The sequence below is a fragment of the Schistosoma haematobium genome, chromosome 3 (genome assembly GCF_000699445.3).
Source record: "Schistosoma haematobium chromosome 3, whole genome shotgun sequence".
Lineage (NCBI taxonomy): Eukaryota > Metazoa > Platyhelminthes > Trematoda > Strigeidida > Schistosomatidae > Schistosoma > Schistosoma haematobium.
The window spans coordinates 8,015,372-8,084,487 of NC_067198.1; the positions used below are offsets into that span (position 1 = coordinate 8,015,372).

The following is a 69,116-nucleotide window of genomic DNA, read 5'->3' on the forward strand; positions in this document are numbered from 1 at the left end:
ATTCGAACCCAGGACCTACTGGCTTCGCGCCTGAGCACTTAACCATTAGACCACTGAGCCGGCATCCAATGGTGTTAGTGTCTAGCTTCGTGAGGGAATTCTCGGAGTTCTAGTGAGAAGTCGTGACCAGTGGAGCTAATCCGTGTCGAGTAGAGACAGGTATCTACCTCAGTACAGTGGAAGTTGGTCGCGCAATTTCGTGGATTGGTTGATGCTAGACACTAACATCATTGGATGCCGGCTCAGTGGTCTAATGGTTAAGTGCTCAGGCGCGAAGCCAGTAGGTCCTGGGTTCGAATCCCGCGGGGTGCGGGATCGTGGATGCGCACTGCTGAGGAGTCCCATACTAGGACGAAACGGCCGTCCAGTGCTTCCAGGTTTCCAACTGTGGTCTAACATCAATTAATCCATGATCTCAACCAAAAAACATAGTTGATTGTTTCCAGATAGACCATGAGAGCATAATGTTACTGAAGAAAGGTTTGTTGTACTGTAGACTATTTTTTTATGAACAACTGACTGTTGTCTTCAGCCTGAAAGCAATATATATCCTTTATCTTCTGTTAGGTAAGTTCGACTGGCCTATATTTCGTGTTTTGGTTTTATCGGCTTAATTATGTCCATTTAACTACTTTGAGCAACATGTCTGTGCAAATGAAACAATAATTATGACACTTGTGTTATATCCGAGTGGAGATTAAATTACAGGTAACTTCCGAGGACTATTCATGGACTAATATCCTTATTGTATAACTACTCAACAATTACACTATGTATATTTGTATTCCTTTTATGATAAGCTTTATTTTGACCTATAATTTATTATTGTGCGATTTACGCTTCTTAAGTTATGTTCAGTTTATTAACTAATGCCTCCCACATTCACAGCCACTTTTTGGCTTATTTGTGTACAAATATTATTTCCTATTTTATGGTACGTTGCGGTCTGTGTGATTGATATATAAACTAAGTATGCCTGAAATAAACGATCTGCTCTGATTCGGAAGCTGGTATTGTGTTCTGTACTCAAGTGGAAGGGCTCGTAGGACATAGGACCAATAAGGACGCTAAACTGCCCACACCGGTTGAACGTCGTTGGTTGGCCTAGTGTGAAGATTCGTATAAGTCGTATTCGGATTGGTAGATAGATCGTGTGATCGAAAAGTCAGACATCCAAGGTCATAACAATTGGCGACGGGGATTTTGGCAAAAACAAAATAATTGGGAGACGCAAGGTCATAACAACTTGCTTAGTTTAGTATTCTTGGTTGTCGTATAGTTCAGTTTAGTCGAAAGAATTATGGTATACTTAAGTATAGTGCTTGAAGCCTGTAACGAAACAGATCAGTTTAGTAAGTAGAGCTGCCTGTTTCTAATGAGTATACTGATTGAAATCAGTCTGATTGAAAATAGGAAAGAAATGCCTTTGGCACTGTTGCTGTCATACATTATAAGATAGCTTTAAGTATGTTTGGTGTTTATTTCTAGATTGTACATCTATCACTGACCATATTTCAAGATTACTGTCATCAAACAATTTCCCCGGCAATAACATTGGTAGAAGGATTGCTAAGCGTCTGAGCTTTTACTTGCCCGCAAAATAGCAATATACAGTCTTAGAAGATGGGTGTTCTGTGTCTCAATTAAGTGCAGATATCTGCGGACAAATGTTAAGAATCTTTTTGACAACTGGGACTTTTAGTTCATCAGACACTAACTCTGTTTTTATGTCTTCCTTTTAAACTAGACGCAGATGCATGGGAATACTTAAATGGGAGCAAAATAATAAAAGTATTGTGATACGGCACTAAGCCCATGTGATGCTCTGCACAAGTAATAGTAGCTGACCTGATCTAATATTCACGAACTCAAGGTAAGTCACAACTGCATAAATTCTTTGCTAAAAAAACATGTAATTTGGTTATTTATCTATTTCACATTTGTGACTGAATTCATTACTATTTTCTCATTTAGAATGCAACAGGTGTAAGCCTTCACAGATCCTAAGAACTGTTTCGCCCCTAGAACTATGTCCCTATGAAACTTTACGGGAGACCCAACTAATAGCAGATTATAAAAACGGTGCTGAACTTCCATTTTAGTCTCACAACCACTTACAGTACTTTTTGAGTTACTTCTTTTACCCTTTCGTTTGGAAAAAGGCAACAAAGACTGCCGCTTAACATTACCAGTGCAACTTTTAAACGGGAACTTCGTTCAAACCTTCTTTTGATATTCGATTCTTAATGAAAGTTCCTGAATAAATTCTTAAATCTAATGCTACTTTGTTTTATCTACTTAATCGTTGCAAGAAACTTGTGATATACGAGCCTCGCAGCACCTCGTCCATATGTAGTAAATTCAAGTGGTTTAGTACATATCTTCGTCATTTTCTTGGGAAACCTACAGACTCGGGTCCTCTCATAACTTATTCTAACCACCATGAGTTGTCACGGCAGCTAATGGATGGGCACGCGTTACACATCCTAGCCGTACCTGCGTCTAACCTCATAGCAACTTATTCAAATGCCATATGGTAAACAATCAGTGCCCCTACCCGCACTAATGGAACACTAGTAACTCAAAGGTAACCTGTATGGTGCCTTACATTAGTCTATGCACTCGCTTAGCTCTTTAGAGAGAATATTACTACAGTTCTGCTAAAAACCCCATGAACCCCCCTATCTCCATCAAAACAAATAAGTCTGTATTTGCTGCATATAGCAGTTTTCTTTTTCAGAACTAAGATATAACAGTTGGGATTGGAGTAAAATGGCAGTATACAGCAGATGCACGTGGTACATGTCTTCGTCGACTAACTGAAATAGAGAATACGGATATTAGCTTAACAGGCCTATTTAGAAAGACTATCGTCTACTTTGACCTTACTGTGTGAGAAAGTTATACTGGAACTACGAATAATGTAGGAATCTAGACTCCCATGGCGTACGAAGCACTGAAACTGGAAGACAGTTGCCCAAAAATAACTCGAATATGAAGGTGAGAATTTGCAGGTACTTTTCATCGTAAGGGTGAACACATTAGGTACCGGTTGACATCATACCGTAAGAAAAAACACAAATTTGCGAGTGGTGAAATATGACCTATAAAAAAGTCAGCTTAGTAACAGTTAATTACCATTTACTCCCTGATCATGACCCGTCGGCTTCCTTTTATGGCCGAAACAGCAAACATACACTACACACTGATAGCAGATTTCCGGCGTTTCAATGTTAAGCTTGCTTTAACGCACAACGTAATGAGTACAACCCCTCTATTTCTGCTATATGGAATATTTTATATAACAAACCCTCTGCAATAGATTGGTAGCATCTGTGACTTTGTAGTGGCACTGGACCATTGTAAAATCCATTTTGAATCTTTTGTGTGTTGGTGAAAATCCCTCCATGTATATACTTGTACTTTGTTCCTATTGATCCCCTTAGTTGTACATTGTTGTCTTTTGATTACATTAGAATTGTTAATACTTGTATTTTTTATTATAGTTTTTGTTTTTCTTACGCATTCACTAAGTTTGTGTTTCTTCCCGAACTGCATCCGTGCTGTTTTACTTGACACTTGTTCTTGGCGGTAGCCATATTGATTTGCTCCTTTTGTGTGTGTGTTCTATCCAGTCAGGATAGAATAACGTTCATTTGTTGTGACTGGTAATTTTCCCTCATCTTTTATCAACTCCTTTATTTATTTTAAATTAGATTTTATTGATTGAACAATTATTGGTTGAATAGCCGGATGGTAATATTTGTTTAGGTAATGATTTACATTAAATTTATTATGAATTATAGAACCGCTATTTACCCGATTACTTGTATTGACTTCAACTCCGCCTGGAGTCCCTCCGGGGGCTACTGCCGGTCCCAAGCCCGGGTAAAGGAGGAGAGTTGGGCCAGGGGTTAGTGTCCCCATCCCGTAGAAAACTAACTCGCTAAAAAAGCGCTAACCAGAAAAAATTATTCAAACCTTTTAAACTCTGCCCTGGGAGTCAGAAGGTCTTCATTTAGAAGAATTATGACGCCTCATGGTGAAAGCCGAATCCCTTCGGAAGTTACGAGGTCGATGCCCCTTTCTGACAACCAGAGTAACCATTTATTTAGGTACATGGAATGTTCATACAATGTGGGACACCGGGAGAGCCTTCCAGATTGCTGCAGAAATGAGAAGATACAACCTAGAGGTACTTGGGAGCAGTGAACCACATTGGACACAAGTTGGACAACAACGACTAACTACAGGAGAGCTTCTGTTATACTCCGGCCATGAAGAAGAAAATACACCACATACACAAGGAGTTGCATTGATGCTGTCCAAACAAGCGCAAAATGAGCTTATAGGATGGAAATCTCATGAACCAAGGATCATCAAAGCCTCCTTCAAAACAAAGAAAGAGGGTATTCCAATGAACATCATCCAATCCTATGCGCCTACCAACGACTACAATGAAGACGCTAAAGATCAATTCTACAATAGGCTGCAGTCAATCGTCGAGAAGTGTCCAACAAAGGACCTGACCATTCTGATGGCAGATTTCAACGCCAAGGTTGGAACGGACAACACTGGATATGAAGACGTCATGGGACGACACGGACTTGGAGAGAGGGACGAAAATGGTGAGAGATTTGCAAATCTATGTGCCTTCAATAAGCTGGTCATAGGCGGCACCATATTCCCACATAAACGCAAAAACAAAACCACATGGACTTCACCGGATCACTCTACACAAAACCAAATCGACCATATTTGCATCAACAAAACGTTCAAGAGGACTATAGAGGACGTGAGAACCAAGAGAGGAGCTGATATGGCATCAGATCATCACTTGCTGGTCGCCAAGATGAAATTGAAACTCAAGAAGCACTGGACAATGGGGCGGACAATATCACAAAAGTTCAATACGACCTTTCTTCAGGATACTAACAAACTCAACAAATTCAAGATAGACCTCAGCAGCAAGTTCCAGGCCTTTCATAATCTACTCAACGGAGAAGGAACTACTGTGGAGAGCAACTGGAAGGGGATCAAAGAGGCAATCACTTCAACATGTCATGAGGTTCTGGGCCACAAGAAGCACCATCACAAGGAATGGATCACTGTTGATACACTGGATAAGATTCAAGAAAGAAGGAACAAGAAGGCAGCAATCAATACCAGTCGAACAAGAGCAGAGAAAGGCAAGGGACAAGCTGAATACACAGAAGTAAACAAACAGATGAAGAGGAGTATCAGAACAGACAAACGTAAATATGTGGAAGATTTAGCAACGACGGCGGAAAAGGCTGCAAGAGAAGGAAACATGAGACAATTGTATGACACGACAAAAAAACTCTCTGGAAATCGCCGCAAACCAGAACGACCAGTGAAAAGCAAGGAAGGCAAGGTAATCACCGACATTGAAGAGCAGCAAAACAGGTGGGTAGAACACTTTAAAGAACTCTTGAATCGACCAGCTCCACTGAACCCACCCAACATCGAAGCAGCACCCACGGACCTCCCAATCAATGTTAGCCCACCAACATTTGAAGAAATCAGCATGGCCATCAGACAAATCAAGAGTGGCAAAGCAGCAGGACCGGACAACATCCTAGCAGAGGCACTAAAATCAGACGTAGCTGTAACTGCAAGGATACTCCACATCCTCTTCAACAAGATTTGGGATGAAGAACAAGTACCAAAAAACTGGAAAGAAGGACTTCTGATCAAAATACCGAAGAAAGGCGATCTCAGCAACTGTGATAACTACAGGGGCATCACTGTTCTCTCAATACCAGGAAAAGTCTGCAACAGGGTATTGTTAAACAGGATGAAGGACTGCGTAGACGCCCAACTTCGTGACCAACAGGCAGGATTTCGTAAGGATAGATCGTGTACAGACCAAATCGCAACTCTACGGATCATTGTGGAACAATCACTTGAATGGAATTCATCACTCTACATCAACTTCATTGACTACGAAAAGGCATTTGATAGCGTGGACAGAGCAACACTATGGAAGCTTCTTCGACACTACGGCGTACCTCAGAAGATAGTCAATATCATACAGAATTCATATGATGGATTACACTGCAAAATCGTGCATGGAGGACAGTTGACAAAGTCGTTCGAAGTGAAGACCGGTGTTAGGCAAGGTTGCTTACTCTCACTCTTTCTCTTTCTCCTGGTGATCGACTGGATCATGAAGACGTCAACATCTGAAGGGAAGCGCGGGATACAAAGGACATCTAAGATGCAGTTGGACGATCTAGAATTCGCAGATGATCTGGCTATTCTATCGCACACGCAACAACAGATGCAGGAGAAGACGAACAGTGTGGCAGCAGCCTCAGCAGCAGTAGGTCTCAATATACACAAAGGGAAAAGCAGGATTCTCCGATACAACACAGAATGCACCAATCCAATCACAATTGACGGAGAAGATTTGGAAGATGTAAAAACCTTTACGTATTTGGGCAGCATCATTGATGAACATGTTGGATCTGATGCAGATGTGAAGGCGCGGATCGGCAAAGCAAGAGCAGCATATTTACAACTGAGGAACATCTGGAGCTCAAAGTAACTGTCAACCAACACCAAGGTCAGGATTTTCAATGCAAATGTCAAGACAGTTCTACTGTATGGGGCGGAAACCATGAGAACTATGAAAGCCATCATCCAGAAAATACAGGTGTTTATTAACAGTTGTCTACGCAAAATAGTTCGGATCCGTTGGCCAGACACTATTAGCAACAACGTACTGTGGGAGAGAACAAACCAGATCCCAGCGGAGGAAGAAATCAGGAAGAAGCGCTGGAAGTGGATAGGACACACATTGAAGAAAGCACCCAACTGCGTCACAAGACAAGCCCTCACATGAAATCCTCAAGGCCAAAAGAAAAGAGGAAGACCAAAGAACACATTACGCCGAGAAATGGAAATAGACATGAGAAAAATGAACAAGAATTGGATGGAACTTGAAAAGAAGGCCCAAGACAGAGTGGGTTGGAGAATGCTGGTCAGCGGCCTATGCAACATTGGGAGTAACAGGCGTAAGTTAGTAAGTAAGTTGTTTTGATTTCGATGGGCAAGGGTGCGTGTCTAACGTACCTGGACGGTTATTCATCTATCCAAAGCGTAGTTTGGATTCTACAACCATAACCACACAATCCTCAAAGCTGAATACGAGATTACTCGGAAAATAGATATTCAATATTTAATGCGGAGAAACACCTAACGATGGAGAAGGCGCGAACAATGAATTGAATGGACTGGAGTTGATCGAGTGGCATGGCTCGGCCATGCAGGCGTGGTCCATCTGAATGTTACCTTATATCTTCTATTCATATTAAATATATTGTTCCTTCTCTAGCCTAATCTTGTTCTACATCATGTATTGGTAATTGATACGATACAGTGAGTTGGTGTAGTCGATGGTGTGACTTCCACGTAAGATCTTATAGATTAGGCAGTTAGATCATGACAAATCTACAATTTTGGGATTAGGTCTATTATTAGAGCAGTACTAATATCATAGTAGACCATAATTCTTCATGTCCACTTTTGTTGCACACTTTCGTATTGATATTTTTCAATATATAATATCCAGGCAACGACTTGATATGGTGGATAACGATAAGGGTGGTATTAATATAATAGGCTCAGATGTACAGGCCATCAATTTCCGACCTGTCTCCTTTATTCCCCTTCACCCAGGGTTTGGTTCGCGGCACTGGAGTCTCATTTCGAGATCCGCTGCATAACGGATCAACGGCAGAAGTATGCTTACGCTCTGGAAACGCTACATGCGGATCCCATAGCTACTGTCCGTGAGGTTGTCCTCAATCCGAATGTACATAACGCTCACGATCGTCTCAAGGAGGTGATTCTCGAACATTTCCTCCTGTCGAGGGAAGAACGAGTGAGAACATTGTTAGCACGTCACCCCCTGGATGATGCTAAACCGAGCCACCACCTCACGCACCTGCAGTCTTTGGCCGGACCCACGGCAACCAATTCCGAAGTAGTTAAGGAAATATGGCTAAAATTGACTGCTATTAAACGCAACTCAATTTCGTAAATGTGGCCTTCAGCTTAGCAACCAATTAGAATGAGGCGGGGTCTATTATATCCGCCATCTTTGTAAGCAATGGCAGTCGGCTTTCTTCGTTCTGTACTTTTTTTCAGCTTTTTCTTTTGTGTAGCTATGTAATTTAATGTTTCAGTGCGCTATAATGCCGCAGTTAGTGTAATGTTCCATATGTTGGTGTGGAATTTATTTCGAATCAGCATCGTTTTTGAGTTTTTGCTGCTTCTACTCAAGTCAGTGTATTTCTTCGGGCAATCTGGCTAGTCTTATGTTTTTAAATGGTAATGAGTTTTGTTTTAACTTGTTTTCTAGACATCCAAAATCGAAGTCCGTTTTTTTAGCTAAAATAACTGGGACTAACTGTTCGCATGTTCGTTCCTTACTGTCCTCTACGATGTAATCGGCAAAATGAAAAGAAACAATCTCCGGTTTTTAATTTTCTTCAGTTTCATGGACAACCATATTCCACAAACGAGTCAGACTAATACTGAGTGCCCAGCAGTTGGAGATATCAGTATTGCTTTCGAAAGGACCTAGACATCCGATAACCATAGACGAAGTTGTAGAACTATGGTGTACTATGATATTAGTACTGCTCTAATAATAGACCTAATCCCAAAATTGTAGATTTGTCATGATCTAACTGCCTAATCTATAAGATCTTACGTGGAAGTCACACCATCGACTACACCAACTCACTGTATCGTATCAATTACCAATACATGATGTAGAACAAGATTAGGCTAGAGAAGGAACAATATATTTAATATGAATAGAAGATATAAGGTAACATTCAGATGGACCACGCCTGCATGGCTGAGTCATGCCATTCAACCAACTCCAATTAATTCAGTTCACTCTACCCGGCCTCTTCATTGCTGGGTTTTTCACCATGTTAAATGTTGCATGTCTATTTCCCACACTCTCTCGTATTATGGCCCAATGCCACTACAGATGGATAGATAATAGACTCACCGTGATGGTCTTCTTCGGGAGGTTTACCAGAGGTTGAAACGCGTTCGCAGTTCTGGCTTACCAGATGTGGTATGGCGTCGAGTCGCGGTTGACTATGACCACCACTGCAGGAAGGCTACGTTCCAGTTACCAGGTTGGATCCATCCGTAGACCAAATATCAGAAGGAAATTAAAGGTTGTAGGAAGATTTATTCATTGGATATCTCGTGGTATCGAGAGAATACTGAGATCGTGCCAAAGCTTGCAAGCGTGACTACTGAGCGCACACGAGTTCGTGCAAGGCCACGGACAACGGGAGAATGTGTTTTTGGTACACTTAAACAAGCAGGTGTAGTAAAATAACCACTGGTACAATTGGTTATAATAATAATTGTTTCCATTAAACCAACCGCATTCTCTTCATAAAAGTAGGTCACTGCACATGGAAAACGCGTACTCGCACGTGAATTGACATCTACCTCTTGGATTAGCTGAGTTTGATGCATGTCTTATAAATTACTAAGGCTATCATAAATACATAACCAGCAACTAATCCCTAACTCTCACAATATCATCTCCCCCCTCTCAATCTTTTAGTTATGTCTTCCTACGCATCATCGATTGAGTAAATTATTCTTTAAACAATTATTCACTCCTGGGACTTCAATTATCACTGCAACGACCGAAATTCCAGTATTTGGTCTTAATGTAGAACTAACAAACGAATGTTGGTTCGATCAGGTCAAACTACGCTTTTCAGTGTAGCTAACGAAGCGTTTTTGAGTGAATCATATTAAGTTATATGAAAACATAATTTCTCAATCTACACCTTCCTGACTTAATGAATAAAACCAATTACGTAAAAATACTAAATGCCTCAAACAGTGCAGCCAATGTTATACGGTCAAATGTTTCTCCATCACAAAATAGCGTGATAAATGGCGAAAAGAATGATGAGAACATAAATGTTTGGCGCCTAAAAGTCGGTGAGTATTCCCAACAAGATGGTATCTATTACCCGTCCACAAGGGTTCGAGTAACGTCACCGGCATTCAATCAAAGATAAGCAGTCAGCAACTGAACCAAGTCGTAACCACAACCTTATCGCCAATGGTCAGGCAACGTGCAACACCGAAGTTGAATAATAAATGTAAGTGTCTGACCAGAGTCTAAGAATAGAGGTATGGAGCAAGAGGACCTCAGAACACCTAACATGGTCACGGTAGACGTGAGTAAAATTTAAAATACCAAACAGGCGAAATGGACAATTAAATAATAATATGGTTCAATGAAATACTTTGAAGAGAACTTCGGAGTATTCTTTCCATTATTATTATTCTCCCTTTGCAACCAAAAGTGTCCAGAAACCCTACTACCCTGGGAAAAATGCACTCACTCAAATACAAGGCAAATGGCTCCACTAATATTAGTGCAGTTGATTTGCTGGACTGTCACTCAATGGACATAACCAAATACCTGGAACCGTAATAAAACCACAAGAAGCGAGTGCAAAAATATAAAAGATACTGTATGTTGAATTATTTTATAACTAGGGGCGTTTCGTGATTGGCTGGTGCGTCACTTTGGGGGCAACGCCCCAGGGGTATCACGGCACTTTTTGCGTTACTTTTTCATTTCTGCTTTTTGCACAGTCAAACTTCGAAATTAATTATAAATAAATATGAAGGTTCATTTTTCGTTTTCACAATTGGGTGAAAAAGGGTTTTTTCATTTTGCGGTACATGGTATCGAAAAGTCCTTGAAAATTTATTATTCAGGTTCTGCTATAATAGTTTTTCCGTATTTGCATAACAGACTAGCAATTATTTCTACCTAACTATACACAAAGGTTAACCAACTCATTCATTTTTATACGAAGTAACGTGATCCAAGGATATATCGTCATAAAAATTGTATAGTCGTCATGGCAACCAAAACTGCGCTACAAGTAACGATACCATGATAAGTTTTATCGATTTTCCCTTCTTTATCACAATTTTGGCTGATTTTCACTGTTTTGTTTGCTTTTATGACGGAAATAGGTTGATAGTGAAAATACTAGCTGTCCTGAGGGTTGTAAATATTATGTATACACTACAGATGATTGTAACACATGCCAAGATGTTATATCAGCTTTTGCAGTTAGATATATAAGCCACCAAATCATTATATTGCAGGAAATAAATCATAATCATGAGGAAGAGGTATATATATGTGAAGACTTTACCGGAGACTAAACTAACATAATTCCAATGTTTAAGCTGCCGGTATTTTTGCAAAGATAGCTAATAGCAGAAATAAGTACTATTATAAAGCGGTTACGAGAAAGCATTGAATAGCACGATTCAACAATCAAGATATCTTGATCTCAGGTGACCAGATTATCTGAGATCGTATGTGATGATTTCCGAAAATCAACCAAGGCCTGTCTCGCTTAAGTGCTGATGCCGTAAATGACAATTACTTATACCTTACGTGGGACTAAAATTAAATAGGCATCAATAATCGCAGATTACATAGGACGATTCAAAGTAAGTTCACATAGTAGTCTTTATATATGTTCATCGTCTAAGTGTCCGAATTGAAACCTGTCCAAAGAATTAAATAATACAAGCCATGTATGTTGCGACCCAAGCTTTCCTAAGCAACGCAAGAGATGAAGCAAATAGGCGTGATTGACTATCCAATGAAAGAGTGTGCTAAGTGCACTTCCGATCTGTGATTGAACACCGGTTTCTGTTTTTATACTAGTTTCTGGTAAACATTTATACTGCAATAACTATTTCCTGTCTATCTTATTTCCAGCTGGCTTCGGAAGTGTTCATAGACTTAACGGGAACGATTCTTAAGAATTGAAAGTTATTTATTAATGGATCATTTGTGCTGGATCCATTTATAACGCATCAGTTTTTTAATTACGGCAATGCTTATCTGTCGTGACAGGTCGAAGTTCGAACTAGTAGTATAGTTCACCATGTCCAAGGTTGCAGTATTTGAAAAACGGTCTGTATGACTAATCGCGTATGCGCCGAACTGGTAATTATTACATAATAACGCGAAACAGCATCCCTGTCTCACAGCCATATAAGACTGTACAGTACACTATCCCAGCCGTTACTCCATAAGAATAAGTTAATGGCCATATAAACGAATTTATGTAAAACTAAAATGATTACAATATTAAAATTTCTTGTTATCAAGAAGCATAGCTATGGTCAGTGTTAACAATGGATTCTGACGATGTAGCTTCATTATTAGCACCGATTGAACTCATCACTTGTGCGCATGTCTTCCGATGCTTCGAGGCATGAACGGATGAGTTTACTTGCCAAACGTTCACTAAGAGCATGGACTGAGTGATAGTTGTTAGTGAACTTCTCTAGCAGTTCATCACTCCCTGTAGAGATTGACACGTTGTCCATCGCACGAAGAACCAAGTCCATTATGTATTTCCTTGTCCATCGGTTGCTATGTCGAAACAAGTCTACAAGGCTTATAGTGACAAAGGAACACACACTTACCTCCACGAACTAGATCTTTGGGATGCGCATACAGAATATGACCACAGGACAGGATGTGGTTATTGAAACGCTCACAAGTACATCGTGTACGTGAAGTATCAACAACATATATCATACCCTTGTCGTAGCACCGGATATATTCTCCTATAAACTTGTGTCTCATTGTCCCAACACGTTTATAATTTACAGCTACAATTTTGGATGCAAAAGATGTGAACTCATTTAAAAGAGTTCAAAATGACATTGGAACCTGGAATTAATGATACATTTAACTGTATTTCATACCTGAGAATTGGAAAACGTTGAAGATCTTTTACAGCGTCATATGGACTCAAACTTAGGTCAGTGTCTGTTTTACTCCAAATTTTCCAGAACGTCAGTAACAGAGCATCAACTCTTCTGAGACGTTCTTTTAGGTGTTTGGGAGCACTTTCGACACGGTTGTTTGTATGGTTGCCCAGGCTTAATACATGACCCCGGTAACAGCGGGCCCACACTGACTTCTGGGCAACCCAGTAATCTTTTATATAATCATGCACCCGGAAGAAATGGGTACTTAGATGTTCGTACTTCTGGGTAAATCTGAATATAATGCGTTATGAAAAGCGAAACTCATATGTCAGACCGTCTAGTTTTCACAAGGTGTTACAAGCATTTGCGTACATCAGGATTTCGGAACTACAGAAAATAATTTGTACAATTATCACATACCTTCCTGAACAATGCTTTTAGGACATGGAATGAACAAAGTACTATGTTAGAATGACTGTGAGTAGACTGCACTGCTGTAATTTCGGTCGCTGCCGAATCCATAACGAAAGTTCGTGTATCATAAGTACCGCACATTATGTCATTAAAGCATTCCAAAAGTTTTACATCTTCGCGTCGTTCTTGCCTGCAAATAGCATACATAACGGTATGCCCTTACCCAAGACTATCAGTCACCACTAGCTGGAACAGTGGAAAACTTTGAATTTATTACTAATCGTTACTTACCCAACTTTGTTGGTCTGATAAGTCGGATCAATACATTGTAGCGGTAAATAAATCCCCAAAATAAATAGCTCTGTAAGTTTTCGGCATCGAGTGCTGGCCACATCAGTTTCAATGGACTCACCTAGCTGAAGAGGCTCGGTCGTGCATCCGCACCAGATCACGAGTGGGAACGACGTGCTTAACGACCCCTGCAATCGCTAGTCAGATTAGATCAGACGATCCTCGATATATTGATAGTCTATCAAATATATCTTCGAATTTCCTCGCTTTTGTCTTTGATTTCACTTGGTGGGTACGATTCATATTAGGTGTTACTGGTTAAAGCCTTGTAAAATTGAATACATGTGGCATCTTCACTTTTATTATTTTGCTCCCATTTAAGTATTCCCATGCATCTGCGTCTAGTTTAAAAGGAAGACATAAAAACAGAGTTAGTGTCTGATGAACTAAAAGTCCCAGTTGTCAAAAAGATTCTTAACATTTGTCCGCAGATATCTGCACTTAATTGAGACACAGAACACCCATCTTCTAAGACTGTATATTGCTATTTTGCGGGCAAGTAAAAGCTCAGACGCTTAGCAATCCTTCTACCAATGTTATTGCCGGGGAAATTGTTTGATGACAGTAATCTTGAAATATGGTCAGTGATAGATGTACAATCTAGAAATAAACACCAAACATACTTAAAGCTATCTTATAATGTATGACAGCAACAGTGCCAAAGGCATTTCTTTCCTATTTTCAATCAGACTGATTTCAATCAGTATACTCATTAGAAACAGGCAGCTCTACTTACTAAACTGATCTGTTTCGTTACAGGCTTCAAGCACTATACTTAAGTATACCATAATTCTTTCGACTAAACTGAACTATACGACAACCAAGAATACTGAACTAAGCAAGTGTCATAATTATTGTTTCATTTGCACAGACATGTTGCTCAAAGTAGTTAAATGGACATAATTAAGCCGATAAAACCAAAACACGAAATATAGGCCAGTCGAACTTACCTAACAGAAGATAAAGGATATATATTGCTTTCAGGCTGAAGACAACAGTCAGTTGTTCATAAAAAAATAGTCTACAGTACAACAAACCTTTCTTCAGTAACATTATGCTCTCATGGTCTATCTGGAAACAATCATATATGTGATTAAACTCACTGACTTGGGATATCATCCCAGCGCGCAATGAACGTACAGCGTAACGTAGTTGGACGTGGCGAATAAAAATTAAAAACAGAGCAAAATTAACGACATAATGTAGTTATTTAATTAGAAATACATTATGAAATGACATCTGTGGTTACTTGAACGCACAGATGACCGTTATTACACTGGGCGATACATTCAAATCTAAAAATATCTTGATTCGACCGCTTCCGAAAAACTTCACGGATTGTCAATGTGACGCACCAATCATCTCGCGACGGTTTGACCTTCAAGTGCTCGCAACCTCCGTCAGTGGACAAAACCTCTGCAGCGTTGAGTCGTCGGTATGTTATGCGTTGCCTGCTTTTACCACATATACCAGTCGGTGTACATGTATGTACCAAGATTTTAGTTAAACATTCCTTGCAAGGCTATACCACACTTATAGTTTGCAAGTCGCTAGCTTAGCAAACGTTTCATAATTCTTGCATGGTTAGGACCCTGATTTATCTCAATGTTAGCTAATCATTTTAAACTGAAATCTCGAGATTTGAGTGATCGTCCAAATTTGTCTGTAAGTAGCTGATTTCTCGTTAAGCCCAAAATGGTACATATGCGACCTCAGTTATCAGCAGCCTAAAAACTCGAAACATTCAGTCGTTTAGTTTTTGCCGTGTCATTTAACACGGTGATATCTGTGTGGTGAATTTCAGACAAATACTTGTCTGGAATTTATAGCCGTTAATGGCTAACCAAATTTATATCCTTCAGTCGGGCGAAAATGTCTAAGAATGAGAGTGAAAGCAATCGTAGATGGCAAGACATGTATGTGTATGTCACGTTGATTGAGTTGTAAGCTCTTCAGACCAGCCCTCAGACAGTATCTTAGATCATAGTAACGACATTTCTAACTTGGTAGTCTGTCGAGAAGTAATAATCTTAAATTATTTGATTGTTTTGTCAATTGCCTGAATTATTACTCCATGTATCTATGCGTAATTCTGGTCTCTACACTTTCGTACCAAATCCACTTAAATGAAGGCTAATATTGCTGATTATTTATGGACAATATGGTGCGGAATTTCATTTCATGATCTCATGCTGTATTACGACTCAACCTGTAGGTGTAATTTAAACTAAACTGCTCGCTAAGGAATCTTGTTACTCGAAAAACACTTACCACTGTTTTATAGTTGTCGATAACTATTGAAATTTGTACTTATGTTGCTATTTCGATTTTTCCTTGATCTGTAGTTGAGTCTGTACTACATATTACGTCGTGACGTTCGAAAATGTTACTTCAAGTTTTAATTAAAGGTGCTCTGCGATACAACCGATCTCCTGTCTCAAACTTATGTCGTCATTATGCAGCTCATGTACAGCGTCCGGCTCCTGACTTTTGTGGAACGGCAGTGGTGGATGGCCAATTTAAAGAAATAAAACTGAGAGATTATGCTGGCAAATACTTAGTTCTCTTTTTCTATCCTTTGGATTTTACTTTTGTGTGTCCAACTGAGTTAACTGCATTTTCTGATCGAATTGATGAGTTCAAAAATGAAGGAGTTGAAGTCGTTGGCGTTTCAACTGATTCACATTTCAGTCATCTCGCTTGGATAAATACTCCACGTAAAGTAGGACTATTTTGTTCTTGACTAGTAAATTTACCATAATTGATGAAATTACGAGCGGTTGGTGTGAGCTACTTTAATGAGTAATTCTAATACAGATTAATTCAAGCTGGACGTTGATTTACATTAGTTCTGATCATAGAATTAAGCTAGTTTAAAGTATTGTGAAAGATATTTGTATTAGTTTCTTATGTATTTCTTTTCACAACAGATTATTCTCTTGGGTTCTGAAGGATAGTATGTTCCTAAAACACAGTTCAGTCTTTCCATGCCTAGAGTGTATTAACTTTCCGATTAATTCATGCAGTATATGATAAACAGTGATCACAATGTAAAGTTGTAAGTAATTCATCCTAAGGCTAAGACACTATATTCATTTTCTGTACAGTTTGGGAGGACAGACCGACTCATGGTGATGACTCATGAATTGTATTCTGTGTAGAAAAAACCCAGGTTGTATGCGTGTAAAACTCGAATAGTGTTACACAAATGAGCTCATCTTCAGCAATCAGTTTTAGTTTGTGATATATCCCCGTTACTTGGTTTATTCAGTCAGTCAGAAACAACGTAGAACTTCGTACGTACGTACATCAGTTTATTCAGTGCATTCTTAACTAGATCTACAAATATCACCTACTGTAAGGTTTTCTAGGTTGTCATAATTCCTATCCATCCGTGATTTTTAAAACTGTCTTACTGTTTCTTTTAATCAGGAAGGTGGTTTAGGCTGTCTACGCTATCCACTCTTGGCAGACTATCAAAAACAAATTACGCGTGATTATGGGGTCCTTCAAGAAGAGTTAGGTGTTGCCCTTCGCGGCTTATTTATAATTAATCCTGATGGTATAGTCCGCCAGATTACTATTAACGATCTTCCTGTTGGAAGATCTGTTGACGAAGTTTTGAGATTGGTTAGAGCCTTCCAGTTTACAGATAAACATGGTGAAGGTAACTTTCTGGGATCATCTTTTCTTGGTTTATACACATTCATTTTATTTTATTATAGAGCTAAACCCAGTCAATAAAATTCGCTAGCTCAAAATAATTGGAAATTGTAGTTTGAGAATTATTCAAAATATTTACATTCACAGTCCACTGATCTTCGAACCATCTTTGTTTAATCGTAAAAAGATCTCCCTTTGAAACCATGTAGTTCCAATCAGGACTTGTAATTATTTTGACCTATCAATCTTTATATGTTCATGAACTAAATTATTAAGGAACATGAACAGTTCGATAATACAGATCAATCTAAAACTCGCCCCCTGAATAAGAAAGATGGTTATCTTGTGTTTAACTCACTGTAGGTCGGTCACATTGTTAATTTGTATTAATGCAATCAGTATCTAGTCATTCACCGGTAGTTTTGTCGCAATTTAACATTTTTATTGGTATAACAATAGATACTAGCTTGTTCAGCAATACTATTCATAAGTGTTTCTGTTACTAATCGCGCTAAGCACAATATTATGAATTAATTTAAGTTAGGAATGTTAGTCACTGAATAGCAACTCAGTGGTCGCAAGACCTGAAAGTTCTGTAGTCGAGTACACTAATCTAGGTGCTATTTTGCATTTATGCATCTATATCTCAAGAGTTTGGAAATAAATGTGGTCCGTAAGGTCTCGAATTAATGGAGATCAGTCATTGAGGAGCTTCACTCTGTTACAATAATGCAGTAGTATTCACTCGTAATTTCAAGCCAATCGGCTACTATGTCATATGTATTCGTATTAGCGACCTTACGTATATCATTTTCTAAATAAACTTTCGCATTTCCATAAAGTACTGTTATCCTCCACTGATTGTTTCTTTTTTTATCTGCGATTACCCGTTTGTTTTAGTTTGCCCAGCAGGTTGGCAACCAAAAGGTCCAACAATAAAGCCAGATCTGAAAAAGTACAAGGAGTATTTTCATAAGGTTAATTAAATGTATCATTGTTCCCTGTGAAGTCAAATTTAAACCTGATACAGACATGTATTAATACACGTTGGTTCATATTCAGAATATTATACATAGTACACTGGTATTCATTATGTAGCAACAGTGTTTACGAACTCATTTTCTGTTTTCTGTAATTTTCTTGATTATATCAAATACAAATATTAAGAAGCACCAGTTTTTAAATTTATGATACTGCACAGCAAATAAATATTTTAGCGTCATTCCATAAGATTGTTTGAAAAAGAAATATTGATGAGGAAAAGGATGATCTTAAGTGAGTGAGATATTAAAATGTAACTGGAATTATCTCTGTCACAATAATTTCTTATGCATAAAATATCTTGTGGCACTGTTGAAACTTTAAAACTGTTGTGTGTTTTATAAGCAGAGATAGATGGTGGTTAGCAGTGAAATCTAGAACGCAGGTTCCATCCTATTCGGGGCTCGTGAGCTGGATGTACTTGCATCCCAGAGTCGATGTTCACTCCAGGACTCGAACCCAGTACCATTCTCTTCAGACACCATCGCGTTATCCATATGGTTGTTGTATGTTTTGTATTATTTAGTTTATATACGATTAAGAGCAACTAAGGCTCGTTAGATAAAATGCCTCAGAATCGGTCACAATGGCACAAGTGTATTCACTTTTTTTCCTCCCTTAGATCTTTAGTTTTAACATTGTCCTGTACTTTTCAGCCCTCGAAATAATTTTCATCAGATCATATTTATCAATGTCTAATCTTCTTTGGTATCGCTAATGCTGCTATCACTTCTTCTATGATTGGATTCTTGTCAGCAGTTTTATTTCAGTGTGCTGATATATCAGCATATATATATAGTATGTAAACTTGAACGGAATAATACCTTTGCCACGTTCCATGTTACTGATAATTCACAAACTGGGAAGTAAGGATATTGAGCAGAAAATAACTTTTATTAGGACAACATATATACGTGAACATTATTGTCTTCCGTTGGATCCTTATCAGGCTTTAATATACAGTATTTATTTATTTTACTTATTTCAACACATAAATATTGGTACAAGAGGACACCAAATATATATGCGCCACACCATACTTGTGTGTGTGTGGGCTGTAATACTGTTCGGGTGCCCAGACCGAAGCAGGTGGTTTTCTCAGGGGGCCACTCCCCGAGCCTTAGACCTGAAGATCTGATCCACAAGGCAGTGCAACATCGTGAGGAGATACATTCCCATGGTAGCCGGTGACCAGCGATTGGTTCATACGCCATTTGTTCCTGCAGGATACTGGAGCCCATGTGCACCATTGGTTTGGGATCCGGTTAGAGCGCCGGACATTCGCTTTTCGTCCTCTCATTTTCGTAAACAACATCCCCCCCCCACGAGAAGGCAGTGAGTAGGACTTCCCTGGCAGAGGCTGTATCCGCGTGGCCGTGTGCGAGCATTTCGAGAGGGGGGCGGGCCCCATACATTTACTGAATTATTAAATCAATGAAGGCAGTTTATGAGTCAGTGAGGAAAGTGTGTAGCGGTTAATAAATCCCCATAATCAATAGTTCTGTAAGTCTTCGACATTTGATGCTGACCACATCAGTTTTAATGGATTCACCTAGCTGAAGACGCTCGGTCACGCATCTGCACCAGATCACGAGTGAGAACGCCGTGCTCAACTTCTCCTGCAACCGCTAGCCAGTTTAGATCAGTACCTCTCGATATACTGATAACCTATCAAATATTTCTTCTGACCTCCCCACTTCTGACTTTTGATGGGCAGGGTGGGCAGGATTCAATTATAGATGTTATTGGTTAAAGTGTTGTCAAACTGCAAATACTTGTGGCATCTTCAATAGTGAGCCGTCGTGATCTGGTACACCGACTCAGAAACTGTGAGTCTGTTCCTTTTTGGAACTTCATATATCATTGCTTTACTTTAATATTTATATACCCGACCGTAGCTGCTATCTTGACGCAGTCGTCGGGCTTGCCTATCGTGATGACCCAACCAAGCTATATTGGCTGGAACATATGTTCCTGTAGGTTCTACCATGCCAGGCAGGTCGATTGGAGAACGGTAAGACTAAAAGCAGCAACTCAAGGTCTGAGGGCGAAGTCGTACTGCTGACTGCAGAGGGGTGTGAAAGCAGTAAAATGTTTCCCTCGGACAACCAGCATCTGCAGCGATGCTGCCCTCCCACTAGGAGGGGTGGTGTTAGAAAAGGTGGACCCTAAAAATGCCACACCTCACCTTACCTCACGGATTTCCGTCTCCGGCGGCAAGGCCCTTTGAAGAACGGAGCTAAGGTACTTAAGTTCATGACTAATACACCACCCTCCTTCCAGCTAATGCCGTGCTGGCCGGACAGCACCGAAGTCTGATTTTGCTGCGCAGAGGCTCACCACTACGAGCACGGTGTGACCGATCCACGTGCACAATTCCTCACGGTAGTAAAGGCACTACCGCGCAAATTCAACAGGTACTTCACACCTAGTATGTTTATTATTGATGTTTCGGAACCTTATGAAACGCTAAAACGGTCTATTCTGAAACATGGAGATCTTACCGATGGACAAAGGTTAGATCAACTCCCCAATAACATCGATCTGTAACATGGCTCAGCAACGGATATGTTGTTACGAATGAGAGAGGTAATTGGTCAAAGGACTTTCGACGATGGCCTGCTTAAACAAGTTTTCTTGTCTAAGCTTCCTCAACAGGTGCAGACAGTGTTTCCTTTCAAAACAACGCTGTAGACGAGCTGGCTGCGTCTGCCGGTCATATTCTAGAGATCACCAATACTTCTAACGCCGAAGTTTTTTCAGAGAAAAACCTCAAACCACGCGAAATGACGTTACGGAACTCTGTCATACTCTGACACGTTGCCTTCTCATTCGTCACGACCGTAAACGATCGCAAATCCCTCGAAGGGAAACCCTGCAATTTTCCGAATTCCAAACAGACCGACATGAAAAACGTTTCGGGAAACTGAATTTTGTTAACAAATGACTGCAGTGAAACAGCATCATTGTAGACATTCGGAAACGTTAAATCGGCACCAACTCCGTCGGACATACTATTGACACTCAAGACATCCGACATCTGGGAAGCAAAGTGGCGGTCATTCTGGATTGCCCAGAATCGATCACAATCAAGCAACTACGCACGTTCGACGGCCGAGTGTTTCTATAGATGGTTCATACCAAGTTGCGCGTCCCTTATGAAACCTCTAACTGACCGACTTCGTCGCAATACTGAATCTATCAATTCGGACGGCCATTGTATAGTGTGGTCGATAAGAGGACCCACCCATGATAACACGAAACGACCACCACCACGTTAACTTTCTTTGACCTTGTATGACTATGCCTCGTTTACTCACGAATCACAATTTCATGTTTATTATAAAATATTATTCGCTTCGTTGACTAATTTTTCCTATCCTGTAGCTACTGTTCGGTGTGCTATTTGTGTCCCTTCTTTTCCCTGGTTAGTAGACTGTATTGTTTATTTTTGTATACTGACAGTGTTAATTTACGTTTTAGAAACAGATAAAGTTTATCAAGCCAAATAACTTACTTGTTCTGACTTTAGCTAAGCTAAGACTTTGTGCGCGACAGTCTAGAGAACAGTTTAGAATTAAATCTATAGAAAATCACTTCCTACAAAGTTTCGGACAGTAAATTCAATATAACTACTGAAATGACTTCCAATAAGTACTTCAATTCTGATGAGCTTCCGGAGTCATCACCCATCATCTGGGATAATATGACCAACTTGAAAAGGATGAACCCGAAACCAATAACGTGATAGAACTAGAAAAGTTACATCACCAGGGAAGTAAAGATTTCGGCCCGTCAGTAAGCAACAGAGAATGCAGTATTAAAATATCTGTATTTACCAAAGAGGGAAATCGTAAGATTTTATGGTAAACCGACAAATTATCGGAATTTTATTGGAAATTTCAAAGAATGCATCGGGAGCGAGAATATTGGATTTAGAGCTAAACTGAATTACTCGGTTCAATATTGTGACGGAGAAGCGAGAGCCGCTATCCTTCATTGTACTATGCTAAAACCGGAGATAGGTTATCATCAACCACTAAAGCTATTAGAGGAAACGTTTAGCCACGCACGTTTATCGCCAACTTGTTAAACTTTCCCATTATAAGAAGAAATCAACCAGAAGGTTTGAGAATACTGTCTCAAGGAATGCAAGCATGTGGTCTGACTCTCAAACAGATGAATTACATTTCTGACTTGAACTCTCCCAGAACTATTAAAACTATGGTTCTGAAATTACCAACGCACGTTCAACAAAAGTGGTTAAAGGTAGCTTATAAGATTATCAGAGGAGGTCGAGAGCCTCTGTTTGTCGATCCTATTGAGTTTGTAAAAGGACAAGCTGATATAGCTAATACTGGACATGGACTACTTGTTAACCGCGGTAGTGTGGTGGACCAAAAAGTATAATAACCAAAAATTAGCAATAAAGTTATTACGTCCAAAAGTTAATGTAACAATAACAATTTATAAATTAGTAACACAAAATAAAAGTTCAGGGACATTACTTAAATCAGCTAGTTGTCGCGTATTCCGCTGAGTTTTGGTACCGAATTTCACAATTATAAATGAGTAATAACTCCGATGAGGTAAATGTGACTCCAGTAAGTTTCCTTGACGTAGGATGTAATAGAAATGGCACAACAGTCTAAAATGTGGATAATGTTCGATTTAGAATGCAGTTGGCTCGATAACGCGTGAGAATAGAACAAGGAGGGTGTGTGTGTAGTAGTGTATTTGCGAACAACCACAAGTGTGTCACGCCATGTCAGTATCACAACGGAAAGCGTGTTCAAGGTCATTAACTAAAACAACAGGTACAATCATTTAATGATAAAATATACAGACGATGAAAGATTGACAAAACAAATACAAATAATATTAGAAACTATTTACAAAATAAGCCTGTCAGGCCTGTCTCCACATAGCTCCCCCCAGAGTGTCCGGAGGTAACACTGGTTATAATAACAACAAAAAACAAAAAATTGTAACGATATGATATTTACATATATACAAAATAATATTTACAGTTATAACCAACAAAAAATTGTGGAGCAGCAAGGATATCGTATGCAAGTACTAATGATGACAATGTTCCTTTACGTAATTCGCATTCTTTGGAGTGCTCAAGGAATCATTCTTTAGATCAATACCGGAATTTTAAAGACAAGAATGTTAGAGAAAGGGAAGAATTCGTTCTTAGGCACAAGTTATGTATTGTTTATTTGAAGGCAAACCATGTAGCAAAGAACTGTCAATCATCAAGAGTGTGGTCGTTTGAAGAGTGTGGTTGGCAGCATCATACTCTGCTCTACATGGAGTGAGAGAAACGGGCAAACACTAATGAGGACGCCCATGTCAATGCTTATTAATATCGAGGAAAAATAGATGATGGTGAGCTCAGAAATTACCAGCATTTTTAATGGAAAATATCTGTAAATCGTACTTTGATTTCAGATCTGTTATTTTTAGAGGATGTACCATGAATTTTATGAAAGGTATGGTGACATATATTCAATGATTTTTGTAAAGACAAAATAAAAACCGTATTTTCTCCCTAGTTTGTCACACTTTATATGTAACTTCATTTTTATTCAATATCTGTTGTTTTTCTGTATTACTTGCTAATAACGATGATAATTGTTTCGATGAGTAATATATACGTTGTTTTTACTACCGCGTGGTTTGAAAATACAAAACCATACCGTCTTTCCTTCTGCTTTATTGACCACGGTTTTTGATTGAAGTCAATAATGGTGTTATAACATCCCTTAAGCCCTTCAGACACCACGTTGGAATTCTGGCACGGATTATTATATTATAATACTATTGGACGCAATCTTTCTCAATACGCCATTGGTGCAATTACTTGCAGAGTAACCTTCGTTAATCGAGTGAACTTATTTGTGGTTGTTATTCTCACGAGGCAGCTTTCGAGTAACATTCAGTTCATAATAATTGTTATTTGTTTGTTTAATATACTCTTTGTCATTCTAACTATATTTTGTTACCTTGGTTTTATTAACAGACAGGCACTTATGGTTTTTACTATTAATTTTCTTGGTATATTATTATCAAACTAGTGTATCGACATACCGTTTATAAGCTCCTTTTGCTGGGAATCACCACAAAGGTTAAGCCATATCAGTCACATTTTTACTCGTTTATAAGTCACCTTACTTTTATGTCAAAACAAAGTGGTTTTTAATTTTGTTGATTGAGGTTGAATAAAATCAAGTCTGATTATCAATAGTTCACATATAAGTATTTGTCTAAGCAATCTTATAATGTTTTTGTGTCGTTCCTCCAAACTAATCTGAAAATCCAGATGAGGTAGAAATCATTAATTAGCTTAAAGAACTAACTCACTATTAAGCTAAGTATCATAGCAACTCATGAAAATGTAAAAAGACAAACCGTTTCGTACCTGAATGTTCTCTTGTTTATATTTATTTATTTTATTTTAACATATAGATATTGGTACAAGGAAGCACCAAGTACATATGCGCCACACAATTCTCATTCGATATGTGTGAGGGCTGTGATACTACCCGGGTGCCCAAACCGAAGCAGGTGGTTTTCTTAGGAGGCCACACCCCGAGCCTTCGACTTGAGGATCTGGTCCACAAGGCAGTGGAGCATCGTGAGGAGATACATTCCCATGGTAGCCGGTGACCAACGATTGGTTCATACGCCATACTGGAGCCCATGTGCACCGTTGATTTGGAATCCGGTTAAAGCGCCGGACACTCGCTTTTCGTCCTCTCATTTTCGTAAACAACACCCTCGCCACGAGAAGGCAGTGAGTAGGACTTCCCTGGCAGAGGCTATATACTCGTGGCCATGTGAGACCATTTCGAAAGGGAGAGCGAACTCTCCCCATTCTCGGCCGTACCAGGGGATTTGGGGGCAAACGTGATATCTTACTTAGGTTGAGTTGTGACTGGTACTTACTTACTTACCTACAACTGTTACTCCTCGTAAAAGAGCATAGGCCGCTCACCATCATTCTCCATCCAGCCCTGTCCTTGGCAGTCTTTTCCAGCTCCTTCCAGTTGTTATTCATCCTTTACATATCTGCTTCTATTTACCGACGTAAAGTGTTCTTTGGCCTTCCTCTTTTTCGCTTCCCTACAGGATTCCAAGTTAGGGCTTGTCTCGTGATGCAGTTTGACGATTTGAGTAGTGTATGTCCTATCCATTTCCATCGTCTTTTCCTAATTGCTTCTTTGGCTGGAAGCTGGTTTGTTATCTCGCAGAGAAGGCTGTTGCTGATGGTATCCGGCCAATGGATGTTTAGTATCTTGCGTAGACAGCTATTTATAAATACTTGCACCTTCTTGATGATGGTTGTTGTAGTTCTCCAAGTTTCAGCTCCGTACAGTAGATCTGCCTTGACATTCGTATTGAAGATTCTCACTTTGATATTGGTTGACAGTTGTTTTGAGTTGTATATATTGTCCAACTGTAGGAATGCTGTCCTTGCTTTGCCAATCCTCGCGTTTACGTCTGCATCGATTATGCTTCCCAGGTATTGAAGGATTCCACATCTTCCAGAGTTTCGCCATCAAGTGTGATTGGATTACTGTTCTACGTGTTGTATTTGAGGACATTGGTTTTCCCCTTGTGTATGCCGAGACCTACTGATGCAGAGCCTGCTGCTTCACTGGCTGTCTTTATCTGCATTTGTTCGTGTGTATCGGACAGAAGGGCTAGGTCATCTGCGAAGTTAAAATCGTCTAATTGATTCTGAGTTGTTTATTGTATTCCGTGTTTTCCCTCAGATGTCGAGGTCTTCATAATCCAGTCGACCACCAGAAGAAAGAGGAATGGAGAGAGTAGACAGCCTTGTCTGACTCCGGTGCTTACTTGGAATGCGTCTGTCAGCTATCCTCCATGCACGACCTTGCATGTAGTCCGTCGTATGAGTTCCGGATAGTGTTGACAATCTCCTCAGAAACTCCGTAGTGTCACAGAAGTTTCCATAACGTTCTCCTATCCACACTGTCAAATGCCTTTTCATAATCAATGAAGTTGATGTACAGTGACGAGTTCCACTCAATTGATTGTTCGACGATGATCCGTAGTGTCACAATTTGGTCTGTGCACGACCGATCCTTACGGAATCCAGCTTGTTGATCTTGAAGTTGGTCATCTACTGTGTCTTCCATCCAGTTTAGCAACACTCTGTTGAAAACTTTTCCTGGTACTGACAGTAGTGTGATGCCTCTGTAGTTTTCCAGTTGCTCACATCTCCTTTTCTTGGCATCTTAATGAGTTCTCCTTCTTTTCAGTCCGTCTGCACTTGTCTTCTCAAATCTTTCTCAATGGGATGTGAAGTATGCTTGTGGTTGCTTCTATATCTGACTTTGGTGCTCCAGCTGGTATACTATCAGGTCCTGCTGCTTTCCTAATCTTGATTTTTCTGATGGCCATCCTGGTCTCTCCGATCGTTGGTGGAGTGATATATATGGGATGGTTTGTAGTTGTTGCTTCGATGTCCGGTGGATTCAATGGAGCTGGTCTATTCGAGAGTTCCCCAATATGTTCTACCCATCTATTCCTCTATTCTTGAATCTCAGTGATTGACTTGCCTCCTTTGTCTTTAACTGGCCTCTCTGGTTTAACATTTCCCTGCCAGTTTCTTCATTGTATCATATAGCTGTCTCATACTTCCTTCTCCTGAAGCTTTTTCCCATGTCGTTGCTGGGCCTTTCACGTATTTCTGCTTGTCGGCTCTAATGCTCTTCTTCACCTGCTTGTTTGCTTCCGTGTTTTTAGCGTGTTCCTTGACTTTCTCTGTCCTTGTTCGGTTGTTGCTAATTGCTGTGTTCTCGTTTTTCCTTTTTTTTGATCCTGTCCAGTGTTTCTTTAGAGATCTGTTCTTTATGATTATGCTTCTTTCGGCCCAGAACCTCTTGACACGTTGAAATTAGTGCTTTCTTTATCCCTTTCCAGTTGTCCTCCATAGTAGATTCTTCTCCCTTCAGTAGATCCTGTGAGGCTTGGAACCTGTTGTTGAGATTTATCTTGAATTCATTGAGTTTGTCAGTATCTCGAAGGAGGGCTGTATTGAACCTTTGTAGTGCTGTTTGTCCAGTTCTTCTTTAGCTTCAGTTTTAAATTGGCCACAACCAGGTGGTGATCTGAAGCTTTGTCAGATCCTCCCCATGGTTCTCACATCTTTTATTGTCCTTGGAAACTTTTTATTGATGCAAATATGATCTATCTTGTTCTCTGTGGTGCGGTCCGATGAGGTCCATGTAGCCTTGTGCATACGTTTGTGTGGAAATATTGTGCCTCCTATGACCAATTTGTTGAATGCACACAAATTCGCAAATCTTTCTCCATTTTCGTTTCTCTCTCCCAGTCCATGTCGTCCCATTATGTCTTCATATCCAGTGTTGTCTATCCCGACCTTGGCGTTTAGATCTCCCATCAGAATGGTGAGTTCCTTTCTTGAGCACTTTTCTATGATTGATTGCAGCCGCTCATAGGATTGATCTTTAATGTCGTCGTTACTGTCATTGGTGGGTGTATAACATTGGATAAAATTCATTGTGATCCCCTCCTTCTTTGTTTTGAATGATACTTTGATTATACTGGATCCGTGAGATTCCCATCCTATAAGTGAATTTCGTGCTAATTTGGACAGCATTAGAGCAACTCCCTGAGTGTGTGGAGCATTTTCCTCTTCGTGATCGGAGTATAGCAGCATCCGATGGGTTTCGCTGATTCCCAGTACTTCCAAGTTGTTTCTCCTCATTTCCGTTGCTATTTGACTGGTCTTCCCGGTCTCCCACATTGTCCGTACGTTCCATGTACCTATAAAAATTGTTGCTCTGGTTCTTAGGAGGGGCATCGGCCTCGTGGCTTCCGAAGGGACTCGGCTTTCACCATGAGGCGTCATATTTCTCCTAAATGAATACCTTCTGACTCCCAGGGCAGTGTTTAAATGGTTTGAATTATTTTTTCTGGTTATCGTTTTTTAGCGAGTTAGTTTTCTGCGGGATGGAGTTGCTAACCCCATGCACAGCCCTCCTCCGTTACTCGAGCTTGGGACCGGTGGTAACTCTAGAAGAGCTACAGGCGGAGTTCATCAGGCTCATAGCAAAACGATTTTGATGGCCTAGTATGGATAAAGACGTAAGGGAGTGGGAACACTCTTGCCAGAAATCTAAATTAATTAGGCGCTGCAAATGTCCATTGGGCCCTTTTAAGACTTGAGACGCCCGTTTCAACCATGTTCGTCTGGATTTGATAGGACTCTTACCAGGTTCAAATGGATACTCTTTTAACTTGTGTAAACCGCTTCACTCGATGGCCAGAAGCAGTACTCGTCAAGGACATTACTGCTGAAACAGTGGACCGTGCCAAACAGTGGATAGCAAACTCCGGCTGTCTTTCAACTATCACCACAGACCGTGGACGCCAGTTCGAATCCGGACTTCTACGTTGTCTTACTACACCACTAAAGATTACGCGATTCCGAGAGACCAGCTACGACTAACAGGCAAATGGGTTGGTAGAACGCTTTCACCGACAGCTTAAAGCTTTCTTATTAGCTGAAAACGTTTCAGAGTGGACCGACGATTGTCTACTCATGTTACTCGGTATTCGCAATGTAGTGAAAGCTTACAATGGATAAACTGCAGCTCAACTCGTTTATGGACCGACAATCCGACTTCCAGGAGAATTCGTGGGTCCTCCACGTTATTCACTGACTATGGGCTTGTAGATGCAATACGTTCAGTTTAATCTATTTCCACTCGACCTCAGTCAACTAGTGTTTTCGTTCAACCTGCCTTACGACATAGTGCACACGTCTTTGTATGTCACGACTCACATCGACAACCTCTTGAAACAGCATATGAAGGACCCTTTAAAGTTCTTCAGCATGAACCTAAGTACCATACAACCGATAAGAATGGAACTAACGATAGCATCAGCGCCGACTGCATCGAAGCCGCGTACTTAGAAGAAAATCCTATTCATGTCGATTTTTCTTCGGTGTAATCAAAAGGTACGATACCTCATCTAATAGCCAGCAATCACGATGACACTTCGATGGCATCTGACAACTGATTCAAAACAACGCATTGTGGAAGAAGGGTAAGGTTTCCGGAACACTTGAATGATTACTGCACGTATGACACTAAATAAAATTTCGTTTCGTCTCGGTTTTTCTTTGTATTATGTCAAAAAAACTTTTTAATATGTTTATATCTATATATTTCATTCCAGAAAACAAGTTTTTTGTTGCTAATATGCTCGCTTTTATGTGTAAATGTTCTTTTTTTTTCAAAAGCCAGACCAATCATTCTGCGAAAATCGTTTTTACGCCATTGCATGTTTACGAAACACATGTGTATTAGTTTATTTTCCTTTCCACCCATTTTGTGTCTCTACACATACGAGTATAATTCGACATGCGTTTACGTATCCTTTCTTTTTGTTTTCTAGGACGGCCGGGAAAGATGAAAGAACGATGAAGTTTACTATGAGTCGAAATTTTCACTGTACCCGTTTCTTAATTATTATATTGTACCACATGGCCTCTTGTAGTAAGGAAAGACGACCAGACGCTGCCGAACATAGAAAGCTATCAGAAGAGTGTTTACTAACGAAAAACACGTTGGGTTTAAACTTCTAGTTGGCCACGTCTTATGGTCATCACTACCCCATAATCGGGTAGTGATCTGTAGTGGTTAATAAATCCCCATAATCAATAGTTCTGTAAGTCTTCGACATTTGATGCTGACCACATCAGTTTTAATGGACTCACCTAGCTGAAGACGCTCGGTCACGCATCTGCACCAGATCACGAGTGAGAACGCCGTGCTCAACTTCTCCTGCAACCGCTAGCCAGTTTAGATCAGTACCTCTCGATATACTGATAACCTATCAAATATTTCTTCTGACCTTCCCACTTCTGACTTTTGATGGGCAGGGTGGGTAGGATTCAATTATAGAAGATGTTATTGGTTAAAGTGTTGTCAAACTATAAATACTCGTGGCATCTTTACATCAGACACGATAATGAGTTAACTGAACAAGTAAATCTTAATTTAATACGCAGTAGTGTTAATGCTATTACTAGGTTAAAGGCTCAGAAGCTGAGAATGACTAGTAACAAGCCAATATCTGCCTTGTTGATTATATGATGATTAGCATTACCTACAATTCTCCCATTTCAAAAAGTATAAATATCAGATGTGCAATAAAAAAATCATCATTCACTGAACCGCACGTTTCACTGGTCAAGTAGGGCGCTTTATTGATGTAAGATCCATTCTGAAGATTTTGTGTGTGAAAATCCCTCCATGTATACACTTGTAGTTTATTCTTATTGATTCCTTCAGTTTTACATTCTGTTAGTCTTTTTGATTTCATTTGAGATGGTAATGTTTTTATTTCATTGTAATTTTTACTTTCGTTACGCTTTCACTGAGTTTCCGTATTTCTTCCCGAACTGCATTTACGTTGTTTTAGTTTATACTTAGTCTCAGCGGCAGCCATAGAATTGCTCCCCCTGTGATTGTGTTGCTTGCATTGACTGGAATTGTACATTTTTGATCATGGATTGAAGCACTCTTCCGGAATTGGAAACACTGTGTTATAAAGCAACCAAATAATGTCTTTCGAACGAATCTGTACGTGATCTATCTAGAAAGGATAGAATAACATATATTTGGTGCTCTTACATCCTTTATCAACTTATTTATTTATTGTAATCTAGATTCCATTACAGATTGAACAATTATTGGTTGAATAAATGGTAGTAATATTTGTTTAGGTAATAATGTACATTTATATTTATGATGAAATCTAGAACCGTCATTTACCGAATCACTTAATTTTGGTTTCAACTGGGCAAAAGCGTGTGTCTAAACTGCCTAGACATTTATTCCCCAGTCCAAACCCTAGTTTCCATTCTAGAGTTGGTACACTTAAAAGTGCTCTGAAAAAATCAAAATGGGAGGGGACCGCCGAGGAGACCAAGAGAGGTCCCTGCTTATCTATCATTCTACATCGAACACTCAGACGATTAACGGAGTCTGCTCACCAGAAGCTTTACTTGGCAGAAAGATATGAGCACGATCTAAATAAATGTCAAAAAATCAAGGCTGAAGTATTCGTTCACTCCTTTATTTCGTATGGGGATTATATTCCATATTATTTCATATTGGATGTTGAAAAATTTGTGCGTTTGAGAAGATAGCCTCACACCCCAAATAGAGACCCCTTCACTACCAGTCTGGTTTCTTCTATCAGTGGAACGAGGGTTATCCACCGGCACGAACGACTATGGTGGCGTACATCCTACATGAAATGCTGGTCGGGTCGTGCAGAAGAAAGTATACTTTGCGAGATTTCAGTTGGCTCAGAAGTTCGAATGCGTCATTCCAACCAAATGAAAGCAACTTTGATCACTAGCAACGAGACTCGGCATAGAATACCTCTTGATGTCCTACTGGAACTTGTGAAATCAAAACCCCTGTAACAGACAGGTCAGTCTCCGTTCAGGTAAGGAGTAACATCATTTACTTATTGTTTAGAGGGTAGACAAATTGAGATCACAGACCAGTCACGCGATTACAGGTGGACCCTGGCACTAGATCCTACGAATCTGCTCAAAAGGAATATAGATTGGATTAAAGCATGTTCCGTGCAGGATTGAGTTGGGGTACTCTCATTGTCTAGAAAAACTTGATCAATGAGGACTGGCAGATACTTGGAGTAGATTGGAATTTCCTCATGTAAAAATGATTAGTAAACTAACATTCTTCTTATTGTGGTTCCTACTTCCATCAAACCTTGTTGTTTAGAGTGTAATTACGTTCCTGTGTTCTGTTTTAAGGACTTGTCGAATGAGGTAGTGTCCAAGAATACTAAGCAATAACAGTAGCTGGGTTGGAAACCATAACAACAACCCATTTCAACCAGCGTATTATGAGCATGCTGTAGTTTCTTGTTTGTAGTGTTACCTTAGCATATCTTTCAAGCTCTATTTGCTTGACATATAGATTTCACTTATAATGAATGTGTAAAACGCTTAGGAATTGTGTGTACTGGCTGGCTGAAGAACTATTCCTATACGCATCTATACTGATAGAACCACGTTTCTTTCTGTTTAAGCAGACGCTGGGGAAATATAGTTTGCTATCAAGTTCTTCCCTCGTAAATCCAATTGCTGAATGTTTTATGTGAAATGTAACCGAGATTTCTTTTCTAGTTTTCTGATCAGTGATAATGAAACCATCATCAATGTAAAGGCAGTAGAAGTCAATCTTATCAACAACCTCTCTGAAAACAAGATGCAACATCTACAGTTATCATCCGTTTCCCATTAAAGTTTATATGTTCCACCTTGGAAATGAAATTCTAAACATCTTTAACGCTTCCACTGACAACTAGTTTGTATAGGAGATCTAGGGTTTCGAACTAACTACTTTGCAGTTTTATGATATGGTAAGTTATACGCATCTAGAACTGAACGAAGAGGAAGTTCTATAGCGACTCACGTGCAAATGAGTTTAGTCTCATCTAACGCAGTTAAGCCCTTTTGCTGACTCATTTAGCGGACAAAGTCATCCGCACTATAACAACTTATTGTACCCTTATTATTTTGTGCTTGTATGAAATACGTATGCTTGAATATTGCTTACGGCCTACGCATTTATTCACTCTGCTAGTCTTACTACTAACTGATTATTTGATTCGATTACTCATTCATTTCACATGCTATATATATGTCCATGTTATTCATACTCACTCACTAACACACTCTCGTCTCGCTTTTGCTATGGCTCTCGCTCGCTTGCTTGCCTTTCGGCACAACTCTTCTATGCTTGTTTAACGCATCTGTACATTTGGATATATGTGTGTGGTCTCGCAATAAACGTAATCAACACTTCGTATTTGCCTTCTGATTAATATACCGTTGGGACGTTATATAAAACGGTTATCAAGACGAACTGTATACGAAGTTTAAGGATTATATCGAATACCGACCACCACAGTTCTGACTTGTGGACTTTGGGTAAACCGTAGAGCTGTGGTGTGTATAATCCAACGGGTTTATGTGTATCTTGAATGACTGGAGTATTTATACCTTGATCCTTCAATTTTTAAACTAATTAGTCGGTAATTTCTGTTTTCACATTTATATCCCTAACCTTGTCGAGTTTTTGAAATCCAGTCGGATTATTCAAAATCAAGTTCATTTTATTAATGTAATTAGTTTTGTTGATTAGGAGGGGATTCTTTGGGTGAGTTTAGCTTTATTACTTTTAGGATGTGCTTCTTATGACCTTCATTTGTGGGCAGGTGGCATCTGAAGATTCTAGTTGCCGGTGGGAAATGCTTCAAGAGAATCACACTTTTGTACGGTCAACAGTACGACTTCACCGCCACACTTTAAGTTAAGGTTCTTTAATTGACACTTCTTGCATTTTATAACTTAAAGGAACAAGTAATCCAGCCAGCATGACTCGATAAGGTCATAATTCTGGTAAATCTGACCACCATATCTGAGTGGCAGGTAAGGTTGGTGTGTGGTGATTTGAACCGAAGCACATATATGCCAAGTTCTACCTCGCTTATGAAAAACTGATGAGGGTGACCTTCTCATCCTCCCATATGGCCGCCGCAAATCTCAAAGCATTTCGTACCAGCAGACACCGGTTGCCAACTGAAGTCCATGTGCATCCGGTTGGGCCACATGATACTGGGGTGTAGCACAACAGGAAATTGAAGCTGACTATTCCATTTATGGACTGCAAAGACAGTGGAAAAACGTAGAAAGGACAGGGACTACCAACTCGGAAAACCCCGTCTAGGTAGGTTACCTGTCCATTCACATTGGGCTCAAACAGATAAGCAGGATGCGGGAGTTCACTAGTTTCAAGTTGGAAGCATAAAACTGCTTAAATATGAACACCGCGAGTTTATCGAATAAAATGGATGAACTTCGTGAACCTAGTAGTACTAATAATACTCATTTGATAGGAATATCTGAAACAAGGATATCTCAATTTACGGACCAGGAGTTAGCAATACCCCGGATGTTTTGGTTTCGCAGCGACGGGAATGAGGGTGGAGCAACCACGTACCTGAGATCTTGCTTGTAAGTACATCGAGTGCACGACCAAGAGGTATTCAAACTTGGTGCATCTATATGGTGCTCAGTAAGATTGTCTACCACCCCGAGGTGTCTAGTTGGAGTCATTTACAGGAAGCCGACTGCTGACATGAAGTACGAAGTTCTGGAATTCACTGCCGGCTGAGCTAGTCCCAGCGACTTCTCAAAAGTCCTTTAAGAGAAATCTTAACATACACTTTAGGACTCAAGACAGTATTTCACTATGATTTACCAAGTTTTTTCTTTTTACGCTTTTGTCGTTTATATACCTAGATACTTACCTGGAGGCATCGGTGATCCAGTACTACTAGATGCGGTGGCGCGTTAAGCTAAGGCTTCTTCTATTCCGTCCAGAACGATTTAAACTGACTGACTTAGCCGATTTAAACTGATAAAAATTTGAGTAATGTGTTTCACAAGATAAAACGATATTAACAAGTCACTGAGTATCACATTCGAAAGTCACATCTTCCAGCTAGTTAATCACACCAACTCAAGGTGTTTGCCAAGATTCAGTTGAAACAAGCTGAATTTCAGGAATGAGACTTGACACTTATAAAACTTTACTTCGGATAAGAATGACCGGTTTCTTTGTTAGTATTCTGTATTGATATGCCCCATCTTTCAGGTCCATTTGGGAACAGTCATTTTTGATAATATAAGATAAATGAGTAGATCCTAATGAACACGAACGAAAAGACATTTCTCTAAGAAGATGATCAATGACTGAAATTCCTAATTGAAGCAATTGATGTTGCTTTCATCGAAAGTGTTTTTGGGATAGAAAGTGTTGTTTGGAAGAAGTCGACAGAAAGCCCTACCTAACCTAGGTTTCGTGTTATTGTGGACTCGTTAGTGTGTTGTGTCTGTAATCTAGATGGAATCGAGTGGAATTTGAACTGATGATTCCTTCGTACTTGTTGAATGCTTGATTTCGAATTCTAAATACAGTAATAATTCAAATACTTCTAATTATCACATTGGCGTCACGATGTAGCCTGTGGTGGAATTGTTGGATATACATTCAGATCTTGATGCTTTTGAGAATTACTTTGAAAGGTTCGAAATTTGGGCTATGACCAAGGAAGATGGTGAGGATGTTAATATTGTAGCACTTTCTCTCACATTCATCGGAAAAGAAGCATATGGCTTATTAAAAACTCTGGCTTTACCGGAAAAGCCCATTTCGCTTTCTTATACAGCTCTCAAGGAACTACTACTAGACTACGTTAAGTATACAAATTTCGGTTGCGGTAGAGGGAGAATTCATAAAATGATTCATGAGGATATAAAAAATTCCACTGCATTACGTCATCCCAGTCCAGTGCATACTGAAGGTTATGCAGATAATTCATTAGGGAGTTGCGATGCAGTTCACGAAAATAGGCACAAGTTTGGTCAATGCTTGTCCTGTGGCATGTTCCACTCTTTTAATCAATGCAAATTTCGTAACTCCAGGTGCTTTAAATGTGGTGATATTGGACATATTCAGTCAGTTTGTAATACTACTGTTCATCTTGCTGCAACTGATATTAAGTTTTGTAATTCTGATTCTACTGAGTCGAGTATTCATAATGATCATTTATCTTTATCAACGATTTTAAGACAGTGTAGAGTCATATAGCAGTTTGGAGTTAAATGAAACTCAGAATCCTTGTAAGACAAAAGTTTCTAATCAATCAATTTATCAGAATTCTCATGTTATTGTACCAGGTATGACTTTTCCTAATGATTCACTTGTTTCTGATGAAATTTCTTGCAAATCTGAGGAAAATATGTCGAATGAACCTAGTCATGATAGAAAACCTGATGTAGTTTTGATGGACGCTGATTTTTCTAATGGTTCTTTACTCTGCAATGACATTCTTAATAAATTAGAGGAAACTATTCCAGAAGATTCAAATCTTGATGTCATACCAAATATTATTTGTCCTCATAATGCATTTGTTTCTTGTGGGAAACTTGTTCAATGCGAAGCACAAGTACTAAATGACCTCGATTTTGATTACAATTCGGATGATTCCATATCAACTGCTGTTTATCCTTATCAAAAAACACTTCTAATATTTACTATAACCAATGTGAGAAATATGTTTTAAATGAAGCCACATCATCCATAAATTGGGGATATGAAGATCCAACATGATTTCGTGGGGAGGGTAGAATAAAAGTTTATGGTTCAAATTCTAGGTTGCAGCGGTTTCAGTACACAACCGGCATGCTGATTACACAATCCCAGGAAGAAGGTGAGTCTGTTTTGATTTCGGTTGTTAATTCCAATACTAATGAGCACATTCTAGATAATACAGACTTTTTATCCAACACAACGTCGGACAGATACAGGATAAACTTAAGAAGACGTACAATCGATTACAGACACTCAGTCTCGAATTTAAGCTGTGGCGGATGTGATGCTTGAATGAACTGATGATTCCTTAGTACTTGTTGAATGCTTGATTTCGAACTCTAAATAAGGTACATTCGTTTGTGGTTATCTAGTACTTCTTGATCCGATTATGTTATTTCTGGGATTCTTAGTTCATACTATAATTCAAATACTTCCGATTATCACAAATCGATGCTCTCTCGTATATTCGATCCTTTGTTACACAGCTTCGCAGCCAGAGACGTTATTATTGAGCTATTTGGGCCACGACTGACACCTTGTAGGACTGAGATGTTTTCACAAGTGACTGATTACCTTGTGGTAGCCGATATCATGAATAATGATTCTATTAGTTTGTAGCGCCTGGTCCTATGTCGAGCTCACATATCTTATTCTAGCATCCGGACAAGCTGGTTTATCCATTCTAATCAAACCATATTTTGACCATGTTAATTATTCACTTATCAACCTTTAATGGTTTTATATGACCGTATATGTGTGCACTTCTTATCTCATCCATCATATATCTGTAACTTATTTTTATCTGACTATAAATATTGATTAAAGCTTGATTAAATGAAGTTGATTCACACACCACCGCGCGTCATTTAGCTTCGCTTTCTTCTGTTTGCCCTATCCCTCTCATTTCATGTCCAGATCGTTGAGTGTACAAAATATGTGTATTCAATATCCATTCTCGTATTCGAATTATTGAATTACGTTATTGACTAACGCGATTTCAGTTGATTAAATATACGAGGATAGCCAACTTGTGTATTTCAATGACAATTAGAACAATCCAATTGGAGTCAGATTCATGGCCACTAAAAATTTAACTTGAATAAAATTTACGAATAAATAACAACGAAAATATATTGAACAGATTGATAAAGAAACTACATATTTCATTTTGAGTCTGAAATGATTTGATGATTTTTACATTGGTTTTCAGGAGAACCAGACACCATCCGGACTTTCACGTAAAAACCCAAACAGTACAGCTCAACCCCGTTTAGCAGAGGAACCAGACACCGTACAGGCTTTAACGCTACAATCTGAATTGTACAGCTCAATCCTGTGGCGCAACCACACAGGTACCAAGCACCCTGGTGGACCATTCGCACCATTCATATACACACTCACATCACATGTATAGTTATTCCGATCAATGATCGCGTGAATCAATTATGCACAGCACGAACAGGCCAAAGTTGACCTATTCCGCTTACACGACAGTCAAACTCATTAGTATTAGCAATGGCGGCATGCCTTACAATGTCTCAATGACAATGGCCCTCGGGAACACTGAAAAGCAACCACCAGTATGAATGAAATCGGTTAACCAGCAAACCAATTTTTGCATGAACAGTCAGCAAAACTTGCCAAAGCAATGCCGAACCGTCCACAATAACAATGGCGAACCTCCAGGCTCATATGAGACCTTCAGCTCTATATAGCCATGTAGCTTATACTGCATACAACACATGTGTAGTGTAGTAAGCGAAATAGCCCAGCCTGAAGCGTTAGGGCTTAAATAAGGCTTAAAACCCACTGTCTGATGTCGGAATACTATAATTAGACCACCAAGATCGTTTTTATCGTATTTGCGAAAATTTCATTTTTCCGACTTTTCAGACACTGAGTTATGTGATGACAATTTTTGTCATGAACTGGGATCAGCTGGGAAGCCATTGTAAAGTAGGCCGAAATGTTTAATAAGTACTTCATTCTACCCACTGGATTTTCCAGCTGATATTTATTCAACATAAGAGCTCTCACCAAAAAGAACTTAATCTGAATGATTTCTCGTGAGTTCCATATGTTTTTCAATTGTAGGGAAGAGGCTCTTACCTTCACATTTGCATCAGATCCGCCTTGTTTATCGGTGACTATGTCCAGGTACGTGTAGGTTTCCACCTCTTCCAGGGCTTCGCCATCAAGTATGATTGTGTTGGTGTTCTTTGTGTTGAATTTCAAGATCTTGCTCTTTCCCTTGTGTATGTTGAGGCCTACTGATATGATTTAGTTGTATATAATATTGGCTTCATCGTGATGTTATGTTTGTGCGTTTTAGGTAAGTCATACAAGTAGGGTTATTGCTGTCCTTTCGGTTTGAGTTCGTTGTATGTAGGATTCTAGATTAAGTTCTTCTTCAAGAATTCTCTCAACTTTTTAAAGACGATTTTAAATAGCGTCTGCTAGGTCTTTCGGATATTGTTGATGACAAATCTGGTGGAATCATTTAAAATGAACATTTACTTTCTTATGTATTCGTCTGTTTTTAGAGTGACTACACAGGAAGCTTTGTCTAGTCGGATTACCATGATTGTTCCCTCTTTTATAAGTTTTCTCACTGTTTGCTGATTACCTGTAGTTAATACCTTAGTTTGTGTAATATATATATATATATATATATATATATATATAACACAGACGTTAGAATAAGTCGTTTATCCGACAGTTATATTATACACTTTGTCAGTAATATGTTGTCTTTTTCATATAAAATAAATCATTTTACCTAACGTAAGTCTTCTCATCATTATATCAGGTGCTTTATGTTAAGTTTCACCACAATGAGATGTTTCAGGTAGTCAGATAATAAAGCTAACAAAGGTAATTAAAGTAACCCATTGTGCCACTGAGTAGAAAAAGAATTAATCTAAGAAAATTTTCTTTCTGAAGAAATCGTTTACTTATGCCGTACAATTGTATTTATAGCTGTTTGATAAATTTATAAGTCTATAGAAAGAAAAGACTACATCATAAAGTGATTCGAGGTTTTATAGATGGTCAATTATCGCTCGTAGTTTTGACTCGTAGATTATTTTCATTCTCCTCTTATTCTCTAACCCCTTGGTTGTTATCGAACCCCTTTTGATGTTTGAAGTCTCGAATCTTTTTATGATGCCATCTTCTCTATCTTCCTATAAACTTATTTATCAAGCACCTATAACTACAAATGTGCGGCTTAATTAAATGATTTGGTCGAAAAAAGTAAGTAATATTTATATGATACATAATTAGACGCTTACATGCAAGACGAATTTTTTATGAGTAAAAATGTGCTATATCGATGGAGATAGATGTTTACTTTGAAAGTTTTTATTACGCTTACAAATACTGTAACAAGAATACTCTTTGTGACAATCACATTGGAATATTGAGAAATGTAAAAGCATAATAATAACGTTTTAATGTTATTTTTAACAGATTTTCGACACAATATAATCAATGCTTTTACATGTCAGTGTTCATAAAAGCTAAATAAGAAAATATGAAATACTTTAAAGGATATTTTGAATTGTATACTCTAGAGAAGATATAGACGCACTGATCAACCGATATCTAAAAGTTCAGATAATTATGTAACGAATAAAAATTAAATCTAACGAACCAAATTATTTATTTTGAATATTAAAATAAAACCAAACTTCGCCTGGAGTCCCTCCGGAGGCTACTGCCTGTCCCAAGCCCGGATAAAGGAGGAGGGTTGGGCATGGGGTTAGCGACCCCATCCCGTAGAAGACTAACTCGCTAAAAAAAACGCTAACCAGAAGAAATTATTCAAAAATTTTAAACTCTGCCCTGGGAGTCAGAAGGTCTTCATTTAGAAGAACTACGACGCCTCATGATGAAAGCCGAATTCCTTCGGAAGTCACGAGGCCAATGCCCCTTCTGACAACCAGAGCGACCATTTATTTAGGTACATGGAATACTCGTACAATGTCTTCCAAATTGCTGCAGAAATGAGGAGATACAACCTGGAGGTGCCTGGGTTAAGTGAAACACATTGGACGCAGGTTGGACAACAACAAATAGCTTTAGAGGAGCTTCTGCTATACTCCGGCCATCATGAAGAAAATGCCCCACATACACAAGGAGTTGCATTGATGCTGTCCAAACAAGCACAAAATGCACTTATAGGATGGGAATCTCATGGACCAAGGATCATCAAAGCCTCCTTCAAAACAAAGGAAGAGGGCATTACAATGAACGTCAACTGTATGACACGACAAAGAAACTCGCTGGGAATCGCAGCAAAGCAGAACGACCAGCGAAAAGCAAGGAAGGCAAGGTAATCACCAACATTGAAGAACAACGGAACAGGTGGGTAGAAAACTTCAAAGAACTCTTGAATCGACCAGCCCCACTTAACCCACCCAATATCGAAGCAGCCCCCACGGACCTCCCAATCAATGTTAGCCCACCAACATTTGAAGAAATCAGCATGGCCATCAGACAAATCAAGAGTGGCAAAGCAGCAGGACCAGACAACATTCTAGCAGAGGCACTAAAATCAGACGTAGCTGTAACTGCAAGGATACTCCACATTCTCTTCAGAAAAATTTGGGATGAAGAACAAGTACAAACAGACTGGGAGGAAGCACTTCTGATCAAAATCCCAAAGAAAGGCGATCTCAGCAACTGTGATAACTACAGGGGCATCACTGTTCTCTCAATACCAGGAAAAGTCTGCAACAGGGTATTGTTAAACAGGATGAAGGACTGCGTAGACGTCCAACTTCGTGACCAACAGGCAGGATTTCGTAAGGATAGATCGTGTACAGACCAAATCGCAACTCTACGGATCATTGTGGAACAATCACTTGAATGGAATTCATCACTCTACATCAACTTCATTGACTACGAAAAGGCATTTGATAGCGTGGACAGAGCAACACTATGGAAGCTTCTTCGACACTACGGCGTACCTCAGAAGATAGTCAATATCATACAGAATTCATATGATGGATTACACTGCAAAATCGTGCATGGAGGACAGTTGACAAAGTCGTTCGAAGTGAAGACCGGTGTTAGGCAAGGTTGCTTACTCTCACCCTTTCTCTTTCTCCTGGTGATCGACTGGATCATGACGTCAACGTCTGAAGGGAAGCGCGGGATACAATGGACATCTAAGATGCAGTTGGACGATCTAGACTTTGCAGATGATCTGGCTATTCTATCGCACACGCAACAACAGATGCAGGAGAAGACGACCAGCGTAGCAGCAGCCTCAGCATCAGTAGGTTTCAATATACACAAAGGGAAAAACAAGATTGTCCGATACAACACAGCATGCACCAATCCAATCACAATTGACGGAGAAGATTTGGAAGATGTAAAAACCTTTACATATCTGGGTAGCATCATTAATGAACATGGTGGATCTGATGCAGATGTGAAGGCACAGAACGACAGAGCAGGAGCAGCATCCCTACAACTGAAGAACATCTGAAACTCAAAACAAATGTCTGTCAACCAGCACCAAGGTCAGGATTTTCAATACAAATGTCAAGGCAGTTCTACTGTATGGGGCGGAAACCAGGAAAACTACGAAAGCTATCATCCAGAAGATACAGGTGTTTATTAACAGTTGTCTACGCAAAATAGTTCGGACCCGTTGGCCGGACACTATTAGCAACAACGTACTGTGGGAGAGAACAAACCAGATCCCAGCGGAGGAAGAAATCAGGAAGAAGCGCTGGAAGTGGATAGGACACACATTGAAGAAAGCACCCAACTGCGTCACAAGACAAGCCCTCACATGAAATCCTCAAGGCCGAAAGAAAAGAGGAAGACCAAAAAACACATTACGCCGAGAAGTGAAGACAGATGAGAAGAATGAACAAGAATTGGATGGAACTAGAAAAGAAGGCCCAAGACAGAGTGGGTTGGAGAATGCTGGTCAGCGGCCTATGCAACATTGGGAGTAACAGGCGTGTGTTAATACAATTATGTCGAAGGCTGGGAATTAGAGTAGAAAATAGGGTGCAAAATATTATGTTTAAATTACAATAGTTTCGGAACAAAAAGGGTATGCCAATGAATCATACATCGAACGAAAGCTTATGTTCTGTAGAATAGATTAGGGACAAAAATAAATGTCAGTGTTTTACAAGCTTCGAATAAAATGGAATAATGTCCCAAAAAATAGCTTCTTGTTTCGCTGTTCACAACAGGAACATAAACATAATGTTGAATAAACCTAATAATATCATCTTAGCAACATGATTTAGGTCAGTTATAGCTTTCATAAATCATATTGTAGCTTTTGTTTACAGAGCAATTCCTTTGTAAATTATTCCACGGCTAATTCAAACTCGAAATATAATAGTGAATATCAACTTCCGGATGCAGGCACATCCAGCTGATGAGTCCCAAATAGGACGAAACGCGTGTCCTGGATTCCACTGCTAGCCACTGCCCGTCTTTGCTTAAAATTCATTTAACTTTGTTTGATAAAACGTAAACTACTCTAATATATGTACAGTAGTTCATATTGAAAACCCAAAATATTTTCGTTGGCATGTATTTTAAGGAAAATTAACAGAAATTTATTTATTACAAGGTTGAGAAGCTGTAACTAAAGCCTAACAATATACTGTACAATTTTCTCAGTGGATTACTTAGGTTTTCTTTAATAAACATCCATTTTTTTCTATGCTTTATCACATATTAAGTCTGGTTTTCAATCTACATTTCGCTCTTACCCATTATCTTGCTTTTTATGTTAAACTATTTATTAACAGAATATCCCGTCGACGACATCTAGCCATCTAATACTGAAATACAGTGCATGAGATGTCGAGTCACTTGAAATAGTAGCCACATTACCACTTGATCTATAAGATCAGGTCAACACTAAGGAGTGGGGATTAATTGATGCTATTTTCGTTAATTGTTGTAATATTTTTTTATGTATAGTAAGTATTTCGAGGTATATTTCATATTCATATAATTTGAAGATATATGTGTTTGAACCATTCTGTTAACTGGATAGCTGACGTCTTGACGCCTCATAGTTTGTTGTTTATAAATTTTTAGTGTTTATGTTTGTTTTTCTTAATAGTATAGTACGTTCATAGGCAAATCTCAACTTGTTTTCAGGACTTCATGTGGAAATTTCCAAGATTCAATTCAAAAAATTGACCAGATGAATTTGGTTTGATCAATATAAAGAAATGGATGAAATACTAGAGATTAAACGATAACATATGAAGGATATCATACTAATAATTTTCAAATCTGTGCGAATATTCATTCGGCCGTTAGGTGAACTGTTGACAATGAGTTCCTGACCGCTCCTTAGATCCTCAGAACTCTTCTAAATTGAGCCGCGATCTGTAGGCACAATATAAAAAATTGAGTTCTTTTATGTAGAGTAAACGAGAGTATTTACAAGTTTGTAAATGACCTTGGTGTTTTGACGGTTTTTGAAAATACGCAGAATTTAGTAGCAAAATTGGTAATTATATGGTCAAAGTGTGCTATGTAACCGTTTTGTCTGCACCTTCTATATACCTATAACTTAATGACAAATTTACTGTGTCACTCCATCTTCGGAGGTTTTTACTTATCCATCTCTCCACCCTTCCGTTCATTGGACTGACCATCATTATTGGTTGTCTTCATTTGAAATATATTCAGTGGGAAATTTGAAAATCGTTTTCATTGTTCATTGTTTTTTTATCATTCTGAACTGACTGAATATAGTGTTTTCATCTTGTTCTCTGTTAATGAGGGAATTCTCCATTGCTCCCAACAAACACATACATTCCATGGGTTTATATATTTTTTGGCTATACAAATTATTGAAATTACACAAGCTTAGATTATATTTCAGTTTTATTCCAAATGTATAACTCCTCCGTCATACGGAACTATGGTTGGCTGGAATATTTCAAGAGATTGGAATACTTGTATCATATCATTCAGTTTCAGTTTACTGATAGTATTAAAAATATAGAAAATTCTATGTAAAATTACGTATGCATATATTATAGTATTTTGTTAAAAATAAATATATAACAGTACAAGATTGATTGAACAATCAATCAACACTTTTTTAGTCAAACTATGTTATGAACTCTTTATTTAGATAGTTTTCTTTATAGGGAAAACTTAGAGGATATAAAACCTTTTTTTATTTAATCCATCATAATACAATGATGTGAAGAAAAAAAACACAACACACTATATTGTGATTTTCTAAAATGTAAATTGAAAATATTAACATGTTAAATAAGTGGAAAATATTATTTTGAAATATAATAACCTTTAGAAATTAATATTACACCAATCATTACACCAGTCATCAATTATAAATTATGCAACTTCTAGAGTCTTTCAATCAATTAACAATAGAATATATTACATGAAAAGAAAAAAAAACATGATAAATAAATAAAAAACCATCGAGTTATTCCTTAGCTTTTATTTGTTTGATAAATAAATAATATCTTAAGAGATATCAAATTTCAAGTGAGAAATAATCATATAAAAATAGAATTCTAATTTATTTTACCACATTCATTGTTCATTTATTAATTTAGATAACTAAAATTGATCTTTTATCTGAATATCCGAATTAGAATATTACTTTATATTTATATTTACTTACGCCTGTTACTAAGAGTGGAGCATAGGCGGCTGATCAGCATTCTCCAATCCACTCTGTCCTAGGCCTCTGGGGTCCTTTATTTTTGTCGTCATTTAGATTGGACGATGTTTGTTGGCGGGCTCTCCACTTTAGTGGCCCGAGATCTGACTCCAAGTAGATCGTATGAATGATTGCTGTCGAAATGTATATATCGCCTATCCTCGTATATAATCATCGACCTAAATCGCGTTAGTCAATAACGGAATCAAATAAGTCTAATAACGAGAATGGACTTTTGAATATATATATTTTGTATATGCAGCGGATAGAATAGAGAGAAGAGAAACGACGCGCAGTGGAGATGGCGGGTAAGCCAACTCCATTTAGTCGAGCGTTAATCAATATTTATAGTCACACGAAAATAAGCTACAGATATGTGATGAATAATGGGATAAGAAATGTACACACACATATGCTTTCATATAAAAACAGTGAAGACTGATAAGTGAATAATTAATAAGGTCAAAATGTGACTCAGAATGAATAGATTGGTTTGTCCGAAAGCTAGAACAAGGTACATGGGCTTAATATAATGACCGATACTACAGGCCTCCCTTTATAGTTTTATCCAATTGTTGTTCATTCTTCTCATCTGTCTTCACTTCTCGGCGTAATGTGTTTTTTGGTCTTCCTCTTTTCTTTCGGCCTTGAGGATTTCATGTGAGGGCTTGTCTTGTGACGCAGTTGGGTGCTTTCTTCAATGTGTGTCCTATCCACTTCCAGCGCTTCTTCCTGATTTCTTCCTCCGCTGGGATCTGGTTTGTTCTCTCCCACAGTACGTTGTTGCTAATAGTGTCCGGCCAACGGGTCCGAACTATTTTGCGTAGACAACTGTTAATAAACACCTGTATCTTCTGGATGATAGCTTTCGTAGTTTTCCTGGTTTCCGCCCCATACAGTAGAACTGCCTTGACATTTGTATTGAAAATCCTGACCTTGGTGCTGGTTGACAGACATTTGTTTTGAGTTTCAGATGTTCTTCAGTTGTAGGGATGCTGCTCCTGCTCTGTCGTTCTGTGCCTTCACATCTGCATCAGATCCACCATGTTCATTAATGATGCTACCCAGATATGTAAAGGTTTTTACATCTTCCAAATCTTCTCCGTCAATTGTGATTGGATTGGTGCATGCTGTGTTGTATCGGACAATCTTGTTTTTCCCTTTGTGTATATTGAAACCTACTGATGCTGAGGCTGCTGCTACTCTGGTCGTCTTCTCCTGCATCTGTTGTTGCGTGTGCGATAGAAGAGCCAGATCATCTGCAAAGTCTAGATCGTTCAGCTGCATCCTATATGTTCACTGTATCCCATGCCTCCCCCAGAATGTGATATTTAATTAAACTAAACTAGCTACCATATACTAGGTAATATGAATTGGTTTCATTGTCTCAACTTAAAATAAGTCATTTTAAATGTAGAAATAAATCTGATTTGAGAATAATCATAAATTAGTCATAAACAAAGTAGAAACTAATTGAAATAAATATTAAGTCAGTTTGATAAATTTTCATTATTTACTATGACAAAATTACCGAGACAAAATGCAAACAATAAAAATGATCGTCAATGACTAAATACCTATTGTAGATACAGTGCAATAAAGAACAAGTAAAGTAACGAAATAAAGAGTATTAAATAATGACGAAGCCAATGCTTTAGAAGATGCTAAGAAATAAGTAGTGGCTTTGACATATCACATATGCTATTCAATTAAAATAATACCATAACCGCGTAGACCGTAAACAAGAGCTTTTCACTGCTCTACACGACTCATTTCAACAGCTAATGACTTTATGGGTCGATATCTTATCTTGGTTTAGCTAATCTTAGCCATCATTTCTATAAATAGAAGTTTTTTAACGATAACAAAAGCTTAATCTCAGAAATATTTTCAAAGAAATAAAACGGAAAGTTTAAACATTTATCATGATTATAGGCAGAGTTGATGGTGGCCAGCAGTGGAATCTAGGACGAGCATTTCATCCCATTTGGGATGAACCTGCATCTTATATTTAATGTCCACTCTGCTTACAATGCTTGTGACTTGAGGCAATATCGAGGCAGTCCGCATAGGATGCGCATACGCCGTTAAGAGACTTACCATTCACAGTCCTAAACATTAATGGGAGGATTCAAACAGCCAATACAAAAGTAAATTCGCCATGATTGATGTTCATCTGAGTTCTACCTATACAAATGTCATGATTTTCTATGCATGAAATGATTTTGTAATTTAACCAGATCATTACATTCACTTTGAAATATAGTGAAGTCTATGTAACTATACCGATGAACGTTTGGTGTCTGGATACAACAGATGACAGCTAAAGGGAAATATGCTTATGGTCATTAAAAGCAGAAGTTCAATCTACACTAAAATTAGAAACTGAGAAACTTGATATGGTAAAGCTAACAGTAGTTGTTCTCGTGTATTGTTCAATTTTTACTGCAAAACGATGGCTTAACAATCTTAACGTATGTATAATGAAAATGTACTAAATAATAACGGATCGAATCTACACATATTAACATAGCTATAGTATTTGACAGGTGTTTAGTAAACACCTACTTCAACAAGGGGTCAAATTGATAAAAGTTATTATTTTCACAGAAAATATTCGGACTTAAAGGTAAAAGACTGTATGCTAATGTCTTGAAACTGGTCACATTGGCAATGAATATTTTATAATTAGATTGTGGATATATTTTTAATTTTTGAAGATAGTTCACGTTACAGACTGAGCTCTATGTAAGCCTTTAAAAATCAGTGGGTAACAGAGGTTTGTTTCATCCTAGTTCAAAACTTCAGTAGTTTGGACATTTAGCTTATTCAGAGCTGGTGACTAGGACCTATAGGCCTTAAGTAAATCAAGAAGCGAGTTTGAGAACAACTTCCAATTCGGTTGGAAAATATGTCATTCGTTATAGCTATTTGCTGACTGGAACTGAAATATATGACTGATGTATTTAGTATGAAATGATATTCTACAAATAATGTGAACAATAGTAACTTAAGTAAACCATTATAGTCTTCATTTCAAGACCTGACATTTCTTATAATTCTATCTTTCTCATGATTAAATAAATCTTAGTAAATGGTTTTAATACTTTTCATTTCTGCTCGATATTACGTTTGCACCTAAACTTTGTTGATTCATACACTTCTTTTTACTACTACGTGACTTCTAGTATTTTTTCTAAGCTTTGACCTACATTGAACACTGGAACGCTTGTTTATTTTATCTTACTGGTCTCGTTACTGACGTAGTGTTGTAAAAATAAAACAAACTGAGCCACTGGAGTCGTTAATTATAAAAATAACTATTCAGAAATTCATGTAATGCTAAGGGCTGTTTTTGTAAATAATGCACTGAAGAAAATATCTGTAAAGTGAAAATTAAAAGAATGATGTAAGATAACAACTAGCGTTAACCTATTATATTGATAAAAGCATGTAACCTATATCCTCGTTCCGATTATTTCTATTCTATGTGTTACCGAATGATCGTTAGTGAAATTAATTTGGAAAGTCGTTGCAATACACATAATTTTAGTAAAACATTGAAGGAGATTATGGTGAGGCACTGAGGGAGCAGGAAAGTGTGACTTCTGAAGACTCCGAGCGGTGAATTAAATAATGAAAATGAAGATGGGACAATTGCGATGTTACAAATGGAAAAAAAATTGAAAGAGAATAAAACTGGTTTATTTTAAATTTCAGTGAATAAAGATTGAATGACCCCAATTTATATAATTATTGAATATAGTACTCATAATTGTATATTAGATTAAAGCTTGAATATTATGTGATTGAAAATGGTACTATTTGATTATATGCCCTGTTGAAATTCGATCCTTATAGGTCTTATTATTAGGTAAAAATATGCGATATAATAATGCTGTTATACTTTTTACTTCGGCCCACAGACTTCAGGCTTGAATTTGTGAACTGTCAATACCTTAGGAGTACATAAGTTTGATTTAACCTCATTCTGATCTCGTTTTTTGACCGTTCACGCTTTTTAGAAGATGATTATCTTAGAGACACAATGCCAGATCTGATGAGGTTCCCTTATATTGCGCCACTGATTGTTTTTCATTCCCTTTTTTCGAGAGATGCCAGGGAAGGTTCTGAGAAGCATGTAAGAAGTGTTTGCTTTGTTAGACAAGTGTAACCTATCCTGCAAGAGCAAGTTGACCTACAGATGCATATCAATATGGTCCAGAGTTTTTTTAGTTAAATACTTTTTGAAGAAGTTGGAATGAAGTTGATGACAGTTATGTTGTTAAATATCACATCGTTAAACATCAGTTTAGTATTTTCTGAAAAATATACTGTTGATATAATGTAGATACATTTAAATGATATTCGTTAATACAACTCATATATGGATTCAAAATGATTTCGGGGCGAGCCTTGTAAAGGACTGCAGTGAATAAAGATGATTACCCTTCCTATTGAGATGGAGTAGTTAGAAAAATGTTACAATCAATGCACTTCTAAGCTTCTAGATAATTTTCTAACATAATATTCTATAAATACACAAGAAAAATGGTTTTATGTTTATTGTTTGTTCTATAGTTTGCATCACAGATCAAAACTTAGTTGGAAGGCTTTTGAAAAACGAAGAACTGGATGTCTGTCCTATTCTAGTATGGGGTTTGATAGTGTGTCCACAAACCCAAGAGGAAATAGAACCAAGGACTTTCAAGGTTTTGCGCTACTACTGAACCAATATCCAATGGTTTAGATTTTTAACCATAATCAATTCGTAATCTTGTGCCATGATTATCCATTGCCATTGTGGATAAATACTTCACATCCGATGTCGTTGAATTCTAGTGATCATGGCTGCTAACTAAAGGTGCTTGAATTATCAATCGAAATTAGTCTCAAGTGATCATGTACTAAGAAGAAAAATTTATTCAATGCTTCTTGATTTTCAATGGTGGTCTAGCTAAGATCAGTTAACGATTTAAACTCTGAATAGGTTATACTTAGTTCATTCACAAAATTAAGGATGATTATAGAAATTATGTCTACATCTAATAGCTACTAATTGTTTAGTAGTATGGCAGTAGTAACAGTAATTATGACTCCTAAATATGATTTTTCATTCAACTAAATCAGTCTTATAAATATAAGCAAATTTGAGATTATCAAAGTAGTCAATATAATTGGCCATTTTTTAAATTAGACACCGAAATCAAACATTCATATAGAGATTGCAGGTATCATTACCAAGGTTTGACTTAATAATTCCGAATGAACTGAGCTTGCGTGGATTGTTATAAATAAATTATATATTTTTAATATCCCAACGAGTAGAAAAATTAGATTTTCTGACGTTTTGTGACTCAGTGTGACCTAGATTTTCTTCAGAGAATAATTAACCAAATCAAAATTAATTCAAGTTTAAATAGTACAAAAGAACAATGCACGAATATTATGTGGGACCGATCAAAAAACAGATCTGAACAAGTCAATGTTATGTCATTTCGGTCAAGGTGATTTATAAGCGACATGTATGTAAACTTGTGCGTGTATATTTGTATGGTCAGGGATGAAAAAATGTGAACTTTGTGGTGCTAAAGGATAGAGTTTAATTTATATGTGCGATAATAGTGTGAAATGTGAATGATATCAGACATGGTAATCTAATTTTTCTACTCATCGGGATATTACACATATATTATTTTATTTATTCATATAGAGTAATCATATTAAGATTTTCTTAATCTAATGCATACAGTTTAAGCCCATCAAATCGTACCATCATTCTGATAATCCTGTAAAACTATGTAAAAGCCGGACGATTATTATCCATGTAATTATTAGATTGCATAATACATTATGGTAAACAAAAAATAGTTTGTCATTATTAATATGATTGGCGACGAGGTTTGCTAATTGGACGCAGGGAGAAATTTAAAAATACACAATTATTCAGTGTATATATTTTTATATTGAATAAAAAGTTTAGGGGGTGATGTAGATAGTAAATATGTAATATGATATAAAGCAAATGCTTTAAATATGAATATTCATTACAACGAGGATACATTCTTCAATGTTCAGTCAGTCGATACTGATAATTCGAGGGTTTGTAGTGATTGTTTTGTTTCGTGGTTAATACGACGAATCGACATTATTTGAACAACCATTCTAAACCAGGAGCCGTTAGACAGCTTCTTTGTTCTAGTATGACAATCCTTAGGAGTTCTCATACACGACACTATGGCGCTTAGAATCCTGAACTTTTAGGTCCTACGACAAGCCCTTAACCTTCAGATCACTGTTCCAGCTTCCAGTGGTTCATATTTCTAACTTCAATCATTCAGTATCATAAATGGGTAAGTATCTCAAATCTGACTCAGAGGCCTAAAGGTTAAACGTACGGTGAAAGTCTTTAAAGTCCTGGATTCGATCATCTGTGCGATCATGGATTTGTAATCAATGATAATTTCATAAGATAAAGATCGGCTGTCGAGTTCTGCTATCTGTATGTATGTTCACCAGTTTAGTTGATCTATCTGAGTCAGTGATGTGTTAATCACCACATATTAAACTATCATTCCTCATGTTTGTATGGAGAAAAGATAATTGCCTTAAAACGGTTGGAATTCGTCTGAAAAACACATGCAAGTCTAACTTTTAAAGTGATTTATCGAATCCTATCTAACCTTTACATATCAACACTAGATTTCTCCTCTTAAATGTATTGAAAGCCAAATGTGACTCATATAATTAAGCCTAATTTTTGTGCCTGAAAAAGGTTTATGCAGTCTCTGTATCTTGGCCATCTGCTTAACTGCAGATTAATACATCATTCACTTTTTATCCTTCTGATTACGCAATCTGTTTGGGTAAATAATAAATTAACTAATCTTCACAAATGTTTTATGACTAACTCACTGTTATTTCTAAATGTAATCACAAACAGATTCGTATTAGTATACATCACTGATGACGATTGGTCTGTATTTCTCTCCCAAGTCGTAATAAAAGAAATAATGATAGATTTTAAGAACAGATATCTGATTATAGTTTAATTCACATGTGTGGCTACTGGCTTGTATTCAATAAACATCACACGTAACGATTATTAAACAGTAAGAAAACTTTCGGTCAGAACAAATCCGAAATCGGGATAAATCTACCATTATTGATAATTTAGTATTACGCAATCCGTTCGGTAAATATCAGAACTGGGGTTATGATCTCTAAGTTTTAAAAAATATGGAATGTACCAATCTTATCCTCTTCAAAGGACTTTGTGTTTGTGATGAAACGTCTATTTTTTTCTGCGTCTGTATTGTTCAAAACATGCCTGGAAGTTTACAGAAGCTCAACTTTAAGCTGTCTGGCCGTTTAACACTCTATCTTTTCTACCTCATCTCTTTGGCATTCCCATCTAGGAATATTTCATATCGGGTACAACCGGAAACTTGAGGAAGTTTGCAGATTAAAGAAAGCGATCTAGTATGTTGATTGAATTAAGAGTCAGAAACACCCAGGTAATCATAATTGAATATGTGGGACATTATCTTGACGTAGTAGCCATCTATCATAATAATAAAGACAAGACCCTATCTGATAACCATAGTTGCTTTTTCTATACATTTATTAGACAAACTGTATCAGTGTTTTGCTATAGATTTCCATGGTATGTAGAATAATCATCTGTTTCTGAATTGAGTAATTCTAACAAAATATCCAGTAATTTTAGACTTCGAATTAAGTTTGAAACTGGTTTTTTTCGAAAAAAAAATATTGACAATGAATTGGAAACATTCCATTTAATTTCAGACACGTGTTTCTTGTTTTCTGAATATATATATATATATAAACAGTCTGTATAAAAAGTGTACTTATCATTCAGATCTAGTGACTCCTACGTAAATTTTCCAAGTTTTTATATCAGTAATCGAAATCGTTTAGTAGTTAACAAAGTACAGTAACTAGACATTTGAGCGACAAAAGAAGTGAACAATTTCAGTTAGAGATTTTGTTTTCTTTAGAAATTCAACTTTGATTCCATATGAATATAGGGTTGAATCCGAACAAAATCTGATGTATCAAACAAGTATAGGGTGACTGAGTGATACAATCATTATTAGTAAGTAATAATTAGTCATAATGGTAGTGATAATGATAGTGCGTTTTAACTCAATGGTATTGAAAGTTGTAAATGAATATTAATGAAGGCTAGAAACTAATTTTAGGTCATTGAATATTTAAGCGGTAACTAGAGCTCAGTTAATTGCACCAATAAATACAGTCATTTTTTTACTGGATAAATTTTGTCTATCAGTGGAATTAAAGATAAGCGTTTCTCCCTACTTGGGACTCATCACAAGCTAGATGTACTTAGATCTGAATGCTGATATTTATATTTGGACTCGACTGAAGATGTCGCTTTAAATATCAATTCATCATCCGTCGAGCTCCTGGGTCCAAATAGCCATTAACTTGATCAACAGATATGATGCTTATATTATGGCGCGGGAAAACGTCAGAACCTTTCAAATTCGCCCGCCGTTCCGGCTTCACAAGATGCGGTCACTCCGTATTTCAAATGCTGTGGGATTTTTGGGCGTCCATTAGGTTTCATGAATGTCAGGTGTTCTCATATTTAAGTGGTCTTTCGCCGCAGCAAAACAAAAAAATCATTGCGAAGAACATTAATTTAGTTCTCTCTGTCTTGTAGTGAACACTTTGAATCGGTTTTGGCTTCGTAACTTCCTAATTTCCCTATTTTGAGGAAAATTTTGTCCGGTGTGGGTAAGTTTTGGAAATAATTTTGGTCGAGGGCATCCTTTTCTGTGTGCCTGGAAGCAAAAAGAATTGCGAGCAGATGTAACCTGAATCGTGGATAAAATGAGACATGCCGGTGTCCTTTCCGTCATATGCTACTGGCATATATAAGAAGACGAACTCTTACAGGTAAGCTCGATCAATTACGAAATACATACTGCATAGTTAGTCATTTTCATAGACACACCTTCCATAATAGCACAGCAATTTCATTACCCAGACGAAGCAAACAGTATGTACAGATTCAAGGAAGCCAATTTTTACTTACGAATTATCAATAAGTAGGTAAGACTGTAGTTTCTCAAACGTTTGTCTTTGTGTAGTATCCGTAACGATAGAAAATATGGATCAGAATACAACAAAGTGTGGAGAAGTGACAGGAACTGTTTACTATAGGATGTTCTTTGTAGTATTTTTAACTTAACTATATATTCAACTTGTAAACTGATTTTTCTGCATCGAATTTCGCTCTTCCTGTACCAGTAGTAATGATGCATCAATAAACTTTTGCCCAATTTTTATTTTCGTCTTTTTCGTAGTTTCACGGGGAGATATACCGATAATCTTAACGAGTAACTGTTTGTGAAAATTAAAAACAAGAGTTGGCTTTATAAGTACCCGTTTCTTTACGAAAACTTGTAGTACTGCATCGGTCTAGAATTTTCACTAGAATGTTGCGTTGTATATATACGTTTCTTCACTATGACAGTGTATTCGGATGAATAATTGTAGTGGCATTGACTCTTAACCACACGGTCTTCGAAGCCAAGCATATAACGACTGGAAAGATGTATATTCGATATGTAACACTTGGAGAAGGTTGGCGATGGTGGACGTGGAGATATTCATTCAATTGGATGGCATGGCTCAGACTTGCAGATGTGGCCACTATGTGTAACTTATTAATATTCACATCAAATATATTATTCTATACTCAGTACAAATGTGTTTTTCAGAAATACTAAGTATTATTGTTAATTATCACGATACAATGAGTCAGTATAGACAGTGATGCCACTTCCACGTAAGATCTTACAGATTAAGCAATTAAATGACAAATTTGCCGTTTTCGGGTTAGGTCTATTATCAAAGTAGTATTAGTACCGAAATGAACTATAATTATACTCACTGACAGGATTTATAGTGCAAAAGACTGAGTATACTTGCTCTATATGTATTTCAATAATTCATTAGATGAATAAACGTGGCAGTATTCAATATGAAACTCAGTTATCGTCAACTGGTAAATTGTTTCTCCACATAATCTTTCATATACGGAAATTCGCTAAGTTGTTCACTGATATAGACATGATTATGAGAAGGGTTCGAACCTCTTGATTCAATGACGGAAGCCATAATTTGCATATCAGAAAACGAATGAGGACTTTCTCAGCTTGATGCAATTCTGAAAAACAACAAATCAGTCATAAAGCAAACGATTGAACTTCGTTAACAGTATCAAATTCAATAAGTAAATGAAATAGCAGCTAGGAGAATGTACCTATAATTGTCTTGTAAACAGCTTTATTCATTTTCTAACCGTCACAGAATTTCACCTAGTCATGGTTTAGTTATCATGCTCAAAACAAACGTGCATCGTTTTACTTACGAACAAAATATGACCAATAACTGTTGCACTTACATTAATGTTATACACGGCTTTTATATATGTTCAGAAAGCGGACAGACAAGGCTATCAAAGTCAATTGTAACTCATATAATTTCTCTCAGATACGTTACATAAAAATAAGACAGTTCACTCAAAAATCATTATACTTAAAATAGATAGAATTGTTTATGGTTGAATATTAGCAATCTACATAACATTCATAAATAGTTTAACGCTTAATTGCTTCCACCTACATTTTATAAACAACCATCAACATCAATGATCATCATCATCATCATCATCATCATCATCATCATCATCATCATCATCATCATCATCATCATCATCATCATCATCATCATCATTAGGGTGGTCAATTAAATGTTCAAGGTCTTAGAGCTGATTGTTGCATAATACTTTGTTAGGGGTCTAATTTTGGTTTGTTAAATGATGAATTTCAATTGCCTCAGATTGCATTGTTAAAATTAACCACATTATGCTGACAAAACCTTCACCCAGATTGTGAGCAACAAATACTTTAAACTACTAATAAACTGGAATAAAAGCTATGTAACAAGTACAAACACTATGATAATTGATGTGTGACTGAGAATATGTTGTTAATAGCTGATACATATCTACATCCCAAAATCCTCGGCAATATGTAACATGTATTCGAAAACATGTGGCTTAACGTCCTGACCGGACCTTATATTATTATTAGTATATAGTTGAATTATCTGGTTGTTGATATTCAGAGCTGAATTTTAATCAGCCTTTTTTTAAAATATATATGCGTTCGATCCAAAAAATAGCGATTATTTGGATTTATTAGTTCAGTGGATAATTCATTGATGTTTAAATGGAAAGGTGCTGTATGGTGATACTAAAGCGAACATCAAAACTGGAATGTAAGTACATCTAGCTTACGACGAGTCCCAAGCAAGAAGAAATGCGGATCTTTAGTTATACTGCTAGCCAAAATCCATCTAATCAATAAAACACATAATAAAATGTCCAGCATTCATTTATGCTAACAAAGACATAAAAATCCACTATGGTTATGAACAGTGGATTCACTTGAACTATTACTAATAACGACTTAAATGAAATGTAATTTTCATTTGTATTTAAGTGATGAAAAGAATCATAATAAATGAGATTAGAAGTTATTGATTATTTTTAAGCTGATAAAAAGAAATAAGTTTTTCTTGGTATTGTAGTTTCTATTTGTATTATGTATATATCTAATTTCAAAGAAACACTCACTATTTCATTGAGAACAATATTTATAATATCTCATGTTACATCAACAGTTGTTTTTACTTGGTAAATCTGTTTAACAGACGTCATCGTACAGTGGTAGTCTAAAACAATTAAAATTAATGAAATAACTATTAAAACAAATGCATAGATAGTGAGATTCTATACAAACTATAAAAAGATACACTATACATTTGGCTCACACGGTAAGAGAGATACAAATATGTTAATGAATCATTCGCCTATCCACGAGAGCTGCCTAATTGTTGTTTTCTGGATCATTCTGGAATTCCATAAATACACAAGAGCTATGAACAATTATGATTCATCTTTGAGCAGTACAGATTGTCATACAGCCTTTGCTTTAAATTAATCTAGACAAATGTTACGAAAGTGTATATTAGCTCAGTGCAGCAACATACTTTATCAGGATATTAGATCCTATTCATATTACAGTCCCGGAGTATAATAATTTATCAAACGTAATACGAAATCATCTAAATGGTTTCTTCGCATTCTATTTTGATGGTCAGATATCTAGCGGTTCTAAACACTCATGACTGAGGATCTTCTAATTTCATATATTTATTTGAACTAGCAAAGTACACGTCTTGAAGTTAAATGTCGGACGGGAGAACACAAACCATTTTTAATCATGACGTTCACGTAAACAGGATTTTTAACCGCACACAAATAACGCCATTGAAGGTCTATTTGTATGATATTCATTATATTATTAAATATTTTCATCAAAAAGGTAAATCTTACGCACGATGAAAATGTTGTTGAATTTATCCAACCACTAGTGTTAAGGATTGATATTATCATATTATTTTATTTCTACGGTTACAAAATTCATGATAGCATTTATTTGGGGTATGATTTTTGCTATGTTGTGATTTTTTATTCATCATGACTGACCGTGTAACACCCGACACCTAATCAGCATGATGGAGTGTCATTTTCGTTGTAGGAAACTTTAGATTTCTCATATAAGCCAGCAAAACGAGAGAGAGACTGTAACCCGCTCTTCAGCATGGACTACGATAGTATGAATAATAATTCTCCTTTCATTTTTGGTTGGTTTCCAGGTGCAAGATCAACATTATGAACGAGAGTGCAGCTTATCTTCAGCCCTCTGGAGTCATATGTCGCCGACCAGGGTCCTTCAACTAACTCTTTCCTGGGCTCTCTTTTCTAGTTGATGACACGTGTTATTCACTATTTTGATGTCTGCCTCCAATTTCCTGCTCAATGCATTCTTTAGTTTCCTTCTTTTCTTTTTAACTTGAAGATTCCAAGTGGGGGATTGGCTCTTGGTGAAATTAAATGGTTTCTGCATAGTATCTCCTGTACACATCCAAAATCCTTTTCTAGTCTATTTCTTAATTGGTAGCTGATTTTTTGACTACCACAGTAGGTAATTGTTGATGCTGTCTGCCCAACGGCTACAGAGTATGTTGAAAAGCCACCTATTTATAATACATGTACCTGAACCTTTTTCTTCATGGTTGTGGCAGCTCTCAAGGTTTCAGCTCAGTACGGTGGAACTATTTTGACGTTTGTATCGAAAATTCTGACTTTTTTCCTTGAGACAGTTGTTTTGAGTTCCGAATATTCTTTAAATGTAGGAATACTGCTCTTGCCATGTTAACTCATGCTTTGGCATCTGCATCAGATCTTTTTGTTTGTCACTGTTGCTACCCAGAAACATAAAGGCTTTCACCTCTTCCAGAACTTCTCCAACAGTTGTTATTTGGTTAGTGTTCTTTATGCTGTACTTCAGGATCCTGTTTTTCCCTTGTGAATTCTGAGGCCTACTACTGTGGGTACCGCTGCTACACAGTAATCATCTGCATTTTTTGCTGCGTATGGAGTGAAAGAGCTAAATCGTCTATCAAGTCCAAATAATCCAGCTGGGTCTAAGGTGTTCACTATATTATGTGCTTCTCCAGAGCTGTATAGGTTAGGTTCTCTCATAATCGAGTCAACATCTAGCATGAAGAGAAAAGAGGTCGAGCGTAGGTGTCCTTGTCTGACACCAGTCTTCACTGCAATGGATCTGCCAACTGCTCTCTTTAAACAACTATGCAAGTCAGTCCTTCATGGGAGTTTCGTTTAATGGTGAGGATCTTAGGATTCTTGGATTACTGAGATGGTGGAGATTTCTAGCTCAGGTGGATGATTTTGATGGAGTTTTGTACTCTGAGCTGGATGGTTTGGTCGTGGAGCTTTCATCGGTCTTCTGAACGACATCATCAGCACAAACTTCAGATAGAAGTGAAGAGTTCGAATTTCTCCACATGTGGTTCACAGCTTGTCCTGTAGACCTCAATGTTGATTGGTTTAAGGTCAACAAGAACCAGTCGACATCGGAGTCTACGGGACAAGCTTCTATCTGAAGTTTGTGCTGATGGTGTCGTTCAGAAGAACGATGAATCAGTGTAACGTCAAGAATATTTTATTTTAGTCATTTAGAGCTTTCTATGTCTAGTCTATGTACAATTTTGAAAAAATCATAATATTCTTGAAGATTCATAAACAGTGTTATACATTTCACGTAGATAAGAAACAATTCTGTTTTTAAAGAGTTAAATTATTCAGTTTATAATTCAATGATGTAATTGTCTGTCTAATTTTTACGAGGGTTCGTTTGTTAACTTTATTTGATACAAGAATTTTTTGCATAATGGTCTGTAGTCTAGTATACGTGAGATCTTTGTGTTTCGTCCAATTCATGATGTTAATATTAACACAAATGAAAGTACATCTGCATATAATGTTCATCGCAACAAAGTGGCTGGAAAAACTCTAGTAGTTAATTAACCTAAGATCCTGTGAATGAATTTTCAATGTAGTATGCATCGAACTGAAAAAAACTCCTCGGCTACTCGAACAGACCTGAGGAAAAATTTACAAGTTTTCTGCAGCTTGACATTATCATCAGAGTTACGTCTATATGCTCATTTCAAAATGGAGCCAAATGCATCTTTCAGTGATCAATACTAGAGATTATGGTTAGATGCTAACAACAGATATAACATTCAAACAAATCCTTTATTATTAGACTTTACCCTAGTAATCTTATGTTATTTGTAAGAAATCGAAATTCTTTATTTGATTAAAAAGAACTTTATGAAGTGTGAACAATTTAAAGTAAGCACTTCGTATTCACTAAAAGTTTCACTACATAATTATCGATCTTACAATGAAAATAATTATCATATCTAAAATTAAACAACATAATTATCACTGATCATCACAATTGATTGATCACTGGGTGGTGATCAATGTCATATATGTCAAGTCCTTCTTAGTGCAGATCGAATGCTATCGACCAAGTTGCGATGTGGCCACCAGTCTAGGTGACTCGACACTGCGGGCACTATATATTGAAATTAGATGGTGGTTGGAGGTAGTCGAATCCGCCAGGCAGCACCAGTTGCCTCAAGATTACAGGCACACCTTGCTGACAAATGCCAAGTAGAACGAAACCCGTGTCCAGGGTTTCATGTCAACTACCTCCAACCACCATTTAATTACTGATCATGTTTGGTGCTTTATAAAGTTTCCGTCTAATGGTTTAGACGTATTTTATAGGTAGTAATAGCTTTTTGCTTTGATATATAATCGAAGTGGCTGTATCTGACCTAAGTTTCGTTTAGAATATATTGTCGCCTCAAGATAATAATGTGGATTATTTAAATCGTTTATATTTGTTGCTCATAAGTGAAATGATAATAGTGCCATATGTGTTAATCAAGATGAAAGTAGACGACCAGTTGAATGTACAAATAAACCAGTCAGATCAATAAGTTTTCAATGTTATCGTTAAATTACCGAATTACTAAAACTTATCAACCTTAACCCCAACGTGCTTGAAAGGAACTGATTTAATCTGTAGGCTGTATTTGTCATAGATTGATCTCAGGTAATCGAAGGACACTAAACATTTGTTTCGTACTAGCTTGGGACTCATCAACAGTGTAAAAATCAGGATCTTCATGTCTCCTTGTGAATGTTATAATGTTACAATATCAGCCTTGATCAGTTTGCGATGTTACGCTGCGAACGACAGTTATTTCGCCCCTAACAAGCACGAATTCCACCAATCACAACTTCTGAGGGTAACTTCTGGAACGTCATGAAGTAAGCCATTAGTGAGCTGAGTTTTATAATTTGGTCAAATATGTTTTGTGATAACTAATTTGGTTCTAAGGCTGTTTGCTATAGATTGAAGTTAAAATCAACTGTTCACAGAGAAATTTGAGGGTCTTAATTCATATCCCAGGTTAGGTCGTGGGTATAAACTGCTGAGGAGTTCCACACCTCTACGAAACAGCTGTTCAGTGATCTTCGCACTTTTGATGTTAAAACGTATGTTCAGCGATCAGCTTCAAATTCATTGGGAACTTTTATGGTAGTAAGAAATAGAGTAAGAATTAAATAGTTAGATATCATCATCAGTAAAAGATTAATCTAAAACCACAATGGAATGTCAGACACAATTCCAATCACTTCTTACGGTAATTATCAATCATTCATGATTCTTACACCAAAATTCATCATGTAACTATCGAACCGACTCTTGTTTCTAAAACTAATTATTTTTCCCTGCTACACTACTAGCTGATTCAAGATCATCATGATAATGATAAATTTTGATTATATGTTAAAAATCACGATTCTACCAAAGGATATATAATTATCTTTATCATTGTCAGTGACATATTGTTTTCTGTTCGCGGACTAACTTGAAAATGAGGATTTGTTAGTTTCTTCAAAACGAAAGATACAGCTTTCACATGGTTGAGTGAGTAACTAGAATAAATTCGAAATATTTTCACTGAGAGTTACTGTTAGTCTTTTTTCTCTCCTTATTATACGTGTTATCACACAAATTGTACCTAATATCATTTGAATTGCTTTATTAAGATACTTGATTCTCAATAATGGATTAACTTATCAACTAACTGAATTTTTTAAAATTACACTGTTAATGAAGATGGTAGGTTGACCCTGTAAAAATTAAAATTAATATTAAGTCATGGTATAGCCATGAACCAGTGCGATAATTTAATAGATATTTCGTTTCTCATTTAAACATGGTACCTAATCTTTTAGTTTTGTACAGATTCAACTAGATTAAAAGTCACGAATAAATAACAACGAAAATATGTTGAACAGATTGATAATGAAACTACATTTCATTTTGAGTCTGAAATGATTTGATGAACATTCGTTATGTAATGACAATTTTTGTCATGAACTGGGATCAGCTGGGAAGCCATTGTAAAGTAAAGTAGGCCGAAATGTTTAATAAGTACTTCATTCTACCCACTGGATTTTCCAGCTGATATTTATTCAACATAAGAGCTCTCACCAAAAAGAACTTAATCTGAATGATTTCTCGTGAGTTCCATATGTTTTTCAATTGTAGGGAAGAGGCTCTTACCTTCACATTTGCATCAGATCCGCCTTGTTTATCGGTGACTATGTCCAGGTACGTGTAGGTTTCCACCTCTTCCAGGGCTTTGCCATCAAGTATGATTGTGTTGGTGTTCTTTGTGTTGGATTTCAAGATCTTGCTCTTCCCCTTGTGTATGTTGGGGCCTATTGATGCAGAGGCTTCCTCTACACTGGTTATCTTGACCTGCATTTGTTGTTGTGTATGGGATAGGAGAGCTAGGTCATCTGAGAAGTCCAAATCGTCTAGTTGCATCCAAGCTGTCCAATGTATTCCGTGCCTTCCTTGAGATGTAGAGGTCTTCACAATCCGGTCCACCACCAGGAGGAAGATCGGAAGTAAGCGGCCTTGTGTGACACCGATCTTCACTTAGAATGTATCAATCAGCTGTCCTCCATGTACGACTTTGCAGTGTAGTCCGTCGCATGAATTCCATACACAGTTGACGACCTTTTCAAGTGCACCATAGTATCGAAGAAGTTTCCATAAAGTCCTCCTATCCGTACTGTCGAATGCTTTCCCATAATCAAGGAAGTTGTACAGTTCTGAATTTCATTGATTGATTGCTCAACAGTGACCCGCAGTGCCATGACTTGGTCATTGCACGATTGGGTCTTACAAAATCCAGTCTATTGATTTAAAAGTTGTGTGTCCACTGAATCTTCCAACCGGTTCAGCAACACTGCCGCGGTGATCCTTATAAATTGTTGTTAAAGGAATTTCCCGAACTCGTGAAAGTAACATACAATAAGGCGGATCTCAAACATTCCATCCAGCACCATATCATAACGAAGGGGCCACCAATTAATGCAAGACCAAGAAGATTAGAACCAAAAAGACTAGCAATTGCAAAACAGGAATTCGACAAGTTGATGAGGCTGGGCATTGTAAGGCCTTCGAACAGCCCGTGGGCATCCCCATTACATATGGCCCCGAAAAAGAATGGAGAAGTTAGGCCATATGGAGACTACCGAGCACTCAACAAGCAAACAGTAGCCGATGGATATCCTATGCCGCACATCCACGATTTTACCTATAGTTGAACGCCTGCATAGTCAGTTGAAAGCGTCTCTTCCATCTGTCACTGTCAACAACGATTGGTCTAATAAGTTTCTTCTGGTAATGTTATGTCTAAAAGGAACAATTAAACAGGATATGGGATGTTGTCCAGATGAGTTGGTATGTGGAACGACTCTACGTTTACCCGGAGAATCTTTCGCTTCAGGTAAAAGTGTTTCGACTGATGTAGCCAACTACCTGCAACGCCTGAAGAAGCACATGAACGACTTAGAAATAACACCTCCCAGACTATAAAACGACGAGTATTCATAGCGCAGGAACTACATAAAAGTACTCACGTGTTCATTAGAAGAGATAATGTACAACCACCTCTGCAACCGAATTACGACTGCCCATTTAAAACGATTGAGAGGACAGATAAGACGGTTACCATAGAAAAAGCTGGAAAGACAGATGTAATCAGCATCGATCGAGTGAAACCAGCTTTCATCGATAGTGATTTTCAACCAACAAGTACAAACCCCTCGAAGGCGGTCACACCAAGGAAACACGAGTATCAAGAATCAACGACGCTAACGCAGCAAAAAGACGAGACTTCGGTAACGACAAGAACTGACCGCAGAGTAAGATGGTCTCAACGCTATGTTGCTATAGATCATTTTCTACTAGTTTGAATATTAATCGTAATTCTTTCTCTTCATTGTATACATGTGGATTATTAAGCTCATGTTATACACTATAAAACTTAGCACTCTTAAGTACCCTTACGTTTATATGTACGATACTACATTCCTTCTATTTCCTACTATTATTTTTATATAACCTCACGGACAGGCACGAACCAAATACACGGCACACACTAGCTTCATTCTAATCTTATGTAAGCCGATTTCTTCAAACGCTTGTAACTAATCCACTCGGTTTACTATTCTTTGTACAAACACAGACATTTTTTCATATATCTTTGTGTGCAGGGGGAAGCTATTATAGCAACTCACGTGCAATTTAGTTTGTTCTCATTTAAATCGGTCAAGCCTTTTTGTTAACTTATTTAGCGGACGGAGTCATTCGTACTATAACAACTTATTGTGCCTTTATTATTGTTGTGTTTGTATGAAATATGTATGCTTGAACATATATATATATAAACCTACACTCTCTGCTCTATCGATACGCTGACTCACTCATTTGCCTCTCTGCTTTGTGGTCTGAGTTATCTGCTAATAAAACTGTAGTCGCTGCTTCTCTTTGCCTTCTGATTTCAAACACCGTTGAGTATTATATGATAACGGTTACGAGTGTGACTGATCAACGAACCACAGCTACTACAAATGGTACAAAACGTTCGGAGTATGTAAATTAAGTTTCACATCTTGTGGCACTTTACTAACGGAGGCTTTTCATCTACATTCAAAAAACGTCTTCATAGTAGTCTGAAATTAATGGGTATTAACGTGAGTTTGTGACCTCAACATCTGATGCTAAGCACGGAATAAAATAGACTTTGGATGACACTAGACGATTTGGACTTCTCAGATGACCTAGCTCTCCTATCCCATACACAACAACAAATGCAGGTCAAGATAACCAGTGTAGAGGAAGCCTCTGCATCAATAGGCCCCAACATACACAAGGGGAAGAGCAAGATCTTGAAATCCAACACAAAGAACACCAACACAATCATACTTGATGGCAAAGCCCTGGAAGAGGTGGAAACCTACACGTACCTGGACATAGTCACCGATAAACAAGGCGGATCTGATGCAAATGTGAAGGTAAGAGCCTCTTTCCTACAATTGAAAAACATATAGAACTCAAAATATCTTTCAACAAATATCAAAGTGAGAATATTTAGTACGAACGTCAAGACAGTTAGCTTATACTATTCTGAAACTTGCAGAACTATCACAACCATCACCAAAACAGTACAAGTATTTATAAACAGTTATTTACACAAGAAACTCAATGTCTATTAGTCGGGAACCATCAACAACAAGGCGTCTTGGACGTGCGAACACTGGTGGACCCTCTGTCTTCATGTGATGTACGACGGTATGCGTCGGTTTGTCGTGATGAGGCTTGAATAATAAATGTATGGGCGTCTCATTAGATATAACTCCTCTAATTTCATTACTTTGGGTAAGGACAAGTTTCCGATTTCTAACGTCTACCAGTATTTTATGGAATTGCAGAAAATCAATGCCGATTATAGGAACGAGGACGTCAGCTACAATGAAGCTCTATGAAAAAAGGATTGTGATTGTAACTGCCTTTTGCTGTACGTCTTGATCTCTGATCTGTTTGCGGCTTGTAGTTTTAATTTGGGGTCAGGTGTGTTTCTCCCAAGTGTAGTAGGTGGTACTACATTAACCTCTGCCTCGGTGTCGACTATGAACTGTGTTCCGATTATTTTGTCTGTGACATATAACTAACGACTGTCTTGAGAGTTGTGGCCAGAGATCGCAGTCGTCACTAAACGACGGCCTTGACGTTACCTTTGCTGTGTGCTTGGGAAGTTACAGGGAGGAGTACACATTTAAGCTTGTTTAACGCACGTTCTATGGTACCAACAAATGTTATTTCTGGTAGTGCTTGGACTACGACGTCTAAAGCTTCTGGACCTTCCTTTACACTTACAGTGGGAGGCATTCAAAAACTGAAGCTGGGCTGTCTGTTTAGTGAGGACGTCGACTGTTCGTCGTAACTCAGTGATCTTGTCATTTGATCTTGATTGTATGTGCAATACGGCATGAGCCCTAGTCCGCTCGTAAATCCTGTCGGCTATGTCTGCTAGCCTATCAAAATCAACATCTTCGTCTCCAATTGCTAGTACCTGTTGGATGTTTTGCGGGAGACGTCTGAGCCACAATTGATATAATAGACGTTTATCTACTATAAGACTTCCAAGTACATTCGTCATGTGACGTTGTAATCGAGGCGGTGTGCTGTCACCTAACTCTACATTAGCTAAAAGTTGAGCAGTTGTCTGCTGGTCGGTGAGCGAGGTAACACAAATGACCTCTCTTTTTAGGCAATCGTATAGTGAGTCAGGATCCGGCTTAAAAATGACGTCAGACACTTGTCCAACAACGTCGTCCGGCAGTAGTGAGTTTGCGTAACCAAATTTCGTGCTCTGACTTGTGATTCTGTTTGCAACAAAAAAGCTTTTTAAGCGTGCAAGCCAAAGGGCAGCCTTTCGAGGATTAAAGACAGTTAAACGTACAGAGATGGCACCCACGGAAACAGACTTAGATGACAGGTTTAGTGAATTATCAAGTGACATGATACGAAGAAATAATAACAATAGCAATAATAATAATTAGCTGAGGATTGAAATATACAATATGAGGAAATAAAAAATAACGACGAGAAATATATATGAGATTCACCGAAAAAAACCATCACTCTGGGTTTAAATATGCGAATATACAGCAATAATTCCAAAGGATTAATGTTATGAGCGAATTTATTATGATTGTCAATGAATTGTTAATGATTGGAATAGTGATTCCAATGTGAAGTTTGTTATGATATGAGTGGACAATATGAAGCAGACTTTGTAGAGAAATGCGTGCTCTAACTGCAGGTCACCGATTTTGTAGATAAATAGTGCGTATTCTAAATGCGGCTCACCGAATTTGTAGAGGTTAATTTCCCCTATATCTGACTCCAATTGCTAGTATCCCGTTAACTGAGTATTTAATGCAGACTAAATCTCCTAGTAGAATTATGAATTTACTCGAGATTATTCAAAAGCCGGAACACCGGTTATAGAGATAGTTTATTGTTAAAGATTTGTAAAATCCGCAAGTGTACAGGAAGCAAGCACACAGTGAGGCCAGGAGTGTGTGTGTGTGTGTGAGTGTTAAAAATCCATATATATTTTTGAATATTAATCAAGTATCAATAAATTATTGATTGTCTGTGTATTACAACCGATAGGAGAATAGATTAGAAGTTGACATGTGCTCAATCAAACTCACACAGAAAATTACATGGTGGCTCAAGTGTCTAAATTACACTGAGCAGATAAATAATACAGTAGTGGAATGGGCTTACTACAAGTTAATATTAAAACTGTATTGTCTTTACGTATATGACCATAACAATTATCTAATTACCATGCATTCATATGTGCTATATATGGAAGCCGTTTCAATTCTGAAAAGAAGTAAAACATAGTACTTGATGAATTTATTTTTTTGCGTTTCAAATCAACCTGCAAAATATTTGATTACGCATTGGAATTTCTATGGAGACGATTCAGAAGTATGGAACGTTAGATCTAAGTTTCATATCATTTTCAAACTTTTAATAGTTTACATCCTTCATTGAGACTTGTACGAGATTCTTAACTTCTTGAATATTCAACAGTCAACAGAAATTATTTCAAGTTTCATACCACGAACTGACTTTCGCTAGACAACCATTCAAAGCTGGGATATCTGTTTCATACTAATGTGGGACTCCCCAGTGGTGTGAATACATGACAATACGAAGGATAGAACCCAAAACCAAGAAATTTTGAGGTAATCGATCACCTAACCTACATGCCAATAAATTGGTGTCCAACAATTTGCACTTCTGACTTTAGTCATCTAGCAATCATTTCAGTTTCGCATCTTCAATCAAAATACAATACGTGTTTTAGGTTTGACTATAACTAAGGTGAGAGGTACATATTTTTAGGTAATCACAAATCGAATTTAACAGCGTTTTAAAAATAAAGTTCCAGACTTTTTAATAAAAACGTTTTTTTATGAAAATCGAAATTTTCAAATTCAGTGTCATATGACTGCAAGCAGCATGTAATTAGCCAATAAAAGTTATTTTAAAAGTGACTAGTAGATTGCACATAAAATGACTGTTTGATAATCTTGTAGTATTGAGATGTTTTGTATGATACTAAATCCACTTTCCTCAATAGAAGGAAGGATTCACTGTTCTTCAGATTGGACCACTTATCCAAAAAGCCACATATAGTTCTAATCATTTTTAACACACACACACGCGCTAAAATTTCAACTCTACTCATTCACATTATATAAGTTGCACATTTCACACGGCCACTGGGATATTCAGGAATCACTTTGGCCAAAAATTACATACCACTGACATAATCAGACCTATTTTAATTTTGGCTGAACTAAATATTCTGCCTTGTTCCCTTAAACTGTATAAACTTGTATTATTTTAATCCAGTTATTTGCTGATTTACTCTAGAAAGCGACTTACACTGTCATGAAATATCAGAAATCCAAATTTCTACTCATCGAGATATCCTAAGTATGTTATCATTTCATTATTTCAGTTGGTATTCTGATAACTTTCTATACTGACTGAAATTTTTATCAAGATTTTTCAAGATGAGTTAATAGGAGTTATTTAAGACGTAATACAATGTTTTTCTACCTTTATAACCGCTGAATTAGGTTCGAATTTCTATAAATCTACTAGTTTCCTAATGAATGGAGATACAAACTGTTGGTTAATGTTATCTGATATTAAACGTAGCACAAGGGATTCTTTCATTCGCGATCGCCTACAATTATTAACAAATAAATGACGTTGCTCATATAACGAGCTCGATCAATAAAATTCGAATAGCGTTAAAGACTATATAACATGGAACTGATTATGGCTACATAAAAACCT

At 37.6% G+C, this 69,116-nt stretch overlaps 4 protein-coding genes across 8 annotated transcripts; 2 read left to right on the forward strand and 2 right to left on the reverse strand.

Moving 5' to 3' along the window:
• Positions 1-12,770: 12,770 nt before the first annotated feature.
• MS3_00004925 (uncharacterized protein) lies at positions 12,771-13,503 on the reverse strand (the record flags this gene model as incomplete). Its single annotated transcript, XM_035734059.2, has 3 exons — positions 13,264-13,503; positions 13,202-13,230; positions 12,771-13,134 (listed from the first exon to the last, which is right to left on the reverse strand). Exons 1-3 carry the CDS (start codon positions 13,462-13,464, stop codon positions 12,771-12,773), a joined length of 594 nt encoding a protein of 197 aa, XP_035590100.1. The 5' UTR covers positions 13,465-13,503.
• Positions 13,504-14,917: 1,414 nt separating this feature from the next.
• On the forward strand, positions 14,918-18,446 carry PRDX3_1 (peroxiredoxin). Of its 5 annotated transcripts, none has more exons than XM_051212912.1 (4): positions 14,999-15,092; positions 15,954-16,325; positions 17,041-17,275; positions 18,172-18,446. In XM_051212912.1, exons 2-3 carry the CDS (start codon positions 15,992-15,994, stop codon positions 17,103-17,105), a joined length of 399 nt encoding a protein of 132 aa, XP_051068835.1. In that variant the 5' UTR covers positions 14,999-15,092; positions 15,954-15,991; the 3' UTR covers positions 17,106-17,275; positions 18,172-18,446. The 5 variants fall into 5 exon arrangements, with proteins under 5 accessions (XP_051068833.1, XP_051068835.1, XP_051068834.1 ...); XM_051212911.1 differs by having other exon boundaries at positions 14,999-15,043; positions 17,045-17,275; XM_051212914.1 differs by having other exon boundaries at positions 15,014-15,092; positions 15,954-16,330.
• Positions 18,447-23,958: 5,512 nt separating this feature from the next.
• On the forward strand, positions 23,959-45,151 carry MS3_00004927 (uncharacterized protein). Its single transcript, XM_051212915.1, has 2 exons — positions 23,959-31,108; positions 31,145-45,151. Exon 2 carries the CDS (start codon positions 35,532-35,534, stop codon positions 36,078-36,080), a length of 549 nt encoding a protein of 182 aa, XP_051068838.1. The 5' UTR covers positions 23,959-31,108; positions 31,145-35,531; the 3' UTR covers positions 36,081-45,151.
• Positions 45,152-45,743: 592 nt separating this feature from the next.
• On the reverse strand, positions 45,744-52,873 carry LAMC1_1 (Laminin subunit gamma-1). The gene has a single exon (XM_051207962.1). It carries the CDS (start codon positions 46,570-46,572, stop codon positions 46,255-46,257), a length of 318 nt encoding a protein of 105 aa, XP_051068839.1. The 5' UTR covers positions 46,573-52,873; the 3' UTR covers positions 45,744-46,254.
• Positions 52,874-69,116: the final 16,243 nt, after the last annotated feature.

Excerpts from the sequence above, each read along its gene's own strand:
- PRDX3_1 (XM_051212914.1), top strand. The coding sequence starts at position 15,992 with ATGTTACTTCAAGTTTTAATTAAAGGTGCTCTGCGATACAACCGATCT. Across the intron at positions 16,331-17,040 it reads GGATAAATACTCCACGTAAA|GAAGGTGGTTTAGGCTGTCT; the intron begins GTAGGACTATTT and ends TCTTTTAATCAG. Across the intron at positions 17,276-18,171 it reads TACAGATAAACATGGTGAAG|TTTGCCCAGCAGGTTGGCAA; the intron begins GTAACTTTCTGG and ends CGTTTGTTTTAG.
- MS3_00004927 (XM_051212915.1), top strand. The coding sequence starts at position 35,532 with ATGACCAAGGAAGATGGTGAGGATGTTAATATTGTAGCACTTTCTCTC.
- LAMC1_1 (XM_051207962.1), bottom strand. The coding sequence starts at position 46,572 with ATGCAGCTGAACGATCTAGACTTTGCAGATGATCTGGCTCTTCTATCG.